This window comes from Leptonotus elevatus, chromosome 3, assembly GCF_054856555.1.
Source record: "Leptonotus elevatus isolate MCC_2025b chromosome 3, RoL_Lele_1.0, whole genome shotgun sequence".
NCBI lineage: Eukaryota > Metazoa > Chordata > Actinopteri > Syngnathiformes > Syngnathidae > Leptonotus > Leptonotus elevatus.
In genome coordinates, this window is record NC_141241.1 from 28,771,095 (window position 1) to 28,843,183 (window position 72,089).

Below are 72,089 nucleotides of genomic sequence, written 5' to 3' on the forward strand. Positions count from 1 at the left end.
GCTGCAAATGGCAAAAATAGCCATTTTCGGCATTTGACCGAAATAAATTTAAAGCCGAAAGAATATGGCCGAAATAGGATGTAAGATGAAACTATATCTCTTGATCCACCCCATGGTCTTTTTTTTTTTTTTTTTTGCAGTGAATGTCTGAAACACTAAGATTTTTATTTATATATTTATTCAAGCTACCATTTTAGATATTTTTTTTGGTCACACATTTGTACAATTGTAAACAAAGATCAAAATCGTGAATCAATAACGTTTTCCCCATCCTTTTTGACAAATAAGACTAATACTGATAACAATTATAAGAGCTACTGTATTGTACATTATTGTAACCTAGTTAACCACATTGTTTGATATTGCTGCATCAGCAGCAGGCGCAGCTGCAGCTTCACCGTTTTAGTTAGAATATACATAAACCAGGCAGTCAGTCTGCCATTTATTCTTATTGATGCTGATCCGGCGTCGTATCTTAAATCGACGCGAAGATTCATACACTACGAACGAACACAAGCTTTCTGGTGGTAAACAAAACCACAGTGACCAATACAAATCGCCGCGATGTATTTGGAGATACACAAAGAGGAAAATGAGTAGAGTATTTACCGTTTTTTTGTGTTGAAATTCTATGCTATCCGGGCAGCAACACAACTCCGAATTTTCTTGTCATTCTTCGTTGAGGGTCACTCCTACACCACGAAGCACCTGGCTAAATGTCTTGACAACAATAGCCTGCTGTCATCCAGATTTCGATAGACAGCACAGGCGCATTTCTCACTCCCACACAAGGAGCGTGCGCGTGCGTGCACACGACTCAACGAAAACAGCAGGACTGGTGCTAGAACAGCGCCACTACGTGGCACCATCGGGTGTGAGCAGTTCAAAACTAATTTGGCAGTTTTCTGCAGCCAAGCACGGCTCTTGAATTCTTTTATTGCCAAATCCTGTATGCTGAAAGAACGCAACGGTGCTGGAAAGACAATAATAACATATCTGGAACACTTTACGAACCGTATATTTTGCATTGCTGAAATTAGCTGTTTTTAAAGGGTGGTCTTGTTTAACCTTATCTTCTTTATTGTAAGATCAATCATCATTCCAAGTAGCATACGTCTTGCTAAAGGTTGGGGTGGAGCTAAGGGACATCTGTTTGTTTTTCATTTTATTGTATTATACAGTATGTATGGCGAGAATTGTTTTAAAAATACTGTAACTATAACTTTACTACAGTGTTAGCATACTGACATTTCCAAACATCCAGGCATTTCTAATATATCCACAATGCAACACAATGCGGATGCTTCCTCTACACACGGTGTAAACAAACAGTGTATTGTATTGCTTTTGCCTGTGACTAGCACACAAACCAGACAGATTGTCAAATGACATTTCATCACATTTTGAAATCAAAATAATCCTCACAAATCAAATTACAACGATCCAAAATCAAATGGTTTTAATCCAGAGGTGTCATCACTCATGCATTGAGCGTGAGACTCATACATTTCTGTCCAATATTACGCTCACGCTAATTTCTCATTCTAAGAAAATGTACAATGTATGTTTTGGTGCTCTGATTGGATGGTGTACTGTAAATTAAGAGGCCAGTTAAATTGCCTATGGGGTATATGCCACAAGCGGGGCGGGTCTTCCGGCAAAAAAATAAAAATAATAATGTCCCTACTCTGTTTCCAGAATACTGTTGCGACACAGGGTTAAGACATGACAACAGATCAGATAGTCAACAGTCATGAAAAAAGTGAAGGCATTCAAGTAGCCGCATACGAGCACAGCTGTGTCCATTCATGTCAGGCTTGTGTAAAATTCAGTTGTTGTGATCCATGGTGCGTGTTGATTTATTCCGTTTTTCTTTCAGTCATGAGGGCTAGTAGATAAGCAGTCTCCAGCGTACGCCAGGTTGTCATCATCGTTAGTTAGGTTCATAAGTGCTGGAGTGAGTGAAGCTGGTTGCTGGAATATATTGTTTCTAGTTGCCATTGCCAGACTCCCTCGTGAAGCCGTCTACTTACTGCTAGCTGTTAGTACTCTTGTTTCTTAAATCGTCTTCATAAGTAGGTTCCAGTTTGCTTTTCCTGTAATTAGTAATGTCAGGTATTTTTCTCTTTGTGCTATAACCTGCCAACACACCCATGTGGGGCCCATGCTGGTGAATGGGTCCCATCTGGGCCAGTTAATTTTGGCCAGGGATTTCATGGTGGCCCAATGTGGGCAAGCCCAGATGGGCTCAAGTTAGGCCTTATATGGGCCCTAGCTAAAACCCACATGGGCAACCCAGTGTTCTCCCATCTGGGGCCCACTCTAACTGGGCTAATTATGGTGTTTCTGATTGTACCCATAAGGGCTCCTTTCACACTCATTCCGCAGTTATTTTTGTTACAAGCTTTAATGGGATATATACGCCACGTACTTCCGGCAAAACTGACATGTACGCTTATGTCATTTCTGGTTGTATTTCCTCCTTTTTAATCAGATTATCAGACTGTTTGGAATTAACAAAAAGTTGTTGTTTTTTAAACTGGACTATCAATCAAAATGTCTAATTAATAATAATAATTACAAAAAAAAGACCAGCCACTGGACCTTAAACCTCTGCTTCAAGCATCAGGTCAAATGATTTGATGTCAGTTTTTAAAGTCAGAGCTCATAAATATGTAAATCTGACTGTCAGTACCCCACCAGCAATGAACCTTATTTTCCGCTGTGCACCGGTCTTTTTCAAGAATAGATTTTTTTTCTTACAAATAATTCTATTGCTGATAAAATTGGTACAAAAATACATCCTATTATTATTAGCGACAATGCACCAGTCTCCCTTACCCGACTATGGATTATACCTTTAAACCACCCCCGACATGGCGTTTTAACATCTCACTGCTAAATGACGCAGAGTTTGACAAAATTATAAGAAGAGAGTGGGCAAACTTTTTGGAAATAAATGACTCTCCAGACTTATCTCCATCTCTTCTCTGGGAAGCTGGGAAAGCGGTAATTAGAGGTAAAATTATATCATATTCATCTTGTAAAAAGAAACAGGATCAAATATTAGAAAAAGACTTGGAAGATAAAATTAAACAACTGACCGAGGAGTACGCAATAAACCCAAATAACCAAATATGGACTGACTTACAAAATACAAATATACAGTTAGACGATATGCTATCTAAAAAGACAGAGTTTATAATATAACAATTGAGATACAACAACTTTGAATGTAATAACAAATCAGGTAAATTTCTTGCAAACCAACTTCAACGCAATCTGGAAAAATATTTTATAACGGCTATTAAAGGGACAACTAGGGAATGCCCACAATCAACAGAAGAAATTAATCACATTTTTTATAACTATTATCGCAACCTGTACTCAGAAACTAACAAGCCTAACCCTGAGCATATTGAGGCATTCCTCAGTAGCTTAAATATACCTCAGTTAACTACTGGATATAAAGATATGTTAGATGCGCCACTTACTATAAACGAGCTGTACAGTGCTCTAGATAGTATGCCTAATGGCAGAGCACCTGGCCAGGATGGATATCCGGCTATATTTTTTAAGCACTTTTGGTTAATGTTTGCTCCACTATTCTTAAGAGTAGTAACAGAAATTAAAACAAATTGTTACATACGTCCACACATGAATACAGCAGCAATTAAACTTTTATTAAAGCCAGAAAAAGACCCCACCCTTCCATCAAGTTACCGTCCAATTTCACAAATTAACACTGATATTAAAATTATCGCTAAGGCTTTTGCATCTAGACTAGAAACAGTAATCTTGGCAATCATTCATAGCGACCAAACTGGCTTTATTAAAGGTCGTCACTCTACGAATAATATTATTAGGCTCTTTAACCTTATTAGCATGTCACAGCGGCATGATAAAAAGGCAGTTATTATATCGTTGGATGCAGAAAAAGCTTTCGACAAAGTTAACTGGTCCTTCCTCTTTGCTGTTTTAAATAAATTTGGCTTTGGGAAGTCATTTATTCACTGGCTGTCAGTATTATATGATTCTCCTAAAGCTACAGTTACTACTAATGGGATTATATCTCAGAGTTTTACTCTACAGAGAGGCACAAGACAGGGATGCCCAGTATCTCCTTTATTATTTGCAATATTTATTGAGCCGCTTGCATTAGCTATACGCCAGGAAAGAAGGATTCAAGGAATTCACTCTGGGGTAACAGAACACAAAATTAATCTATATGCCGATGATATTTTACTTTATTTAGAAAAGCCTGCTATTTCGTTAGGGGAAGTATTTATCTTAATAACTAAATTCTCACATTTATCAGATTATTCTATTAACTGGACAAAATCAACACTACTACCTATTATAGAAAATTAATGGAAGCCTGCAAGCCAGGACCCACACTACTCATTTCCTATAGGCAATTTAAAATACTTAGGCATAAAAATCTCACCTAAATTAACTGATTTAATTCATTTAAACTTTACTCCACTTCTAGATAGCATTTATAGTGACATTTCTTTAATAGGATGAATAGCCACCATTAAAATGAAAGTTTTACCCAAAATAAATTTATTTTTTCTCAATGATTCAATTTAAACCTACATCTAACTGGTTCCAGTTGTTGGACTCGGCCGTTACAAAATTTTACTGGAATAAAAAAAAAGCAAAGATTAGTCTATCTACTCTTCAGAAAAGTAAATCCAAAGGAGGTCTAGAGGCACCAAATTGTATGCACTACTATATAGCTAACCAGCTACAATATATCATTCTATGGGCACAAACCAACAGAGATACTTAATGTTGGCTGGAACTAGAACAGAAGGATTGTAATAACCTCTGACTTTTAGATTTACTCTTTATTACATCATCGATTAAGCGACACAATTGTTTTAAAACCCCCAATGATTTCCGCCACCCTGACTGCCTGGTGGAAGGCACTAGAAATTACAAAAGTACCAATACACACATTTTTATATTTCTTTTACCATATCTGCAAGTTAAAAGTATGATAAAGAAACAAATTTCAACACTTAGGGGTACGCTCCAACCGCCTGTTTCAGCTAAAGATATCATAAAGCTTTCTCCGACAACAAAAAACCTCAGAAAGAAACATGGTCTACGTATATAGAATCTTTTAATCGAACCTGGTTACTTAATTCTGCCTGTTAGCGAGAGCCACCGCTTCGTGATAACTTACATTGATGTTTCTGTATTTGGCAATTTGTAACTAATGGTTGTGTTTTTATAGTCAGGAACTCAGCTTCTGCCAACAGGATCGAGCAGATTCACCTCCAATGGGCACTAAGGGTTAATATTCGGATTCACTGCATGCCAGTGGGTTAATTCTATAGGTGCTGCCCCCCTGGCTGGGCGTGGGCGGATATGCCCCTCTGTTGGCTGCTGGGTGGCGGCTGCGTCTTGGCCTTTCCCTGGGTCTCTTGGGGGGTAGTGCGTTGCGGGGCTCTCCCTGGTGTCCGGGGCGGTGCCGCTCCGGCGCGGTCCGTCGCTCTGGGCCCGGCGACACGGTTCGGGGCCTGTGGGCCGCCAGGGTGCCCCGTGGTTCCCTCTCCCCTCCTCCTTCCTCCCCCTTGCTGCCTCTCCCTCCTCGCCTCTGCCCGCCCGTCCTCCGCCTCCCTGTCCCTTCTCCCTTGTCACCCTTCCTCCTCTTCTCCCCCTCTCTCTGCGGCCCTGCCGCTGCCCCTTGTCCTTCTTGTCGTCTCCTTCCCCCCTCCCTTCCCCCTCCCCTGTACGCCTTCCTTCCCCTCCCCTGGGCCGGGGGCTCTATCCGTGGCTCGGCGCTCCGGGGGCCGGGTGGGTTTGGTGTTGTGCCCGCCCCGCTCCAGTGGACACAGTATAGAGCAGTGCTGCGGTCCCCTGTCCGTGTCCCCCCCCCCCCCCACCCCCTATTAATTTTTTTAATGCACCACATACACTCACTGACACGTCTGGGAGGCAGGTGGATCGGAACGGGGGGATATCATTTCCCTCTGCTCCATCTCACCTGCTCCCAATTTTAATGCACCACACACACACACTTGTAAATACACTGGGTGGGGTCACATCCACAGTGTAGGAGTAGAGTTCGCCAGTCGGCGAGCTGGCGAACTCAGTAACAGGGTTAGCTTTCACTAAGTACGCTGGCTTGACGACCGGGGCCTTTCCCCGCTGGGCCTGGGGTTCGGGGTTGCTGCCCGTACCCCGGTGCTCCCATCTCCCCTTCTGCCCCCAGTGTTCCATCCCACCACGCGGCTGGAGGTGGGGTGGGTGTGGGTGCCCTCGTCGCTCCGCTGTCCGGCCCCTCTTCGGCACCGATTCCTGGGTATGGGGGTCCCCGAGGTTTGGGGGGGCTGGCGGTTGGTGGGCGTGGGGTGGGGCGTTCTGTTCCTTTTACACTTGGGGATTAACAAATAGACACCCCCTAGCTCCGTCCCTAGTTGTCATGGTTAAGAAAGCAATACAGTATTTGCATTTGGCTTAGCAGTGCAGGGAGTGGGGTGTGCAGTCAGTGTCTCTTCTGCATGTGGCAGGACCACCATATCAAATGTAACAAATTTTAGTCAGAGTCAAAATAAGGGTAAGCCTGTAGTAATATGTGGTAAGTGTCTTACAATTGTGTTACAATAGTTGATCCTTGGGGTATTTTGACAAACTCAGTTAATTGTCTTATCCGCTTATGTTCCTGGGCGTAGCCGGCGTGACACAATTGTCAGTTTGACACGCCGAAACTAGTCAAGGTAAAGCACCTTTTTTTGTCTTAAAAAAGAAAAAAACACAGGATGATGTCAAAATTCCTCACTTCTTTTGAATACAAACTCTTTATGATAGTGCATGGTTAGTGCCACTCAAACTCCCCAATGCTCTTACAACAATTCACTAAATCTGTGGAAGCAAGTGGCATATCTGTAAAAACAATACATCACAGAAAATGTAAAGAAAAATGCAAGTGCCTGAAAAAAAAAACCAATTACATAAATAAAAGTGTCTCAGTGGTCTTATTGATAATGAACACAGACTTTAAGAGTCTTGTTACATAGACATTTGTTAATGCTGGGCAATATGGTAAAACTGGATGGATGATTTTAGTACGACGGCGTATTAGGGCCACGTATATTTATTTATTTATTCAGAGGGGGCTAATATTCCGAGAAAAAACTTGCAAATTTGCGAGTTTATAAATTGGCAAATTTGCGAGTTTAAAAGGTGGCAAAAAAACTCTGAAACTTACGACAAATACACGTAGCGTAGCTCCAGTCAAATGTGAGGATTCTTTGATCGTTAACTCTTTTACTGCCAAAAACGTTAAATAACGTTTAGTAAAAACCCACGGAGGGGCGCCAAAGACGTTAAAAGACGTTCACTATGTTTTGTTTTTGTTTTTTTGGAAACGAGTGGAGGAAAGCCTTGGGCAGCTGTGCTGAAAGTATCAAGCAGATCTAGTTAGTATAATGACTCGTTTTGGCCCCTAGATGGCAGCGATGACTCTCTTTGGACAAGATTGGGTGGGCGTCAGTAGAAGACGTGAGGCGGCACTAGAGTGTTGAGGGAACAATGGCTGATGAAGCAACAATGGCGACCGGTTGCAAGCAGCTCACGCTTGAGCATTTTTTTCAAAGACGGAAAGCATCGATCAATACTAAAAAGCGCATTGATGTCGACGATGATGATGATGGTGACTCCGAGCTTGACGCCGAAGTTGGAAGCATTGACGCGGCCGCTATGATCACGTAGTAAAGCCTGACCGGCTAGCGATGCTAACGCCGGAAAACACGGAGCACAACCGAACACAGGTGGACATTCAATCGGACGATGAAGAGTAGTCGAAAAGCATCGACCAATGCACATTGATGATGACGATGATGATGATGGTGACTCCCGAGGTTGACGCCGAAGTTGGAAGCGTTGACGCGGCCGCTATGATCACATAGTAAAGCCTCACTGGCTAGCAATGCTAACGCCGGAAAACGCGGAGCACAACCGAACACAGGCGGACATTCAATCGGACGATGGAGAGTACCCCGAGTCCAATGCATATTCATCGGAGGAGCGGGCACAGTCTGATCACGGAGAAGACACTGATTCTGGACTACGATGCCACCATGAATGGAGTGGATAAGATGGATCAGAACATCTACGACCCGGTATAGGAACTGAAGGACATGAGGAAGCCAGACGTAACACCACTGTAACGTAACCGTAGCATGATCCTGATAGTAGACTTGATGGCAACACACACTGCAGTATATACTTGCTATTCCCCGGAAAAAACGGGCCGGCAAGAAAGTGCACGCGAAGGGGCAATCGCAGTGAAACTAATCTGTTGTGCAAATCCTGTTGCGTCTCCTTGCACGCAGGGGAGTGTTACACAAAAAGAAAAACTGTAGTTGAAACATCCACATAATTGTAAATAGTACCACAGTTGCACACATTTGTAAATAGTTTGCCAAATTCTTGTCAAGTTGTTACACTGTTGAATGTAAATAAACGTATTTTGCTATCAAAAAACACAGATTCATTCTTGGTGGTAGTGTTTTATAGAAGTAAAGCACTATTTAGGTGTTTGTGGCATCATTCATGGACAAAAAGAAGTGTCAAATTCACTAAAATTACATTGTTTCACTAAAAGCTTGATTTCTCCGTATTTTGGTCCAAAACAAGAGCATTTGAATGAAACTAACCATTTTCTATTGTTGATTACTGAAGAACGGAATAAGGTAGAAACAAACTTTTTTTTTCTGATGAAAGATGAGAGTTCAATCTTTCATTTGGTAGTATGTGTGTTTCCATAATTTTCTGTGGACCTTGAAAGATCAGTCAAAATGCTTAAATCGGCTGGCACTCACAGCATCCCTTTTCTGAAAACGTCTGACAGTCAAAGAGTTAATAGTACACCGTTTATAAAATGAAAAGGCAGAATGGAGACGGATTCATTCTTATTTAACTCTACTCGTCATACACGACAGCTAGAGCGATAATACTTCCTGATCCCCTATTAGCTGACTAACACTAACCAATCAGAAGCTAGCATATTTTAGGTAAATGCAAGTGAATGACGGAAAGCAACAGATTCGACACATCAACTTAGCTACTTGTACAAAAAATACCTAAATGTTTGAATAATGATTCTGCAAACATAAATGTACAAGTAAATATATATATTAATATATATTATATTAACATTAATGCTTAATCCTCAAGGTGTGGACCTTCTTTGTCCGTCTTTGTCGCTGGCCGTACCCACCGAATCTCCTTATTTGAAAACCCGACCAAGAAGTATTGGCACAAACATCCAAGTGGCACGCTACGCGTATTTCTTGTAGGTTTCAGATTTTTTCTCTCTCTCGCAAATCTGTCACTTTATAAAGTGGCAAATTTGCCATTTTATAAAGGCACAAATTTGCCACGTTGCAAGTTTTTTTTTTCTTGGAATATTGCCCTCTAAGACAATATATTTATACGTGGCCCTAATATGCTGTTGTATTTTAGATCTTAATCTTTACAAAAGTTTTTTTTTTAATAAATCCACAACACTAAATCCAACCTTAAGTGTTTCATTAAACAGAGTATCTTCCCTAAACATAACTTACCTAAAAAATTGTATTGCTTCAAAGAGGAAAAAAAGAATGTCGCAACAAAGAGTATTTGCCACCAGTAATTCTTCATTAACAAACAAATCCCTTCACAAATCACTTACACAAAGCATTCTCAGTTTAATCACTGATGGTGTAGTGGTGTATTCACCTGATTTTAGTGCAGGCAGCGTTGGCACTCAGTGACAGTGTGAATGTGAGCGTAAATGGTTGTATCTCTCAATAAATACTCAGTGACTGACTGGCAGTCCAGGGTTGTCTTTTCACCCAAAGTCGAAAATCTCTCCCTCCCTCACCCCCCTCCCCCGCTTCCTCTCTCTCTCTCTCTCTTTCTATATATATATATATATATATATATATATATATATATATATATATGTATATGTATATGTATTAGGGGTGTCAGGCATTTTTTTTTTTAAATCATAATTCATCGCATGACTTCAATAGTTAATTTAGGATTAATCGCAAATTTTGTAACTGTTCTAAATGTACAATAAAATGTACAGTCAAATATTTATTTCTAAGTTTTCATACTCTTGCTAACATAAAAGTAGAAACTAAAGTTAAACTAATAGAAATATGGCTGCATCTTTTAGTCATTGATCCAGTAAATTCATAATAATTCATAAAATTTAGTTAAAGTAAAAAATATGTACTGTACTGTAAAAAACGAGTATGCTATTGATTTGCGTTGGGGTCATTTTTCTGCCACTAGATGGCATAATTGCATTTGTAAGACATTGGTAACAGCTTAGTGCATTTTTCTTTTCATATTAAGAGCTAGCTAATCTTTAACATGAAGTAACTTTGTGAAATTCTGCACATTTTTAAAACTGCAAATTACAACTTGACCCCAGTCTCCACAAATATATGCATTATTATTACATTTATCACTGCTAAAGTTTGACGCGGACGCGAAATTCCCCCAGTACAGGCTTTCCAAGTAAGGGGCGATCATTAATCACGCGTTAAAAAAATTAGTGGCGTTAAAGAAACTTTAAATTAATTCAAAATTAAAGCACTAATTGTGACACTCCTAATACATATATATTATGTTTGAGGGACCATCTTTTCAACAGTTTTTCAATGAATGCCAATGTGGGATCAGTTAATCCATGCATAGGCATATAGGCCGTTGTTCTTCCACAACTGACAGCGTGCAGCTGAGTATTCATTAACAACCAGAAGCTTGCTGGAGAGGAGGGCAGTGGCTGCTGGATAAGGTGACCACTCATCATCCATCTTACCTGTAAGAGAGATACATTTTAACTTCATCATTCTTCATGAAATAATAAACAAACTGTGTAATCTACAGTCAATTTCCGAATCCTATTTCCATAAAACTCCCAAACAGGTTTTCATTTTTAATTCTCATGTCCATAGTCATTAGTGTCAACATACTGGTGGTCCACTCTACACTACAAATAGTTTTCCCTTGTTACTCGCGGGTTCATCATTCACAGCCTCGCTATGTCGCAGATTTTTTTTTAAGCATGCTTTTTTTTCTTCTTTTTTTTACCGTGTGCTTTTTGACTTGTTCGGTTTTTACAGTGTATGGACGCATGTCTTGAATCGCTAAGAAAGAACTCGCATTGTTCTGCATCCTGATTGGCTAAGTGTCAGTAAAACTCCTCCATTTGGTGTCTCGTGTATTGTGTTAGCTTGCTATTGCACGGTGTGGCCGTGACGCAGAAGTGCGGACAAACCTACAATGTCTACTAAACGTTCTGCACCGGCAGCAAAGACACCTAATGTTACACCCAAAAGGCAGAGGAAGGTTCTATCCATCACGGAAAAAGTTGAACTTCTGGACATGCTAAAGAAAGGTAGAAGTTACGCGGCTGTCGGGCGTCATTGCGGTATAAATGAATCCTCGATTCGTTACATAAATGAGGAAGAAACATAAGGGCAACAGCAGCAATACATTTTAGCAAGGATGCGAAAAGGGTGGCAATTGTTGCGGTACAAGACCATCATCAGGATGGAGTCTGCTTTAGCTTTGTGGATCCGTGACTGCAGGAAAAAGAACATTACGCTGGACACCAAGATCATCTGCACAAAAGCTAAAAAGCTTTACGACACATTTACTGAGAGTAACGAGGATGAGGAGCAGGATGAAGCGGAGCCCAGGTCCTCAATCAGTGCAGTTTCTGCTTGTAGACAACGCCGAAGGCCATGCTGATGATTTGTCATATGAGGGTGTGCAAATCAAATTTCGGCTACAAACACTACATCGCTAATTCAGCCCATGGACCTTGGCGTGCTTTCAAGGCCCTCTATACGCGCAACACCTAGCAACATCTTGTTGACGCTATGGACTCAGATCAAAATTTCGTACTAAAGACCTACTTGCGTGAATACAGCATTGCATCATGTCTCAAAATATTGAGAAGGCCATTCAGGAGATGAAAACTGAAACTTTAAATGCCTGCTGGAAAAAACTTTGGCTGGAGGCAGTGCGCAGCCCTACCGGATGAAATCCGTCACTCTGCGGTAGATGCAGCTGGCTAAACAGCTTGGGGAAGATGGCTTTAATGATATGACACCTGATGACATTAACCTTTTAATGGCTACCGTATCCGTTTGGCACACTAACTTTAGAATGTTTTAAATTTCAGACATTTAGAGATAGGGTGAGAAGTTCGGTCATCTGTGAGGGACTCAGAGTCGAACCGCTGCTCCTCTATATTGAAAGGAACCAGTTGAGGGTGGCTCAGACATCTGGTTGGAATGCCTCCTGGACACCTCCCTGGAGAAGTGTTTCGGGCATGTCCCACCGGCAGGAAGCTCCAGGGACGACCCAGGACACGCTGGAGAGACTATGTCTCTCGGCTGGCCTGGGAACGCCTTGGGATTCCGCCGGTGGAGCTGGTTGAAGTGGTTGGGGAGAGGGATGTCTGGGCTTCCCTCCTAAAACTGCTGCCCCTGCGACCCGGCCCCGGATAAGCGGTAGATGGATGGATGGATGGATGGATGATAAAGTATCGAATCACTAACATGTTTGTCCCACTATTCAGTCTAATTCAACAGCGAGAGTGGTGAGATGATATTTGAACGCAGTCACTCGTCCACTGCAGAATTTGCCAGTCCACAGTGATGTCAGAGGTCAATGTCTATACTGTACAAAGGGTCAGAGCAGATGGAAGTGTGATAAATGCAAGATCTTCCTCTTTCTCAAGGCAAGCAATTCATGCTTTGCAGCTTACCACAAGAAGGACAGCAGTGGTCATTTTGTATATATAACAACTTTCTTTGCCTATTTATTGTTTGCGGCCAATTGAGTATGCTTGATGTGAAAATGTATTTTCAAATTGCCGATAAATAGTCCCCAAAAAAGATTCCACATGACCTTGTACCCTCCCAAAAATTTTGCCACTGTCACTTAACTGGCCAGTGATGCAATACAATTTTCGATGTTTTTTTTTTTTAATTGTCAATTTTTTTGTTACCGGTATTTGCATCCCTAATAACCAGGAAAAAATTGTTCAATGAGGATTTCTTAGTCCGGCCATTGCTTGATTGATGCCCACTCACAATCACTGACTGATGATGACGTGGCAGCAATGACAAACGCCACAAACCTACCAAACGAGGATAAGGGAGAAGAGAAAGACGAGGACACAAGTGTTGATAAAGATGAGGAGGATGGACTAACATTGATCACTTGGCAACCATTGTGCAAATGGTCAATGACCTTCAGCGCAGCGAGTTGCACAAGAATGGGACCCGTAGATGTTTAGTTCACTGCAGTTCTCAAACATAATCAAAGCTGGCATGTCTATTTACAAGAATATTCTTGCCTAGAAAAATAAGGAGCGCCAACAATTACCAATCATCATGTTCTTAACTAAAAAAAAAGACACTCCGGCCTTCAGTGGACAAAGAATCAACAGCGGAGCAGTGCCAAGAGGAAGATGCAACATCAGAGGAACAGTGAAATACGTGTGAGTCATTAGTAATGGATTTTTTACATTTCTTACCTGTCCCGCCATGTATCTTCAACATTAAAATTAAGATTGTTATTTCTAAAAGCTGTTTTTTTATGTTGTTGTTGTTGAGTGTGTGCTTTCTTTTTAAGAAAAGATACCGGCCTGGAAAAAGCGGAGAAAAAATGGATGGATCGCCGTTACTGCTATATTTTTGTTTCTCAAATAAATGTTTTGGATATTTGTTTAATTCTATTTCATTATTGTTATTATTTAAAAATCTACAAAGGTTTGAACATTGAGAGTGTAAACTGAAAATGAAAGTGTTGCCTTATCGGACAAGTGTGTGGTGAGGTGTTTTACGGCTTTAAAACATTTATAATAAATGAAAAAAATATATAGGATTAATGAATTTTTTTTTCCGAATAAACAAAAAAAAAAATACTGTGCTGTATAATAAGTAAATGGAAAAAAACATACTTTTAATGGAAAACAAATGTAAATGAAAAAAGGACATAAATGATGAACAAAAACGCATTTATACTAAACTAAAAAACAAACCAAAACGAAAAAACATGTATAATAAACAAAAAAACTAATTAATAGAAAAAATAAAACCAAATTTTCATTGCGGATTTACTTATCACTGGTAGTTTTTGGAACGTAACACCTGCGAGTAACGAGGGAACACTGTATTGCAATTCTCTGTTAATCACACAAGATATTGACACAGAATAACAGTTACCTGTTTTGGCAAAGTTGACAAGACGTTGAGTTACAAGATCCTGGAAACTTTTGTCCTGATCAGAGAGTGGTTTCCCCAGAACTAACTCGAGTCCCCCAAAGAAAGCAATGATATCCAAGCAGTGGAAAGAGAAGCGGCTGTGGAATGGCATTAGGGGAATAGTTGTTTTGACTGCTCCTGATGGTGTGTGTGTCACCACATAGCGATACACAGGACTCTCAAGTGCCGCTGCAGAAACAAAAGTTAGGGATACATCAGTTATCAGCCGGGATATTTGGCATTTTGACGAATATCAGCATCGGCCTTTTGAAAAAATCCAGTTGCCGATAAGAGAGACCATCTTAAAATTGGGAAAACTTCAGAGAACTATATATTCAAATTTTTAGTTACCTTTCTAAGAGATGCTGCTGAGCCTGGGAGCTCCCTGTTCTTTTTGTTAGAATTTTAAAACTAAGATGTCTGCTGTCTTAAATGTTAGGAAACGGGAAATTGTTTTATTTTTTTGTTATTCTTGTATTGTATATTTGATGCCTGTTTTCTTATGCTACTTATTGTAGCAATTATTTGGTTTGCCATAATGGCTTATGAGAAATTTAGACGGCACTGAGGGGAGTTGTAATTTCCTCAACAACCTCCGGGGGCACCACGTTAACTTTGCTTGTTTGTAGGAGCAAAATAAACGATAAAAATCCTATTATCAAGTATTCACAATCTGAAGTTGCTACTTTAGTTAATCATGGAATTCTTTGCTTTAATAAGAGAATTACTAATCCACTCCGTAAACAAATGATTCGGCAGAAATTAAATGGAAGCGTTTTGACCTGTCAATCCTTTTATATTTGAATCAAAGCGTCGCACCAGTGGTATGGTCAGATTGCAATGAAAGCGCACTCGCGTACTGGTTCAGGTGCACGGGAGAGAGAGGGACTCGGCGAGCGTCGATCCTCAGTTGAAGAAAACTCAGTTGGAGACGATCTTGGCGGTCGGCGCACACGCAGCTGGAATGCTGCACTGGAGTCTCTGGCTGATGGTGATGGGCGCACGACTGAGAGGCCGCTACAGGTCTCCGGTTGGTGGTGAAGTGCACGCGCGGCGTGGAGGCCGCGGCAGGTCCTTGGCTGGCACAAGTCCCGGTTGGTGGTGATGTGCTTGCGCGGTTGAGAGGCCGCAGTCAGTTGGTTTGGGCGCTGCGGGGCGTCTAGGGCGCACAGCTGGAGCAGAAATGGGTCGCTGCCACGCAGCGGCTCGGCGCCTAACAGTCGTCGTGGAACCGGGTCGGCGGGGCGCTGCGTGATTCAGAGAACGGAAAATAGGTGGGTCGGCTCTCGGCAGGAGCAGGCACGTGCGTTTTGGGACGCGCAATGTGGTTGCAAGCCCTTGCGTGATGCGTGCTTTGGGGCGCGCGGCGTGGCTCAAGTCCGGGGCTCAAAGAAGGAAGTCACGCTTCAGTCTCTTCACTCTCAGCTTATTCGGCGACCGCGTCTCTCGTGATGGTCAGGAGGAGTTCGTGGGGCAAGAGGAGAACAGAGAAAGGAGCGAAGAAGAGGGGAGGGAAGAAGAGAGGGAAGTTCCTTCGCGCGCTGGCTTTTTTTCCCAGAGTGTCGGAGTAGTAGTCCCGCCTCTTCCGTGCGCTTGAAGCAGACTTGATCGACTGAGACCAAGCTTTTGGGATAGCATTTGATAAATTTTTTTTTAGCAGAATTGACAAGCCAGATGCTTCATTTATCATTCTGAACACATTTCAAACATTACTGCGATCATAAAGTTATTGAATCCGCTGAGCTTACTAATTAGCTAAACTTAGATGGCTGCAGAAGTTACACATATCATTCATTTGAGATAGACATACAGGTTGTGTACAAAGATAAACAACAGAAGTCACTTGATGTCATTCAAGTACAGAGTCCATTTATGTCCCAAATTATGTAGACTTCAGATTAATTAGGAGCGGCAGGATTCTTGAGGAAAATACCGATAGTGACCGCTGGAGGGCACTGTTGTACCGTATAACTTCTAAGGGAAGTTTTTTCCAAAAACACATGGCTGATTCCTGTGGACAGACCAGGCCATAAAAGATAGTCTGGGGACTGATAAGCAGTCTTATCGCTAGTTTGCTTGCTAAACAGGGTTTTAGGTCTCTGTAGGCGCTGAGGTATGAGTGCTTGCACACACGTTCTCCAGGGGGAAGTGTTTTAACTCTTTGACTGCCAGACGTTTTCAGAAAAGGGATGCTGTGGGTGCCAGCCGATTTAAGCATTTTGACTGATCTTTCAAGGTCCACAGAAAATGTTGTGTTTTTACTATGGAAACACACATACTACCAAATGAAAGATTGAACTCTCATCTTTCATCAGAAAAGTTTGTTTCTACCTTATTCCGTTCTTCAGTAATCAACAATAGAAAATGGTTAGTTTCACCCAAAATGCTCTTGTTTTGGACCAAAATACGGAGAAATCAAGCTTTTAGTGAAACGATGTAATTTCATGCACTCTAGTGAATTTTACACTTATTTTTGTCCATGAATGATGCCACAAACACCTAAATAGTGCTTTACTTCTATAAAACACTACCACCAAGAATGAATCTGTGTTTTTTGATAGCAAAATACGTTTATTTACATTCAACAGTGTAACAATTTGACACAACAATTTGGCAAACTATTTACAAATGTGTGCAACTGTGGTACTATTTACAATTATGTGGATGTTTCAAATACAGTTTTTCTTTTTGTGTAACAGTCCCCTGCGTGCAAGGAGACGCAACAGGATTTGCACAACAGATTAGTTTCACTGCGATTGCCTCTTCGCGTGCAGACGCTACACTTTCTTGCCGGCCGTTTTTTCCGGGGAATAGCAAGTATATACTGCAGTGTGTGTTGCCATCAAGTCTACTATCAGGATCATGCTACGGTTACGTTACGGTGGTGTTACGTCTGGCTTCCTCATGTCCTTCAGTTCCTATACCGGGTGGTAGATGTTCTTTTGATCCATCTTATCCACTCCATTCATGGTGGCATCGTAGTCCAGAACCAGTGTCTTCTCCGTGATCAGACTGTACCCACTCCTCCGATGAATATGCATTGGACTCGGGGTACTCTTCATCGTCAACGCTTCCAACTTCGGCGTCAACCTCGGGAGTCACCATCATCATCATCATCAATGTGCATTGGTCGATGCTTTTCGACTACTCTTCATCGTCCGATTGAACGTCCGCCTGTGTGCTCGGTTGTGCTCCGCGTTTTCCGCCGTTAGCATCGCTAGCCGGTGAGGCTTCATGACTTGATCATAGCCGCGCGTCAACGCTCCCAACTTCGGCGTTTAGCTCGGAGTCACCATCATCATCATCGTCGACATCAATGCGCTTTTTAGTATTGATCGATGCTTTTCGTCTTTGAAAAAAATGCTCAAGCGTGAGCTGCTTGCAACCGGTCGCCATTGTTGCTTCATCAGCCATTGTCCCCTCAACACTCTAGCTCCGCCTCACGTCTTCTACTGACACACACCCAATCTTGTCCAAAGAGAGTCATCGCTGCCATCTAGGGGCCAAAACGAGTCATTATACTAACTAGATCTGCTTGATACTTTCAGCACAGCTGGCCAAGGCTTTCCTCCACCCGTTTAAGAAAAAAAAAAAAAAACATAGTCTTTTAACGTCTTTGGCGCCCCTCCGTAGGTTTTTACTAAACGTTATTTAACGTTTTTGGCAGTAAAGGGGTTAAAAAGGCAAATAAAATAAAAATAAGGGGGACAGGCAATATTCGTTACATTGTAAATAAGTACATTTTACATTTTATTTAATTATGACATAAATTGTGATTGGTTTTCGGTAAATCGTCATAAAGATTAGGTGAAACATTGTACCTCTGAACTGAGGGAGTATGTTTTGGGTTTTTTCCCCAGTTTGAGGTTCTATAGTACAAGAAATATGTCAAACTAAATAGTGGAAAATAAGGGCTAGGACCATTATAAATTCTCTAAACTTCTACCTACACCTTTTGAGTACCACCTTTAAATAACTTTTGTTGTAATTGTTTTGTTTTTTAACTTGATCTTACTCAAATAAATGAAAGAAGAAAAAACCCATCTGATAAGCAGTTTGATAAACATGCTTAAAGGAATTGAAACCAAGTTAAAAGTGTTGAAGTTTGTATTCAAAATCATTCTCGGCTCTGAGAAAAACTTATCTGTCTATGTCTATTTAATAGGCAATGTGAGGCAGCAAGCACGCACACACACACACACCCCGACACACACACATATATACAATATTTTAACTTAATAATTAATAAGAGAATTTACCTGCAGCCCTGTGGGCGAGATCATTGTTAGGACATGTAACTCTGATGTCAGAAACCATGGTGGTATATGCTCTCTCAGGACAGCGGTCTGTGGTGGGGCAGGGGTCGGAGGGGGGATAAAGCTCTAATGCCGCTTTGGGAAGATTCTCATTAAAAGACTTGAGTTTTTCTGAAAAGAGACAATGACACATACAACAAATTGAACACTAAATATAAACACATTTTTGAACATAGGTTTTAGTTCCTACTCAAACTGAGGTCAAAATCAGGCCAAGTTTATTTATATAGCCCTTAATCACAAAATAGTCTCAAAGGGCTTCACATGCCCACAGTGCACAGTTGACAAATATTAACGACATCACCTGATCTAAACACTGGTACACAGGTACTGACACAAATAAAAGGAGTCAACATAAATATAGAGTATAATCAAGGAAGGTTTTTGCTATGGGCAATATGGGTGCCCAGGGTGCAATCTATGTGAGGGCTCATGAGCGCCCTAAAAAATAAATTAAAAAAAGAACTTGCTAGACTACTGCACATTTACATGTCAAGTTAGTGGAGTGTCGCGTCAACTTGCTGCGGAGACTCATATCAGAAGAGGCAAGGGCGAGGGGGAATGGGGTGAGGCGGGGGAAGGGGGGGACTGCAGAGGTAGGCAAGGGAAAAGGGGGCAGGGCGATCGACAAACCATCGACAACTTTGTATCACTTTTTAATACTCGGTCTACCAGAAGTCTGCAACTACTAGAATGACCTTGGCAGTCATTTTGACTGCTCGGACATTATTTGTATATAATTTGGATTATGACTAAAAAGATCGAACAATAAATTGGTGGAATAGGTAAAAACATGCGGACACTAAATTAAAACTATTTTTTTTGTGTTTTATAAATTTAAAGCAACACAAGATTTATTAAAAAAACAACCAGCTATTTAGTGAAATGGTCAATTTCAACACTTCCCTGAAAAAAAATTTGTGTTGCGTGATTATGATTTTATAGTACTTTTTATGAATATTTTTGCATTAAGTACAGTACCATGTCAGTCACGTGATCATCGTGATGTATCGCGTGTAATAAACACGCATAGAATAACATGGCAGCCAATGACTACAAAGAGACTCACGAGGAATTATTGTGTCCCACTGCGGACATCAAAGGTGGAATTACGCCCTATAGCAAAAAAGCACTTCCTCAAAAGCAGCACAGACACAAGAGACTCGACAAAGATTTGCGTCCAGCCAAAAATGAATCTGAAACTGTGGCTCGATAAGGAGGACGTATTCAGCAGAAGTTAGAAGTTAAATTTGTTTGTTTGCACTGGCTTCCTGCTTTCGTCACAGCTGCATATCACAACCTTAACACAATGTCGCTCTGTGATTGGTCCGAACAACCAGTGGTTCAGATCGGTGGAAGTCAACGGGCTTGGTACAAGATGTATTCTCTGGAGTTTGTGAACTCACAAATACCGCGAGAATTCATCTTACAGAGCAAGGTTAACATGTTGTGTGCTCAGCACGCTTTAGCCACATTAGGAGAGACCATCCCCCACTGCCCCACCCCCACATAGAATGACATGAAACCTGACGTGCTGAGGATTTTACTCTGATCAGAACTGGTGCAGTATTTGGGATAGAAGACGGCCTTTTTCTTGCTCATTACATCAGCAAACTCAAATGAAGGAAGGCGGCTGTCGTTTACGCACCGGATGCGTCATCAAGATCACATTACCAGGATAATGCCGTTGCCCACGGTATGTTCTTATTTTAATACTTTATCTTTTCTTTTTTTTTACCAGAGTTATTTGCACTTTTATTCTTTATACACAATGCCTAATCCAATACTGGAAATTAGTTATTAGTGGTGTGTTCTTTTAATTAGTGTTGTTCCGATACTTATACTGGTATTGGCAGAGGCCCCGATACTGCATTAAAACAGTGGTATCGGTATCTGTGAGTACTAACAAGCAATATGCCAATACCATTAATTCTGACGCTAATATAGGACTTTGGATGCAGCATCTTGTGTCTTGCTCATGCACGACATTCACTGATGTGTGACATGTTCACTGCATGCCGTGCTAAGATATCCTATTGGCCCTTGAATGCTCTGAACCAATGGCAAGACAGCTTTTTCATGTTGAGAAAAAAACAACAACTTAGGTATCGGTACAACGCTACTTTTAATATGGGCACAGCCCGAAGAGGCAACATGGTTCTCCCTTCTAATGGGCTCACCACCTGGGGGAAAAGCCGAAGGGGTCGGTTGTGCAGAGAGCTGGGCGGCACCCAAGGGCGGGGAACTTGGCAGACCGATCTCCGGCTACAGAAGTTAGCTCTTGGGACAGGAATATCACCTCTCTGACGGGGCCTGACCTGGTGTGCGTGGCCGAGAAGTTCCCACTAGCAGGGTTGGTCCAGAAAGTAAAAACCCTGCTACAGGTTGGCCTTAGCCACAGGTGCTTCTACTAACTGGAACAGGGATGGGCACACTCGGTCCTCGAGGGCCGGAGTCCTGCAGGTTTTGGATGTTTCCCTTCTCCAACGCAGCTAATATATGATCAGCTCATCAGCAAGCTCTGCATAAGCATGATAATGCCCCTGTTGATTGGAATCAGCTGCGTTGGAGCAGGTAAACATCCAAAACCTGCAGGACTCCGGCCCTCAAGAACCGAGTTTGCCCACCACTGTCATAGAAGCACCTGTTGAGTACAAGCACCGGTGGCTAAAGTCAAACTGTTTCAGGGTTTGTTCTCTCTGGACCTGGATTCCCCAACCCTGCCGGCTAGACATCGGACTCGCCTCCACACAGCTTGGGTACTGTTAACAGAGGGGTTGGACTCTTTTCCACTCTTGAGTTGCCCAGGGTGGCGTCTGTACGTTGGGGTTTACCCCGGTGGACGAGAGGGTAGCCTCACTCCGCCTTTCCTGACTGTTGTTTGTGCCTATGCACCAAACAGCATCTCAGTACCCACCCTTTTTGGAGTCCTTGGAGGGTGTACTGGAATAGTGCTCCCCCTGGGGACTCCCTTATTGTACAAGGGGAACTTCAACGCTCACGTGGGCAATGACAGTGAGACCTGGAGGGGGATGATTGGGATGTTTTGTTATTGGTTGTTATGGTTTGTCCATAACAAACACCATGTTCAAATATAAGGGTGTCCATATGTGCAATTGGCACCAGAACACCCTGGGCCGCAGTTTGATAATCGGCTTTGTGGTTGTGCGCCTGTTTTGGACACTCGGGTGAAGAGAGGGGCGGAGCTGTCAAGTGATCACCACCTGATTCTGTGTTGGCTCCAATGGTGGGGGAAGATGCCAGTCCGACCAGCCAGACCCAAACGTATTGTGAGGGTTTCCTGGGAATGACTGTCAGAATCCCCTGTAAGAAAGAGTTTCAACACCCACCTTCGGCAGCACTTCTTCCTTGTCCCAGGGAAGGCACGCATTGAGTTTGAGTGGACCGTGTTCGACGCTTCAATTTTTGAGGCGGCCGATCGGATCTGTGGTCATAAGGTGGTCCGTGCCTGTCGTGGCAGCTATCCTCAAACCTGGAAAGGATGCCGTCAAGCTGAAGAACGAGCCCTGTCAGGCCTTTTTGGCCCTTGAGTGGAGTTGTGTTCATTAGCGTATTTCCACTGGAGCCCAGTACCGCACTGCTCGGCTTGCTCAGCCCAACCCACGCACGCAATGCATTTCCACCTCCAATGTGCATCTGGGATGCTGGGCGGAAGTGACGCATAACCGGCTGCGACACAATAGTCGAGCGTGGGAAAAAACACATAACCAGGGCTCCAGGTGGCGGAGTGGTACCGTCACTTGCCTACGATGCAAGTTGGCGTGGGTTTGCTAATAAAAACAACAACAAAAAAACAACACATTACCAACTTGAAACTTCTTTTGTTTACTTTTTGTAATAATTAATGACATGAGACTATATATATATATATTATGCGAGCATTGGAACAATGAGCTAAAGTGTTGGATTTGTAAATTAATTTATATTTTGGATAATTGTAAAATAATTGGAGCAAATTGCAATTTGTGAGTAGGGAGCGGGGGCTGTGGGCCGGTGGGGTGCCTGGTGGGCCTGCCAAGCCCAACGCAGCAGAACGGGGCACGGGCCGTGTTGGGGTGGGGGGCACTCCTGGCTCCTGGGTTTGCTCTCCGGCCGGTGGCCCCTGCGGGGCCTGCGGGTTGTGCCTTGGCGCTGCCGCGGCCTGGGGGGCCCTGGGGGGTTGTGCTTGCTCTGTCCTGGCCTGGGGTCGACGACTCCCCTCTTTGGTGGAGGTTTTCATGCATGCCAGATCCTCCACACCAGCATCTACCAAAATTGAAACACAATCTGCTTCTTCCTCTGGTTGTTGAATCGGTGGAGGCTGATGTCTCACTCTGCTTCATCTATCCTTCCTTCTTTTCCTCAATCTTTCCTTTGGTCTCTTGAGGTCTCCCTAATTTGTTGGAATTTAGATGTTTCTGGGGTTGGTGAAAGATTCTGGTTGGTAACCCGGTGGGTAGTAGGTGATGTCTGGTCGGTGCTTCACGACTAGCTGGATTCTGAAGTATTCGGTTTAGGTGAATGGTATGGGGTTTTTAATAGGTTTTAGGTGAATTAATGAGCAGACACTCACACGCACGCACATATGCACACACACCCCCGCACATACTCACGCACATAAAAAAAAGAGAGAAAAAAAAAGAGCGCAATGATGATGTCATGTCGAATCGGTAAGATTACCGAATGAACAATATTGAGCTCTCTCAGAAAAAACACAACCTTTTCCTACGCAGCCATGATGTAATTGGTGCTGCATGTGGTCTGGCATTATCATGTTGAGAAATGCAAGATCTTCTTTGAAAGTGATGATGCCTGGATGGGAGCATATGTTGTTCTCGAATCTGAATATACCTTTTTCCATTGACGATGCCTTTCCAGATGTGCAAGCTGCCCATGCCACATGCATTCATGCAACCCTATACCATCACAGATGCAGGTTTAAAAACAGAGTGCTGATAACTTGGGTTGTCCTTGTCCTCTTTAGTCAGTATGATATAGCGCCCCAGTTTTCCACAAAGAACTTCAAATCGTGATTCGTTGGACCACAAGACAGGTTTCCACCTCGCCACATTCCATTTTAAATGACCCCTGGCCCAGAGAAACGCCTGCGTTTCTTGGTCTGCTTTAGAAATGGCTTCTTCTTTGTACTGTAGAGTTTCATCTGGCAACGGCGGCTGGCAAGGTGGATTGTGTTCACCCACAATGTTTTCTGGAAGTATTGCTGAGCCCTTTCTGTGATTTCCCTTACAGTAAGCATTCCTTGCTGGGGCCTAAAGATCATGGGCATCCAGTATGATTTTTCGGCCTTGACCCTGACACACAGAGATTGTTCCAGATTCTCTGAATCTGGGGATGGTGTTATGCACTGTAGATGATGATTACCTCAAACTTTTTGCAATTTTTCGCTGGTAAACACCTTTCTGATATTTCTCCACTATCTTTGTGCACAACATTGGAGGAATTGGTGATTCTCTACCCATCTTCGCTTCTGAGAGACACTGCCACCCCGAGAAACTCTTTTTATACTCCAATCAAGTTGCCAATGGACCCTATTAGTGGTAACTGGTCTTCCAACTGTTTTTTTTATTAGTGCAATTGAATTTTCCAGCCTCTGTCCCAACTTTTTTTTTGATTTGTTGTCACCATGAAATTTACAATCAACATATGTTCCCCTAAAATGATACATTTTCTCAGTTTAAACTTTTAACCTGTCATCTATGTTCTATTCTGAGCAAAATATTTAAATTTGGCACTTCCACATAATTGCATTCAGTTTTTATTCACAATTTGTATAGTGTCCCAACTTTTTGGGAATTGGGTTTGTATTACAATTATGTATTTAATTAATTTGACTGCATTGATCTTTCATTTACTTTTATTTATTTTTGTTGTTGTTTAGTGTATGTGTGTGAGAGTAGGTATGTATATGTTTATATGTTTATTTGAAATGATTGTAATGAATTTGAAAATACCCCAGGAAGATTAGCTCCTGAAAAATGCCAGGAGCTAATGGGGCTCTTAATAAACGAAACAAAACAAAACCACATGTCGAGTAGAAATATTGCACGTGAATGCCCCCCCATGTTGTATTTTCTACTGGACAACGGGGAATTCATTTTGATATCCGAGTGTCCGAGTTGAGAGAACTATTTAAGTTTCAACATGGCGGAGAGCGCCGAAGAAATATTAACACTTATAAGGGCGTTAACGTCCGCTAGCACAGCAGGTTGTTTTAGAATCTACACAATTACGTAGCATACACAATTTTGCTATAACAACAAAATTACATGAACAGAACTTGGTCGTAATTAGGAGTTTTCGAGTGGTAAGGTCCATCTTTCCCATAGCACGTGAAGGCAGGGTAAGACTGTGATGTCATTCTGCCCCATAAGATGTGTTGTTGCCTCTTAGCTTGGTAAAATATATTGTAAATTTCACTGACTTTGTACATGTAAATAAAGGACTAAGATGGCAAATAATGACCAAATGTTAGTTTTTCGAACAGAAATTACACTTGTTTTGTCTTTTGTTATTAGGTAAAAAAAAAAAAAGTAATAGTATTGACAACTCAACATTTCTGATATTTGCATTGCTTTTGTTGGTGACTAGCATACACACCAGGCAGATTGTTATAGTAGTCAAACGACATTTCATCACATTTTGAAATCAAAATAATCCTCACAAATCAAATTACAACGATCCAAAGTCCAATTATTTTCAAGGTTGAAAGTTGTATTGATCCCACTCAGTCAGTCCAAATCATGTTGGGTTACGTGAAGTACTTAGAAAAACTAAATAAATGTCATAATAAATATTAATAAAGAGATAAATATGTTTATAATTTTGTAAAATTAAGTTTTGAGTGAGCGTTCCTGTGCACACTCCTGGTTTAACATCGGAAAAGTCCGACTTCCCACCTTTCTCTTGTCCTCGATGTCTTCAGCTTTTTAATGTTCTATCAGATTCAAACCATTAAAGCTGTGCACTGCTCTTTGTTTTAGGTGAACTTGCTGTTGGAGGCTGCCGATCCTCGCTCCCCTTCATTTGGGCATCCCTCCGGTCAAGTCGTTGGTGGGAAACCATTGTGCCCAACTTCACCACAGAGCAGTGGATCCAAAATTTCAGGATGTCTGAGGAAACTTTCACTTTCGTACCACCTGGACACTTTTCCGCCATACCCGCTTTTTGAAAGCAAGAGCTTTTTGCGGTTATATTCGCTTTTCAGCTTCTTCTGTTTTTTCACGGCACTGTAACCAGGTCCGCTGGAAGCCGCTCTGCGCCATCTTCGCGGAAATTTCTTGGTACAACAACACTTTTCTACGGGCACCATCAAGCGCAGCCTGGACATTCTCGTCCCCAAGCAGCGACAGGAACATGTTGATTTTGGCGACGACTCCGTGTCTGTCTCCTCACAGAGGTGTGTTGCAGTTTTTTTTCCCCCCTCGCTAATGTCCATTATTTGTTTTTATTTATTTATTATTATTATTTTTTTTTTTTAAAGAGCTCAGTATTGTTCATTCGGTAATGTCATCATCATTGCTCTTTTATTTTAATTTTTTATTATTTTTATTATATAATATATATATATATATATATATATATATATATATATATATATATATATATATATATATATATATATATATATATATATATATATTTATTATTATTTTTTTTTTGTATGTGGGTGAGTATGTGTATGTGCGTGCGTGCGTGTATTTGTTAGCTCACCAAAAACCTATTAGAAAAAATCCCATACCGTTCACCTAAACCGAACACCGCCGTCAGGAGACCCGAGGGGACCGAAGAAAACAAAGGAAAGTGAAATCCAGCACCGACCAGACACCACCCACCGGGCCACCCACCAGAATTCTTCCCTAACCCCAGAAACATCTAAATTCCAACAAATCAAAAAAATAAATAATCTGGGAGACCTCAAGAGACCAAAGGAGAGACTGAGGAAAGGAAGGAAGGACAGACGAAGCCGAGTGAGATCCACAGACACCAGCCTCCACCGATTCAATGACCTGAGGAGGAAGCAGATTGTGTCTGAGTTTCGATAGATGCTGGTGTGGTGGATCTGGCATGCATGAAAATCTCCACCAAAGAGGGGAGCCGTCGACCCCTGCCAGGACAGAGCAAGCGCAACACCTCAGGGCCCCCCAGGCCGCGGCAGCGCCAAAGGACGACCCCCGGGTCCCGCCAGGGCCACCGGCCGGAGAGCAAACCCAGGAGCAGGAGCGCCCAACACGGCCCGCGCCCCCGACCCAACGCAGCAGGACGGGGCACTGCAGGCCCGCCAGGCACCCCACCGGCCCACAACCCCCGCACCCCCCACGTCACTTGTTCCGCATGACGTAGTCGCCCCCGCCACCCACCAGCTCATTCTCGTACAAGCCTCCTTAAACGGCTTTTTAGTGAGTTGCTGCTGTCAATCACAGCCAGACTACGCCCAACCCCATTCACAACCTAATGGTCCTCCAGGCAACACCCCCTTTGAAAGCCAATTTCAAATCTTAGTGAGGGGTGGAGCAAGAGTCTGATTTCCTGTTGAGCAATCCTTTAAAACTTTTTAAGTATCTATGGTAACTTTGTCAAACAATGTATTGCCTTCCATCTCACTATTTCATATCTACTGGCTGCATGCTCAAGCTATCTAACTGCTCAGTGGTCTTACCTGTCACAAGCCACTTGTAGTCCCCCCATGTCCACATAGAGATATTTTCAGATGCTGGACTGCAGATGAAACAGTAGTTTGATCACAGTTACAATGGAGCAATCAATTATAAACAGGAACAAGGTCAAACTTCACCTGAAGTCCACTTCTTGCTCTGTTGTTCCAATGACGAAAGGAACATCATTGTAGGCTCCTTTTCTTTCCCATATTTCAAAGGGTGACGCTTCAAGGACATACCCATCCACCACTGCAACAGGGCCACAGAAGTGCCCCCTGGTCGGAAGGTCAGTCAGGTCATCTGCAGCCCAAGAGGGGTAGTGTTGCCATGGGATAGCCTGTCAAAACAGTAAGTAATAGTTTCATTTTTTTTTAAAGAGTGTTGAGTGATAAATGCATCTGATAATCTGTGGCTAGAGATAAATTGATTTTGAACTTCACTCCAAAATTTATTATTACCCAAAGAGAAATCTCAACATATGCTCAATCATGGCTATACGTTGATGTTATTTTATACATTCAAATATTTAATAGAACAAAACAGACCACATTTTCTTAAAGTTGCTGAATGCAGAAAATGTAATTTTAAATTGCTCCTGCCACCTGTGGCTGAAAAATGAAACTGCACACTCCCTTCTTCACGTACACAATGCACATATGATGTCACATCTGCAGACAGAGGGCGGGAAATTCCAACCCAATAGTCTGAAAACTATTGGCCAGAGGCTTGCAAGAGTACCCATTGTGAACAGCTAAGGACTAAGGTGTTAATCTACTAATTAGAAGATGTTTCAGTCATAAATGGTCAAATAAAAAGGCTATGTAAAGATATTTTTGGGCAAAATCCATAGAACAGAAAAATAAACATCGCTAATCAATCTGATAGCCAGTGGATGTGCTAAAACTTTGACTATTCACCGATGTTTGGATCACACGATAATCTGCTATAAAGTAAGAAAGAGCACATACAGCCCGGTCGCATAAATGTGCATCTTGTTATTCAACACGACTGTACGTGTCAGGCTTCTGTTCGATTTTGGACACATTACCCTGAAAACAAGTCAGTACTGACCAAATTTCCCAACGAGTCCCCAGACCCCTCCCCCCAATAAAACAAAACTGCAACTTTCAGAGTGGCCTTTTTTTTTGTGGGGAGTCTAAGGCACACCTGTGCACTAATCATGGTGTCTAATCAGCATCTTGATATGGCACACCCGTGAGGTGGGATAGATTATCTCGGCAGAGAAGAAGTGCTCACTATCACAGATTTAGACTGGTTTGTGAACAATATTTGAGAGAAATGGTGATATTGTGTATGTGGAAGAAATATTAGATTTTTTAGTTCATCTCATAAAAAATAGGAGCAAAACAAAAGTGTTGCGTTTATATATATATATATATATATATATATATATATATATATAAAAGGCTCTTTGCTGAGATTTGGTCAATTTGTACCTGTAATATCTGTTTAACAGAGAGACTTCTCAGGCACGAAATGTCCTTGCAGCGTGTGTTGTTCAGAAAAACCTGATTGTCCGACTCAGCCTGTTCCAGCGTGGAATTGTATACGTACGAGCCACTCATATCAACTGCTGCATGGAAGAGATTCTTTGCAAGAGGCGACATCATCAGCGTCCATACAGAGGTTCCACCTTACAGAAGAAAAATATGTCATAACAGGAAGCCTTCATTCAGTGGAGTGTTTTCGGAGGGTAATTTACTTTATTTATTTATTTATTAATTATTATTTTTTTCTGGAGAGCTCAGTTCATTTGGTAATTTTACCGATTTGACATGTTTGACATTTTTTTTGTATTTGTATTTTTGTTTTTTATGTATTTTTTATACATTTTTATTTCTTATGTGGGAGTGTATGTGCATGTGTGTGAGTGCGTGTGAGTGTGTATGCATTAGTTCACCTAAAACCTATTAAAAAATCCAATACCGTTCACCTAAACCGAACACTTCAGAATCCAGCCAGAGTCGTGAGGCCGTCAGGAGACCCAAGGAAGGACCAAAGAAAAGAAAGGAAAGTGAAATCCAGCACTGAGCAGACACCACCTACCGGGCCACCAACCAGAGTCCTTCACCAACCCCAGAAACATCTCAATTCCAACAAATCGGGGAGACCTCAAGAGACCAAAGGAGAGACTGAGGAAAGGAAGGAAGGACAGACGAAGCAGAGTGAGATCCACAGACACCAGCCTCCACCGATTCAACGACCAGAGGAAGAATCAGATTGTGTCTGAGTTTCGATAGATGCTGGTGTGGTGGATCTGGCATGCATGAAAATCTCCACCAAAGAGGGGAGCCGTCGACCCCCGCCAGGACAGAGCAAGCGCAACACCTCAGGGCCCCCCAGGCCACGGCAGCGCCAAGGGACAACCCCCGAGCCCCGCAGGGGCCACCGGCCGGAGAGCAAACCCAGGAGCAGCAGCGCCCCCCCACCCCTACCCCAACCCAACGGAGGGTAATTTACAAAAAAAAACAACTACAACATAACTACTACTGAAAACTCTTCCTGTTATTTGTATTTGGTTGAATGACTTCCGGCAACTGCTTCAAGTCATTGCCAAAATGGATTCTGTTCTGTTTCACGTGACAATCAGAGTTTGCGAATCGGCCAACGTCTGTGTCGACCACACATAAGGATTTTCAATGAGAAATGTAGAGACTAATTGGGCTTTCACTGACTGGATGGAGAGAAACAGAGTCAAAATAGGCTCAACTATCAATCTGGATTTATTTATTACGCTCAAAATGAAACTACATAGCCTATTACTCTTCACACAGGGCAAGATGGGTTTGGATTATTTTCCCCCTTAATAAATTAAATAATCATTTAGAAAATAAATTTTGTATTTACTTGGGTTGTCTTTGTGAGATATTAAAATTGTCCCGATGATCCGAAGCAATTTAAAGGGACAGTGTGCAGAATTTTTAGATTTTTTTTTTTTTAATAAATGTTTTGATTTTAAAAATTCATTATTAATTCCAATATGTGATGTATTTTCACAAAATCAGGTGTATGTCGATTCTTTTCTCAATTAGATTTGAGTATGTGACAAAAATAGATCGTTTGGACAAAATGGCAATTTTTAGATTTCTCCACAAATAACATTGGCGAATAATCCAAATATAATTAATCATCAGTTCCAGCATCTTTTTATTTAACAAGCCTATTTCTACTTTTAATGTATTGCTTTCATTTATGCACTTAAAGCAAGTTATGTCGCGAGGGCATTAGACACTTCTTCACATAACAGCACGTCCCACCAGCAGAGTATTGAGTCGGGATTTAGCGTAATTTTTTGGGGGGGAAATGTAAATGCCTTTTGTGTAATCATGCACTCTATTAATGTAATGTAAATCATGTAACGTTTTGATCACTTGATGTCGTCATGAATGATCTTGTGACGTTATGATGACACATCACGTATCAGTCTGCATACTACACCATCATTTTCCACTTTATGCTCTTTTAAGTGGGATGAAATATTTGCTATGAAATATAAAACCTGAAGATGAAGAGATGATGGTGAATTGCGATGGTCCTTAAGCCGTCCCAGCCCCATAATGCAAAGCAGTGCATATTTGGAGTGACTTGTAAATACTATACAGTGCTGATGTACTCTTAACTTCCTTATGTAATAATTAGTTATGCACCAAATATTTTCGGCCACCGAACATTTTCGGCCAAAAATGGCGAAAATACGCATTTTTCGGTATTCGGCCGAAATAATATGGCCGAAAGAGGATGTTGTGGTGACGCAAGCAAAAAAACAAAACAAACACACGCTGCAAGCAAGTGTCTGTTTGAATTAAACACCAAACACGGACGGAAGTGAGTGTCTGCCTTGCTGATCGCTGGCGTTTGTGAGTACCGGCAGCCTGCGCCCACTGGAGAAAGAGAGGGTCGCTTGGTAAACTATGTCGAAAAAGAGAGCGCTGCCGAGTACCGCACTACAGGTGAGCCACTCTTTCTCCTGCAGCGCCTTCCTTTATTTCTTTGATGAGAGCCCCTCGAGCGCTTCCACTTTCTCACTTGCATTCTGGTGGCCGGGCTAAATACTTTAGCTAATGTTACCACTATTGTAAACACCACTATCTTCGGGTGAATACAGATCTGTATAGGACGCCGTGTGTGACTTTGCAGTCCGTTCCTAAAGTCGATTGGCTTGTGCGAAGAAATTAATTTATTTTTAAACGTTGGTGAATATGTGAATGTGCCGATTTTAAGTGAGCCGAACCGTGTCCCACTCCAAATTGCCTAGTAATGCGTCATCTGCACCGCACGCATAGCCGTGCCCACTGGTGCGAAGTACTGTACATTTACTATTAAGTGCAATTGCACCGCCAGAAAATGCTCAGTTGCTCACCCCGCGTTTGGTGTTTAATGTACCATAAGCTAACATGTCTCTGATGTCTGTGGTGTGGACGCATATCAATTCATATTGTACATTTGTTAAAATGCCCGTGCTAAATAGGCCTAAATATTTTATAATAATATTATAATTGTAATTAACTATAATAAATGAAATGATAATAAAAAAATGGCATAATGTTTTTTCGGCGTTTCGGTTTTCGGCCAAGCATTTCTCATTTTTGTTTTTCGGTTTCGGCCAAAAATTTTCATTTCGGTGCATCCCTAGTATTAATTACATAATACATTTAAGGGGAAAAACAACAAAAAACTGTGTTAAACCATTAAAATGTCATAATTGTATTTTGTGGTCAAATACATTTGAGATGTAATATCCATGATGATAAAATAACAGTAAACTTTCTTGTCACAGCATGGCAAATAACCTTTTAACACATTTTTAAATCAAATTTCCCATTGCAGAATTTGACCTTAATAAAATAAACACACACACACATTCACAAGATTCAAGATTCAAACGAGCAAACTTTGGCAGATGATGGCCCAAAAGATTAATTGTGAGCCTAATGGGATCTTCAAAGTTGTTCAATGTTGGTGTTGTTCAATGGCCAAAATCAGCATTTTTACTCCATTTCATCAGTTGAGATATCAAACTCTCTCAGATATTTAAGGGTTAAAATCTTGTGTGATTACCTGCTATTGGAATTTACTTTCCAGGGATCTCTCAACACTTAAGGTCCCGTTTGCTATGGACCCTTAGAAGATGTACGTGCCAAAAACATTTAACGTGTTTTTCTCAAAATGAGTAATTTCAACCAGCCAACATTAAAATTGCTCTAACTTTTCCCTTTTTGAGGTACCACCACGTATTATTAGTAATGCACCGAATATTCGGCCACCAAAAAGCCGAAAGAATATGGCCGAAATAGGATGTTGTGGTGACGCAAGCAAAAAAACGCTGCAAGCAAGCGTCTGTTTGAATTAAAGAGTTTCCGCCTCTCTTCTCATGGCTTTTCATTGTATGAGTTTGCACCGGTAAGTCGCAGCAGCTCCTGGGGCCATTGCGCACACCGGAGGAGAGGGGCGTCACTTGGTGTACAACATTTAAGCAGGTCAAAAAAAGACAGAACTGCCATGTACTGCAGTACAGGTGAGCCACTCTTTCTCCTGCAGCGCCTTCCCTTTTGTTTTTTGTTTTTATAAGAGCCCCTCAAACAGTTCCACTTTTTCACCGGCATCCCGGTGGCCGTGCTAAATACTTTAGCTAACGCTAGAACTATTGCTATCAACAGTTTTAAACACGGAAACACTTAACGCTATCTCCGGGTGGCTACAGACCTGTACAGGACGCTGTCTGTGACTTTGCAGTCCGTTGCCGAAGCCAATTGGCTGTTGCGAAACAATGTATTTATTTCTTTTTAAACGTTGGTAAATATGTGAATGTGCGGATTTTAAGTGCTCGACACCTTGTCCCGCCGCACGCATCCGTGCCCGCCTGTGCGAACTACATTGATTATGAAGTGCAATCGCACCGTCAGAAAATGCTCAACCCTCGTTTGCTGTTTAATGTACCATTAAGCCAACATGTTTGCGGTGTGGGCACATTTCAATTTATATTGTGCTTTGTTAAAATGCCAGTGCTAAATAAATATTTTACAATAATATTATTATTTTAATTATTTATAATAAATGCAATGATAGTAAAAATTGGCATAATTCTTTTTCGGCTTTTCGGTTTTCGGAATGAGCAGTGCATCGTCTCAACTACCGCAACGTGAGCATTTGGCATTGCTCGGCTTCGCTCGGCTAGCCATTTTCAAGGTATGTTCGGCTTAGCTTGCTTTGCTTGGTTATTCAAACTACGAAAATGAATTCAAACTCCGAGGCATTTTTTACTCCGATTTTTTGGTTGAAGTCCGAATTGTACAAGTTCAGAGACGTTCAAACTCCGAGGTTCCACTGTACATCATTTGAAACGAAGTTAAGTGTTCATTTTCGGAGATATATATATATATATATATATATATTAGGGGTGTTAGAAAAACATCGATTCGGCAATATATCGCGATATTACAGCGCGCAATTCTCGAATACATTTTTAAACATACATTTTTTATGGGAATATTCAACAAAACGTCTTACTTAGGGTTAAAATTCACACATTAAGCATGGAAGAATGTTATATTAATGGAACATTAAGCCTTAATATTTTATTTCAGTGCTGTTCAAACATGAAACAGACTGTTTGTTAAATGCAGTGGTTCATTTATAAGCCTGAATTTTCAGATAAATAAATACATTTTCATACAAATCTTACAGTGTACATGTACAAGTTTACTGATTAGTATTTTCTAAATTTGAGTAAAAAAAAAAAAAGTTCATGATACAAATTGAATCGCCAGGTACTAGGCAATTCACACCCCTAATATATATATAGATACATATATATATATATACACATACACATATCTATATATATATATATATATATATATATTAGTAATCGCTAAATTATTTTACATAGGTTGGAGGCTAACATGTTTCGCTAGCATCTTTCTGCTGTGGAACTCAAAGGGGAAAAACTGTGCAAACGTAGTAATTGGAGGTAGGCTTGTGAACTGTGGTCTCTCTGAGGCACCATAGCGCATATGCTTCAAAATACACACACTTCGACCTTAGGTTGTTGCATTCTATTAGTTCACCACCAGAGGTGGGTAGTAACGAGTTACATTTACTCAGTTACATTTACTTGAATAATATTTTGAGAAAAATTTACTTCTAAGAGTAGTTTGACCACACAATACTTTTTACTTTTACTTGAGTAATATTATTTTACTACTCTTAACGCTACTCTTGCTTGAGTACAATTTTTGGCTACTTTACCCACCTCTGTTCACTAGATGGCAATACATTCTACACATTGTCCCTTTAAGTGTGATAAGTGTGGAAAAAAATAAGAAAATCTGGCATCAGAAAGGGTTCCAATAAGACACTATAAATATTATGTTGACACTAAGATTGGTCAATGAAAACATTCTAAATGTTTTGCTTTCATACCTGAACTCTGCCCAAAGATGGTAACTTTCCCAGGATCGCCTCCAAAAACATGGATGTTTCTTTGTACCCATTTTAATGCAGAAATCTGGTCCATGAAGCCATAATTCCCTATGGAGGAAGAGGAAAGATTATTTCCAGTGTCCCATTTTAAACCCAAAAAGAAAAGCAGCTTGAACTAAATTAAGCCACTCCTTTAAAGCTAAGAGAGAATCAGACAAAAAGTTCCCGGTCAACACTATATATACTTTAAAAGAAACCCCAACTGTAATGACAAAATTGCGCTCTATTATTTATTTGGTTGTTCCTAACATAACTATGAGATTCATTTTTCAAAAATCATTTCCAGTTTAATATATTTTGTAGAAACTTTATTTGGACGTATTGTTGTTACAGTCTCTCATTTCATTCCCTATTTAGTTGTTTACAATAGTTGTTTGTATTATTAGTGATCTTACGCCATCTAATAGTGATCATTAATAGGAATCAATGTAAGGAAAAAGGGTTCCACCCGACACCAATTAACAGATGCATTCACCAGCAGCCAGACAGACAGACAACTTCATGAGCTCTGCGCAGCCGTTATGGAAGTTAAAATAACGCCACAGAATCAACTATTGATGAAAAGGAAGAAAAGAGACAAGCAAGTCAAAGAAACATATTTAGCCCCTTGTGGAGTTCTCACTGTAGCTCCCTCAGGATGTAGCATGAAGCACGACACGAGGTTTAGCAAAATACAGGGTTGCCAAGGAATAAACCCTGTATTTTGCTAAACCTCATGTCGTGCTTTATGCTACATCCTGAGAGAGCTACACATAGTGACGTAGAATGACGGCAGGCTCTCTGCCCGAGCAATGCGAAATGTCTATAAAGAAAGCAATTAAGTCTCCGTAGCGTTCCTTAAGGGACAATCAAAACTCTTGAATGCGTCTGGTGAATGAAGAGAGCACGGCGTACGGGAGGGTGACCCCGGGATTACACCGCATGTGTGTGCGTTGCGTCTCCGCTCCGCTGCGTCTTGACTGCGTGCTCCGGACACGTCAATTTTATGGACAAAACTGACCGGCTGCGCAGACAACTTCCCGCCGTGTCTCGCGTGATCGCGTGCGATAATGTGGCATTAAAAACAACGCAAACACACAGGCTGTGTCCAAATGTGCACCCTACTCCCTATATAGTGCCCTACTTAGGGGTCACGCCATTTTGTAGTGGTGATAGAATCTCCAGGGAACGGAAATGTAGGGCACTCAAAATTACCCACAATGCACTCTGAAAAGTAGTGAACATCGATGTTCACTCAACCGGGTTGATATAAACCACAATGCATTGCGATTTGCGAGTATATAAAAAACAAACAGCGCGGGAATAAAATCCGATGCAATAATATATAGTACGACAATAATTTATTTGTTTTAGTTGAAAACATTTACAACAAAGGAAATAAAGCACAGTTTTAAAACATTTTCATTCACAATAAATAGTCAGTGATTTATGCACCGGTGCGTTGTAAGAGTTACGGTGGTCACGTGATATGCGACGAGGAGAAAGTAGTGAGCTAGCTGTCCAAATCGCCAAACTGAATGAGGGCACTACATATTAAGCCACTATATAGTGAAGGGCTATGTAGTGAATGAGGGGTTAGGGGACAAGGGTGGACATTCGGACACAGCCACAGAAAGTGTGCTCAACAGAGAAGCAGAAAGAGAGGTGGACTTTGATTGAACTCACCTTCCACTCCCACAGGTTTTGCTATGACATTTTTAGGTTGTCGAAATAAAAAGGATGTGCCGTGTCATATATAATCCACCTCCATTATAAATCTCTCCTCGTCCATGTTCGCTGCAGTGAATTAAGCGTTAAGCATTATGACGAAATAGGATCTTTATTCTGAAAAGTAACCAGAGTTTTTATTTTGAAACTGCGTCGGTCTTTCTGTCCCGCTCAATGTGTTCTGTGCTAGTTTGCCATTTGACGGATACAAACGGATGCGTCGTCCGGCAAAAAGAGAAAATAGGTCTATCAGTGCAGCGGCCTCCGCCACGACGCAGCTGGTCCGCAGTCGATCCGCAGCGCACACGCAGCCGGTGTAATTTGAACAAGCTGATTGAATGGAAACGAATCGGCTGCGACACAGAGCGGAGCGGAGACCCAACGCACACCCATGCGGTGTATCCCGGCTTAACTCTCTCGATCGTATGTTGTTTCTTTAGGAATGCTTACCTTCTTTTCCGCTGTGCACCGGTCTTTTTCAAGAATAGATGTTTTTCTTACAAATAATTATATTGCTGATAAAATTGGTACAAAAATAAATCCTATTATTATTAGCTACCATGCACCAGTCTCCCTTACCCTGCAAGTTGAATATACCTTTAAACCACCCCCGACATGGCGTTTTAACATCTCACTGCTAAATGACGCAGAGTTTGACAAAATTATAAGAAGAGAGTGGGAAGACTTTTTGGAAATAAATGACTCTCCAGACTTATCTCCATCTCTTCTCTGGGAAGCTGGGAAAGCGGTAATTAGAGGTAAAATTATTTCATATTCATCTTATAAAAAGAAACAGGATCAAATATTAGAAAAAGATTTGGAAGATAAAATTAAACAATTGACGGATGAGTACGAAATAAACCCAAATAACCAAATATGGACTGACTTGCAAAATACAAAAATACAGTTAGACGATATGCTATCTAAAAAGACTGAGTTTATAATACAACAATTGAATATAATAACAAATCAAGTAAATTTCTTGCAAACCAACTTCAACGCAATCGGGAAAAATCTCTTATAACGGCTATTAAAGGGACAACTGGTGAATGCACACAATCACCAGAATAAATCAATCAAATTTTTTATAACTAATATCGCAACCTTTACTCAGAAACTAACAAGCCTAACCCGGGGCATATTGAGGCATTCCTCAGTAGCTCAAATATACCTCAGTTAACTACTGAATATAAAGATATGTTAGATGCGCCGGCCGGGCACAGCCCGAAAAGGCAACGTGGGTCCCCCTTCCCATGGGCTCACCACCGGTGGAAGGGGCCAAAGGGGTCAGGTGCGCAGTGAGTTGGGTGGCAGCCAAAAGCGGGGGCCTTGACGGTCCAACCCTTGGCTACTGAAGCTAGTTCTGGGGACATGGAATGTCACCTCTCTGACAGGGAAGGAGCCCGAGCTGATGTGCGAGGCTGAGAAGTTCCAACAAGATATAGTCGGACTCACCTCCACACACGGCTTGGGTTCTGGTACCAATCCTCTCGAGAGGGGCTGGACCCTCTTCCACTCTGGAGTTGCCCACGGTGAGAGGCGCAGAGCAGGTGTGGGCATACTCATTGCCCCCCGGCTAGGCGCCTGTGCGTTGGGGTTTACCCCGGTGAACGAGAGGGTAGCCTCCCTCCGCCTACGGGTGGGGGGACGGGTCCTGACTGTTGTTTGTGCTTATGCACCGAACAGCAGCTCAGAGTACCCACCCTTTCTGGAGTCCTTGGAGGGTGTGCTGGAGAGCGCTCCCCCCGGGGACTCCCTCGTTCTGCTGGGGGACTTCAACGCTCACGTGGGTAATGACAGTGAGACCTGGAGGGGCGTGATTGGGAGGAACGGCCCCCCCGATCAAAACCCGAGCGGTGTTTTGTTGTTGGACTTCTGTGCTCGTCACGGACTGACCATAACGAACACCATGTTCAAGCACAAGGATGTCCATATGTGCACTTGGCACCAGGACACCCTAGGCCGCAGTTCGATGATCGACTTTGTAGTCGTGTCATCGGATTTGCGGCCGTATGTGTTGGACACTCGGGTTAAGAGAGGGGCGGAGCTGTCAACTGATAACCACCTGGTGGTGTGTTGGCTCCGATGGCGGGGTAAGATGCTGGTCCGACCAGGCAGGCCCAAACGTATTGTGAGGGTCTGCTGGGAACGTCTGGCAGAATCCCCTGTCAGAAAGAGTTTCAACGCCCACCTCCGGCAGAGCTTCTCCATTGTCCCGGGGGAGGCGGGGGACGTTGAGTCCGAGTGGACCATGTTCCGTGCTTCCATTGTTGAAGCGGCCGATCGGAGCTGTGGCCATAAGGTGGTTGGTGCCTGGCGGGGCGGCAATCCTCGAACCCATGCCGTCAAGCTGAAGAAGGAGTCCTATTGGGCCTTTTTGGCCTGTGGAACTCCAGAGGCTGCTGACAGGTACCGGCTGGCCAAGCGGAATGCGGCTTCGGTGGTCGCTGAGGCAAAAACTCGGACATGGGAGGAGTTCGGTGAGGCCATGGAGAACGACTTCTGGACGGCTTCGAGGAAATTCTGGTCCACCATCCGGCGTCTCAGGAGAGGAAAGCAGTGCGCCATTAACACTGTGTATAGTGGAGATGGGGTGCTGTTGACCTCAACTTGGGACGTCGTGAATCGGTGGGGAGAATACTTCGAAGACCTCCTCAATTCCACCAACACGCCATCCTTTGAGGAAGCAGGGTCTGGGGACTCTGAGGTGGGCCCCCCTATCTCTGGGGTCGAAGTCACTGAAGTGGTTGGAAAGCTTCTCGGTGGCAGGGCCTCGGGGGTGGATGAGGTTCGCCCGGAGTTCCTAAAGGCTCTGGATGTAGTGGGGCTGTCGTGGTTGACACGTCTCTACAACATCGCGTGGACATCAGGGACAGTGCCTCCGGATTGGCAGACCGGGGTGGTGGTTCCTCTTTTTAAGAAGGGGGACCGGAGGGTGTGTTCCAACTTTAGAGGGATCACACTCCTCAGCCTCCCAGGTAAGGTCTATTCGGGGGTGCTGCAGAGGAGGATCCGTCGGGAAGTTGAATCTCGGATTCAGGAGGAGCAGTGTGGTTTTCGTCCCGGCCGTGGAACAGTGGACCAGCTCTACACCCTCAGCAGGATCCTTGAGGGTGCGTGGGAGTTCGCCCAACCAGTCCAGATGTGCTTTGTGGACTTGGAGAAGGCGGTTGACTGTGTCCCTCGGGGAGTCCTGTGGGGGGTGCTTCGGGAGTATGGGGTACCGGGCCCCCTGATACGGGCTATTCGGTCCCTGTACGACCGATGTCAGAGTTTGGTCCGCATTGACGGCAGTAAGTCGAATTCGTTTCCTGTGAGGGTCGGACTCCGCCAAGGTTGCCCTTTGTCACCGATTCTGTTTGTAACTTTTATGGACAGAATTTCTAGGCGCAGCCGGAGTGTTGAGGGGGTCCGGTTTGGTGGCCTCAACATTGCATCTCTGCTTTTTGCAGATGATGTGGTGCTGTTGGCTTCTTCAAGCCGTGATCTGGAGTGTGACGCGGTTGGGATGAGGATCAGCACCTCCAAATCCGAGACCATGGTCCTCAGTCAGAAAAGGGTGGAGTGCCCTCTGCGGGTCGGGGATGAGGTCCTGCCCCAAGTGGAGTTCAAGTATCTTGGGGTCTTGTTCACGAGTGAGGGTAGGTTAGAGCGGGAGATCGACAGACGGATCGGTGCAGCGTCTGCAGTGATGCGGACGCTGTATTGGTCCGTTGTGGTGAAGAAGGAGCTGAGCCGAAAGGCAAAGCTCTCGATCTACCGGTCAATCTACGTTCCTGCCCTCACCTATGGTCACGAGCTGTGGGTCGTGACCGAAAGAACAAGATCCCGGATACAAGCGGCCGAAATGAGTTTCCTCCGCAGGGTAGCCGGGCTCTCCCTTAGAGATAGGGTGAGAAGCTCGGTCATTCGGGAGGGACTCAGCGTCGAGCCGCTACTCCTCCACGTTGAGAGGAACCAGTTGAGGTGGCTCGGGCATCTGGTTCGGATGCCTCCTGGGCGCCTCCCTGGGGAGGTGTTCCGGGCATGTCCCACCGGCAGGAGGCCCCGGGGATGACCCAGGACACGCTGGAGAGACTACGTCTCACGGCTGGCTTGGGAACGCCTTGGGATCCCATCGGAGGAACTGGCTGAAGTGGCTGGGGAGAGGGAAGTCTGGGCTTCCCAGCTAAAGCTGCTGCCCCCGCGACCTGACCCCGGATAAGCGGAATTGAAGACGGAACGGAACGGAAAGATGCGCCACTTACTAAAAACGAGCTGTATAGTGCTCTCGATAGTATGCCTAATGGAAGAGCACCTGGTCCGGATAGTTATCCGGCTATATTTTTTAAGCACTTTTAGTTCTTAAGAGTAGTAACAGGAATTAAAATTAATTGTTACATACGTCTCACACATACACACATGAATACAGCAGCAATTAAACGAGCAAACCCAGGAGCAGGAGCGCCCCCCACCCCAACACGGCCTGCTCCCCCAACTCAACGCAGCAGGACGGGGCACTGCAGGCCCGCCAGGCACCCCACCGGTACACAGCCCCCGCTAGAACAGAACTAGAACAGAAGGATTGTAATAACCTCAGACTTTTAGACTTTTCCACCCTGACTGCCTGGTGGAAGGCACTAGAAATGACAAAAGCCCAATTGGAGCCCTGTGGGCTTTCTCCCATATGGCATAACCATATAACAACCAATCATTTTATTTAGGTGTGTGGGAGATGAAAGGAATTACAAATCTCCACCATCTTTTCTCAGATAATATGTTTATATCATATACATCTCCAAAAATATAAATATTACTCCAAAAATACAAAATAAAAAACTGTTGTTTTTTTTTTACATCTGCAAGTTAAAAGTATGATAAAGAAACAAATTCCAACACTTGGGGGTATGCTCCAACCGCCTGTTTTAGCTAAAGATATTACAAAGCTTTCTCCGACAACAATAAAAAACCTCTCAAAAATATATGTTACTTTCGTATACTGATAAAATTGATTTACCCATCTCGAAATGGGAGACAGATTTGTCTATAGCTCCGGAATCTGACTTTTGGATTCAAGTTTGTAAAAAGGTATTTAAAATGACAAAACACACAAATTTACAACTTATCCAATATCAAATTATTCATAGAACATACATTACTCAATATATGATGAAGAAAAAGGGACTCTCAGACTCCGACATTTGTCTCCAGTGTTTACAAAACACTACAGACACTTATTTTCTGGTTATGTACTCTGGTTATGTATTTCTGGACTAAAGTCTTCGAAAAATGTTTTGCTATCTGTAGGATACCTTTATCTCCAAACTTGTGTTTGCTAGGTGACCTAACAACAACTGATTTAACACGTAAATATTTTCAATCTACACTTTTAGCAAAAAAAAATTCTTGTTAACTGGAAAAATAAACAAACTCTGAATATCGACCAATGGTCTAATCTCCTCATAAATCACATTTTAATGGAAAAAATATCTGCCTCGAATAAAAAACAAATGTCAAAATTTATAGAAACATTGTCTACGTATATAGAATATTTTAATCTAAATCTGGTTACTTAATTCTGCCTGTTAGCAAGAGCCACCGCATCGCGATAACTTGTATTGCTGTTTCTGTATTTGGGAATTTGTAACTAATGGTTGTGTTTTTATAGTCAGGAACCCAGTTGCTGCCAGCAGGATCGAGCAGACTACATCAATTGACACCTTACAGTCACCAACTCCTCAAGATTCACTTTCAATGGGCACTAAGGGCGCCGTGCCGGAGACGTGGTTCAGGGCAGGTGCCCCGTGGTTTCCTCTCCCCTCCCACTTCCTCCCTCTTGCCGTCTATCCCTTCTCGCCTCTCCTCGCCCGTCCTCCGCCTCCTTGTCCCTTCTCCGTTGTCACCCTTTCTCCTCCTCCCTCCTCTCTCTAATGCCCTGCCGCTGCCCCTTGCCCTTCTTGTCATCTCCTCCCACCGTCCCGCCCCCCTCCCCTGTCCGCCTTCCTCCCCCTCCCCTGGGCCGGGGGCTCCATCCATGGCCTGGGTCTCGGGGCTCCGGGGGCCAAGGGGGCGGGTGGGGGTGTTGTGCCTGCCCCGCTCCGGCGAGCCTCCTGGCACCTCGGGTGGGCCCCGTCAGGATGTTCCCATATGCCCGCCGGGGTCCCGGTGGGGGGTTGGTTGGGGTGGGTGGGGGTGTGGTGGGCGGGTGCGCCTCCTGCCCCCGCCCCGGTTGGGAGGGGCCCCGCTGGTCGCACCTCTTAACTCACTGCACTAGTCTTCGCCCTACAACTCCCCTCCAATTTTAATGCACCCTACAACTGGGGGGGCGGGTGTGTCGGGGTGGGAAGCCATCGGTTGGGGCAGACCGCAGTATTAAGCATTGCTGTGGTCCCCCATCTGTATCCCCGCCGCGCCACCACGCCCCCCCTATTTTTTTTTAATGCACCACAAACACTCACTGCCACGTCTGGGAAGCAGGTGGATCGGAGCGGGGGGATAATTCCCTCTGCTCCATCTCACCTGCTCCCAATTTTAATGCACCACACACACACACACACACACACTTGTATATACACTGGGCGGGGTCAGATCCACGGTGTAGGGGTAGAGTTTGCCAGTCGAGCTGGCGAACTGTGTTAGCTTTCACTTGGTACGCTGGTGTGACGGCCGGGGCCTTTCCCCGCTGGACCTGGGGTTCGGGGGTACCCGTCTCCCTCCCATCTCCCTTTCCGTCCCCAGTGTTCCGCCCCACCACGCAGCTGGAGGTGGGATGGGTGCGGGTGCCCTCGCCGCTCGGTTGTCCGGCCCCGCTCCGGCACCGATGCCTGGTTACGGGGAATCCCGGGGGTTTGAGGGTCGGGATTTGTGGGGCTGGCGGGGGTGGGGGGTGGTGTCGGGGGCTTTGTTTGTAGGGGGGGGGGGGGTACAGGTGGCTGTGGGGGGGGTGCTTGGGGTGGGGGAGGGTGCATGGGGGTTTTGGTGCCTGGGAGCGGCTGGGGCGGGGTTGTGGTGGGTGGCGTTGGTGGATGGGGAGCGGGGGCTGTGGGCCGGTGGGATGCCTGGCGGGCCTGCCGTGCCCCGTTCTGCTGCGTTAGGCTTGGGGCACGGGCCGTGTTGGGCTGGGGGGCACTCCTGGCTCCTGGGTTTGCTCTCCGGCCAGTGGCCCCTGCATTGACCCCAGGGGTTGTGCTTGCTCTGTCCTGGCCGGGGTCGACGGCTCCCCTCTTTGGTGGAGGTTTTCATGCATGCCAGATCCACCACACCAGCATCAACCAAAATTCAAACACAATCTGCTTCTTCCTCTGGTTGTTGAATCGGTGGAGGCTGATTTCTGTGGATCTCAATATTCTTCATCTATCCTTCCTTCCTTTCCTCAGTCTTCCCTTTGGTTTCTTGAGGCTCCCTAATTTGTTGGAATTTAGATTTTTTGGGGTTGGTGAAAGATTCTTTTTTTATAGGCATTTCACATTGCTCGGCAGAGAGCCTGCCGCCATTCTACGTCACTACGCACTGAATGCGTTGCAACGTAAATAACAATGGTGGCATACGTCCAAATAAAGTTTCTACAAAATGCATTAAACTGGCAATTATTTTTGAAAAATGAATCTTATAGTTATGTTAGTAACAACCAAATAAATAATACAGAGCAAACTTGTTATTACAGTCCGTTTTTTTTTTTAAGTGTCTACTTAATTTATACATTTGTTGCTCCTTAAACCAACACAATGTAAAATAGTGAGCTGGCATATGACATTGAAATCCTTCTGACAAGACACATCTACGGAATTTCTGATCGCAGTCAGAAACCTATACTTTAAATATAACAAATAAAACTGACCTGATGTGTTTTTGTGAGAACCTTCCCTTAGTATCTCCAATGCCATGAATCCAAATGCATTGAGTCTGTAGTTGAAGCTGACATATACCATCCCAGTTTCTGCTGCAAGCTTCTCTGTGGGCGAGTAGCCTTGCTCGCCGCCACTGAACATGTGTAGGTAGCCTCCATGGATCCAGACCATGACTGGCAGCTTTGAGTCGGCCTTGAGCGTTGGTGTCCACACATTGATGAAGAGACAGTCCTCATCGCCCATCACCTTGCCTTTACTCGACAGCGGTTGCACTTGAGGACACATGCTGCGGAAGCGGCTGGCATCGGTGACACCATGCCTAAACACTGGGTCAGCAGGAGGTGCCCAACGTAGGTTACCAACTGGCGGAGCGGCATATGGCATGCCTTTAAAGGAGTAGGCGCCATTTTTCTGCAAATTGAGGATTATATTTACATTATGAATGTATGGAGCCAAAATGGACTTTTGAGCATATTCTGATAGAGCAAGAGTGCCATGGTTGCATTTATATTGTCCATTAAAGTTAGAATTTGTACTCGGTTGTAAGTAATTTTTATAATGACATTGTGACCTTTCCCTCAAAGTACATTCATCAGGAACTGCATAAATATCTCCACTTGCGGATTATGTCAAGTTGGCCGCTGCTAAGTGGGCAATTACAGACCACCCCTGAATGACGAATAAAATGATCATCAAAATTGAGGAACTCACATGTCTTCCTCTGTATTCGCCACAGTCAGTGGTCACTTGGACAAGTCCCGGTGGGAGTGTCTGTGCTACATAGCCCAGGTAAGTGGCCAGAACAAGGAGAGCGAGCACCCCAAGGCAGATGAGCAAAATGCAGCGTCTGGAAAGCACCAGGAAGGGGCTGATGTAGTGTCTGTGTCGAACATACTGCACCTCCTCTTCATCTTCTTCCTGCACCAGGTAACGGTACTCTGTCCTTTCCGGGACCTCAAACGCATCCTCATTCATCTTCTATCTAGGACAACAGACAGAAAACTCAACTGTACAATATGTAGCATTTCAGGTGATATGTACAGCACTATGGCTTACAATGGCTTAACTCATTCACTCCCAGCCATTTTCACTGAAGCCCCTTCACTCCCAGCCATTTTCACTGAAGCCCCTTCACTCCCAGTTGTTTTACTGGATTTTGACTGATTTTGCAAGGCCCACAGAAAATTGTGTTCTATTGCTATAAAAACATGAAACCGACCAAAAGAAAGATTACTGTCTCTTATTTCATCAGGAAAAAAGTATATTTGTATCTGTTTTGCTGCAATTAGTATTAGAACATAGCTAAATTTCATCATTATTCACAAACCTGTTGAAAACACTGCCAAAAAGAGCTTGTTGCAACATGGCCCTGGCTGATCTCTTATACTCTGCTGGCTGTTTTTTGTAATAACCACCATTGCTTTAAGTGACTTCTTTAGGTCAGAAACTATATTAAAGCCTTCTGTATGCTCTAGCATTAAAAACAACTTTTTAAACGTATAAATACGTTTGTGGGAGTGAAGGACAAAGTATTAAAAAAAAAAAACTTAAATGTAAGTTTTTGGGTTTGAATGAGTAATAAAGGTTAAGGGAATTGGGTTTGTGCATCAATGTCCTAGATTCAGTTAATTATCACTTGATCTGGTTTTGCAAAGTACCCACCACATGATTATAAATGCCAACTCCAAAGCGAGTCAAGTTAGCCAAGCATAGGAAATGGATGGATGGATGGGTTTATACTCTTTCCAAAAACTGAATCTTATGTGGCTCGTTCAGTTCCCAAAACAAGTCAGTCTAGATTTAGTTCACGATTGCTAACTACTTAATTTATGATGTGATGGCTCCAACCTACCTCTGTTTAATTTGCATGTCGCCCAAGTTATGTTGAACATGTTGAACAAGTGGGCCACTTAAGACAACACAGGCACATTCTACTCTGACAAATGTATTTGTTATATTAATTATACGCATATAATAATGGTAATATGAATTAATGACATTATATAGTATCAATAAAATGAATATATTATCAATAAGTCAATAAAATAATATAAAAATGTATTCATAACAATATTATATTACATTACACACACACATACACGCGTAAATAGTGGATGTCGTGTCCTCCGGACCAAAGAGGAAGAGTACCATCCGGACTTTTATGGATTTATGGATATTCAAGTTCAAAAGCCAGCATCTGTGATGTATGAGGCTGTGTTAGTGCCATCGGGAACTTACACATCTGTGAACGCACCATTAATGCTGAAAGGTACATACAGGTTTTGGCGAAACATATGCTGCCATCCACGCAACGTCTTTTTCACGGACACCCCTGCTTATTTCAGCAAGACAATGTCAAACCACATTCTGCACGCCTTACAACACTGAAAATGTGAGACACATTATGAAGCGTAAAATGCGATAAACGGAGACTCCGGACTGTTGAACAGCTGAAGTTGTACATTAAGCAAGAATGTGAAAGAATTATCACGTGTCAAGATCCGTTCCTCGAGGGCGTGAGTCCTGCATGATTTCGATGTTTCTCTACTCCAACACTCCTGATTCAATTATCAGGATCATTATCAGGCTGCTGCAGAGCTTGCTAATGAGCATTAATATGAATCAGCTGTGTTGAACGTGGGAAACCTCTAAAACATGCAGGACTCAGGCCCTCGAGGACCGGACTTTGACACCAAGCATCAACACTTAGTGTCCTCAGTTGGTAAATGTTGGTAAAAGAAAAGGTGATGTTACACAGTGGTTAACATGACCCTCTCCCAGTTGTTTGGGGGGAACGTGTTGCAGCCATAAAATTCAAAGTTAATGATTATTTGCTAAAAACAATCATGTTTATCAGTTTGAACATTAAATATCTTGTCTTTGTAGTGTATTTAATTAAATGTAGGTTGAACATGATTTGCCAATCATTGTATTCTGTTTTTATGTTTAACACATCCCAACTTCATTTAAATTGGGTTTGTAGATGGATGGATGGATGGATGGATGGATAGATAGATACTGTTTTTACTGTTCATAGAGAGCAAAAAAGTTTCATAGAGGGCAAAAGAAAGTTTTAAGAAAGAAAGGAAGACTATGTGCAAGGATAGCTCTGATGAGTGGTTGAAAGTAAAAACAAAATATTCATAAATGACATAGTTATCACATCTCAAAAACACAATATTTGTAAATAAATAAATACATTTTAAAAATTGTGCGTTTAGGCATACATTTACTATTACTCCACAAGGGTTCAGCAGCTTCGGGCATCGCTGTCAAATTCTTCACCAGCAAAGTATGCTACATCTATTACTCAACAAACAGCATTCTTGCAAATTAGGCAAAGTATTCTTTCTCTGTTTGTCCATTGTACAAGAAGACAGCTTGTGAACTTGCATGGTGCAATCCTATTGTGGCTTGTGGCGTACACTAAAGTGATTTCCTGTGGAACTAAAAAGTGGAAATCATACTGGTAGTTACTATGAATAAACAATATCACTCTGGGATATTGTTAACAGATATGAAAACCGCTATAGTGTAACTGCACGATCATAACAGTGTCTGATAAGGTACAATAGTTGTTGTTTTTGTTTGAGATGTGCCGTGTACACTTTACAGTAAAACTTGCCGGAAACAGGGCGAGCATAGCACTGCAAAGCAACACTTGTTACGTATTTCAAAACTTCTAGGCCATGCACTCGTCAAAAGAACGTAAGATTCAAATCCGGAAAATATGAAGTTACAATTGCAAATTTCCTTAACACAGGAAGTATGGGTGTGATTCAATATGTGTGACTGTGATCATTACAAAAATGTATTGAACCCTAACATAGTTGTCGTGCATATGTTATGTAAAAATATATTGCGTAAAAAAAACAACTCCGTTTCCTGCATCTATTGGATATACTGTATGTAGAGTAAAACAGGATATTCACAGCAAAATCTGTACCCATGTTTACAAAGTCGCGGTTTCGTTTCGTAAACATACTCAAAAATAAATTAGAATCTGCATTTTGCTTTACTTACCATGAGCTGAAAAGGCAACACAAACACAAGTAAACTCCAAAAACCAGTCAAGGAAGGCTCCACTTGAAAAGACGAAATCCAGCCATCCTCCACTTTGATCTTTGATTGTCAATGTTTACATTCTGCATTACGGTAAGGCAACGCCAACGCGTTGCAAAAGCATATTTCAAATTAAAAGCCTCAAATAAATGTCGATGTTTTTTTTTTTAAACAATAAAAAAAAATCCTCTGTTATCACGCCGCCTTTCCACTTCTGGGAGATAGTTGTTTCCCTTTATACCAACAGAATCTGGGAAGATATGTCGTTTTAATATGGATTATATTGACTCAAATTTCAGTTTTTCCTGGGGGGGGGGGGGGGGGAGGTTGGGGTTATGGAATAAAAACGATAGTTTAAAAAAGCGTGTTTTAAAATAAACTTAATAATTATTTTTAGCAAAATCTCACATTCACAAATCTAAAGTTAGTCATTCAAAACCATTGTCAGTTTTTGAAATTCAAACCAAACAATATATTAATACAGTACTATAAAGTCTACCAACCAGAAAACGATGAAAAACGTTGCTTTATGCTCTTTTTTATGTTTTTATTTATTTAAAGTTTAACACGCTCCGCTTCGAGGCGGTACCAGCGAGAACTTTGTAAAAAAGTGTAATCGAGCACCCAAGCATTAATGCCAGTTTTACGATAACGTTAGCCGGTTAGCAAAGCATTTAGCAAGCCTTCTACGTCTTGGAGCTGAACAGTGGATAGATTGCTGCTCTTGTGGGTAAATGTGAAATTGCATTTAGCATGTAATTTGTACGCTGGAAAACAGGGCTATAGGGCCACATGTGATTAATTTTATGATAGAGGCTGCAGGCCGGATAAAATTTGACCACGGGCCGGGACTTTGGACATGTCTGCTCTATGGCATCTGTGTACTAGTGGATGGTCAGCGTTGTTGTAAAAGACAACAACTACTACTACTACTACTACTACTCTGTGGCACTACTGGGCGTGTGCCAAGGAGTTACTCGCTGCGTCGCTGTTGGCCAATCGGATGAGTGATGACGCGGCCCTGCTCGACCACAGGACCAACTACGGGATGGTTCTAAAAGACGGTTCCATTGTAACCGCTCGCCCCCAAAAAGTCAAATGGAAACGCAAACATCCGGTGCCAACCAAGGCTCACTCGGTGTGGAACCGGTCTAAAGAAAAAGCGGCATTCGTGACCTTTATGGAAATAATCTTAGAATCAAGAATTATAGCACAGGTCATGAAGTACCCCTGCCTATTGTGGTTTGCTTTTCACAAATTGCCATCTTTGTCGAAAAACTCACAAATTTGAGTTTGTTGTGTTTTCTGAATTGCTCTAAAATGCCAAAAAACAGACAAAATCCCTGGCTAGTAAGAAAGTAGTAATTGGTGTCAAGGAAAGACAGACTAATATGTTTGTATGTCTGTATTGAGCTAAGTTTAGCATATGTTGTTATTGAAAATTAGGAAGAGTCTTCACCACATTTGCAAGGTACATGCACACTTTTGGTGGATTTTTCAGAAATCTAATTTAACAGGGGAGTTTGCAGCCATAAAAACTGCCACCAATATTTGAAAGTCGCCTCACTTCACCCTCCTCGAGTGGCATGGCTTTGGTCATAGCCCTGCCACTCAGCCGCACTGGTAGGCAGACATGATCCGTAATAGAATGTTGCTATAAACCTAAGGGCCATATTTTCCATTCCCAGCGCAATGCATTTCTTTCTTTTGGTATCTTTGTATACAGGTGCAGCTAGAAAGGGGCGTTTGCGCCATTATGCGCCGTTATGGGCAGTGTTGGGAACGTTACTTAAAAAAAGTAATTAGTTATAGTTACTCATTACTTGCTTAAAAAAGTAACTGAGTTAGTAATTGAATTATTTAACGTAACTTGTTACCAGGCAAAGTAACTATTTTCACTACTTAAAACTTTTATATCAAACAATTTGGATTTAAAAAAAAAATATTATTATTATTATATTTTTATACAAGGAATTAAAATTATGTCCAGGCTTTATAGGGTGTATTAATTCATTTTTGTGAGAATTTATGTCACACAAATGCCTCACTCTATAATATGACATATCATATAATAATAATAATAACAATTCATAAAATTTGGAGTGGTGATGTATGTTCTACCAGTTACTACAGCAATCAGAATAATAATAAAAATTAAATAAATACTGGATATATGATGATATGTGGCACATGTCATCGATGGGTAATTTGTAGACAGTCCTAGCCAGCCAGTCCCTCCAGGATTTCGCGGGCATTTTTTGAATGTTGCTGGCTAATAATCAATAATAGATCAAATAAATTGCCAATGCTGTTAAAATATACAGTGCTACATTTACTCCTCAAAATCATCAGCTTCCACTTGATCTCTCTGAAAAACATATACTTTTGTACACTTTCAATATGGTGATTTATCTTCAGTTTATAATTCTACACATTTAAAGACATGTTTAATGATTGATTTACGTCAGAAAACTGCCCAACTTTAGGCTTAACATGCATCATTCACATACAAATGTCACTCCATCGCTTCCATGAGTGAGAGCATATTTCTTTCAACACTTTTCACGTGTTTAGCACTCGTGAAATAAGAGGAATACAATTGTTGGTGTTATTAATTACCCTAGGCTAGTGTGTTGCTATGACTTACCGGTATCTTTATCGCTGTTCTGATGCTTGTGGAAGCGCAATATGTCCCTTATCAGGATATCCGCTGTCTGCAAAGAGGTGGGCAATCTGGGCAGAGCAATGAAGTGCGCCATTTTGGAGAACCGGTCGACCACACTAAGGATCACAGACTTACCGTGGGAAGGAGGTAGCCCGGTAACAAAGTCTAGTGCCAAGTGCGACCAAGGACGGGGCGGAATGGGCAGAGGACGGAGCTGACCGGCTGGCATATACAGTGAGAGGGCTTGTTTTGAGCACACACACTGTACAGAAGGTGATATATTATTTTATGTCCTTGCGTAGCCCTTGCCACCAAAACCTCTGCGCTATTAGGGACAGAGTTCGACCGACCCCAGGATGACATGCCACCTTTGATGGATGCCCCTACTGCAGCACCTCTTGACGAAGGTGTGCGGGTACAGACAACTTATTTCCAGGGCAAGCTACAGGGGTCTGTGTGTTGCCAGTTGCTTCCACCACCTTCCGCTCTACCTCCCACTGGAGGGCCCCCAACACTCTGTTCTCCGGAACGATCGTTTCGGGTGGAGACCCCTCGGCGGCTGGACCGTGAATGCGGGACAAGGCATTCCGGGATCCCTGGTCTGTATGTGATGACATAATCAAAACGCGTCAAAAACAGGGCCCAGCGTGCTTGACGAGGATTGAGTCTCTGAGCGGACCAGAATGATGGCCAGCAGCTCACGGTTGCCCACATCGTAGTTGCGCTCCGCCTGGTTGAGCCGATGAGAGAAGTAGGCGCAGGGATGCAGCTTCTGGTCGACTGGGAACCGTTGGGACAACACCGCCCCCACTCATGTCTCTGAAGCATCAACCTCGACAACAAATAAGAGAATCTTTAGGGTATGTCAAAACCGGCGAACGTGAAAATAATAATTTCAATTTAAAAAAGGCGGCCTCGGCCTGCTGAGTCCAAATAAACAAAAACTTGGTAGATGTAAGCCTTGTCAGAGGTTCCACTTTCATACTGAAGTTGCGGATAAACCGATGGTAGAAATTAGCGAACCCCAGGAACCTCTGCAAGTGCTTTTTGATGTAGGAGTTGGCCACTCGACCACGGCCTGGATCTTGGCCGGGTCAGCTCTCAATTGGCCCTCCTCCACAATTAATCCGAGAAACTGCAGCGAACTGGTGAGAAATGCACACTTTTCTGCCTTTACGCATAGCCGGTTTTCCAACAGTCGCTCCAAAACCAGCCGAACGTGTTGCTGATGTTCTGTGAGGTTTCTGGAGAAAATCAAAATGTCAAGGTAAACAAAACAAAAGTGGTTAAGCATGTCACGTAAGATGTCATTAATAAAACACTGAAATACTGCGGGAGCGTTTGAAAGGCCAAAAGGCATAACCAAATACTCGAAATGGCCAATGGGTGTTTTAAACGCTGTTTTCCATTCATCGCCCTCCCTTATCCTATCCAGATGGTAGGCACTGGGAAGGTCTAATTTGATAAACACCGTAGCGGAATGTAATGGTGCAAATGCAGACTCCATTAGTGGCAATGGGTATTTGTTTTTAATCGTTATGTCATTTAGACCTCGGAAATCGATGCAAGGACGTAGAGTCTTGTTCTTTTTCTCAGTAAAGAAAAATCCTGCCCCAAGCGGCGATTTGGAAGGCCGAATAAGCCCGGCAGCTAGTGACGTCGTAATATATTCCTTAAGGGCTTGAAGTTCCGGCTTGGATATTTGGTACAGGCGTGTACTAGGCAGCGGTGCGCCAGGAACCAATTCTATAGCGCAATCATATGGCCGATGTGGAGGAAGAAACAAGGCCCGGTCTTTGCTAAAAACTTCCCGTAGGTCGTGGTATTCCGCTGGCACATTTTCAAGGTTAATGGATTCCATTATTTGAAGAAGTGTGTGCAGGCAGGCTGGAACGGATGGAGAAAAGTGTCAGGTGTGATGTTTGATAGAAGAGTTTCAGCTAAAATGAAAGAAAAGGTTTATAAAACTGCGGTGAGACCAGCGATGTTGTTTGGTCTGGAGAGAGTGCCACTGAAGACAGGAGGCAGAGCTGGAGGTGGCAGAGATGAAGATGCTGAGGTTCTCTTTGGGGGGTGACCAGGATCTTAGAACTTTTACAAATGTGCTGGTTCTTAATAGACACAGCACGGACACAGCCACTGACTTTATATCACGGCACTTGCAGCGGGATCCCACGTTTTCTACACGTGAATGCATGACACGCCACTTATTTATTTATTTATTACTTCACTTTTTATCTCATATATTTGTACAGAGAGAGGGAGAGTTCATGTGGTTGCTGCTATACCATATCTTTAAATATTTGATGAGCTGCCAGATGTCACAGCACAAGCTGTAATAACCATCTCTAAAGTTAAGAGGTGTGTGTGGGGGGGGGGGGGGGGGTGCGTGTGTGTGTGCACCCCCGCGCCTTTATCTTTGCTACATTGTGGGGCCCAAATACCCGTGTTTTTCCAAGTTTAACTACCATTGGGGGGATATTTTGGTGGTCCCCACATGTTCAGACTTCTTTTTTTGGGTCAAGACTTGGTTTTAGAGTTTAGGTTTGAATTGGGTTATGGTTGACGTTTAAGGAAAAGTCAAGCCTTAAATAAACCAGCTGTAAAGGAAACCACTTGTGTCTGTTCGTGCTTGGAGGAAGTGAAAACTCGTACTGTTCAACAACCGAGTGGTGGCTATTGACGGCGAGCATCAAAGGTTCCAGCAGGCAAGTCCGGGAACGCAAAGCTCTTTTCAAAGGACGACGTGAGAGGCAAACGCACATTCACTTAATTTAAAGCACACACGAGTACCGTTTCATGATTAAGCCATAAAAATTGGACACTGCAAGTTAAGAGTGGTCTGATAAGAAGAACTTTCATGAACGTTGAAATGTGTTGTGTTGATGAATGATTTAAGTGTTTGTGTACAACCTACAACCTATCCATTTAAACTTTCTAAAGTGTACAAATTAATGGTGAAAGCTAATGAATTTTCTCCATTAACATTTTGTTCTCATACATTGCACATTGTAAGCGTGTTTTGGGGACTTTTTCAGCCAAGTGATTTCTTAACTGTAAAGTGTTGATACTAAGTGACTTTACCATCCAGTAAGCTTTGTTAATTGTTAAAGTTTGAGTTTAAAAGGTTCCATTCATTGTGCATACTCATCGTACACATTGCCAATTTTACAAATTGTGTTAATTTAAAATATAGTTTAGAAACAAAACAAAAGCTACAAAGGAAATGTTTAATTAGTTTGACACATTTTTTATTAACAAATTGTGCACCTTTAAATTGAGAATTTAAAAAAATGTCTAAGTCAAGTCATATAATAGACAGTGAGGTAAGGGACACTGATAGGGATAGTGGAGAGTGGATAGCACGGAAGAATGCCAGACAAAGATGAGGAATAGCCATTCTCTCACTTCACTCTGGAAAGTTGTTTCAGAACATTCAAGTAAGTCTTCTGTTAAACATCAGGAAGCTGCTGCAGAAGCTGCTGCAAGGCAAGCCGTTCTAAAGGTGCTACAAGAATATGAAAAAGAGCAGTTAGAAATTTAAGCTAATATGAAACTAGCAGATCAAGAGTTAGCAGTTAAAAGGTATCGTTTAGAACAAGAAGCAGAGGAAGTGAAAATAAAAATATAACAAGAAGAAGAGGAAGCAAGAATTAAAGCTCAATTGGAGGAAGAAAATGTAGCTTTACGGAGGGCACTAGAGGAAAAACTGAGAATGTTGCAGAAATTGGAAGTAGAGAAAAGCCTTAGAGCAGCAAATGCCAGAATGGTTTTGTACGATCAAAAGAGTGATGAAGAAAAGAGGAAAAAGATTACAGGAATTAAAACTGAAGAAGATTATCAAATACCTGCAACAAGTCCTCTGCCTATGAATCCACATTCCAACTCATCTTCTATACCTCAAAAGCTGTGACAACTTATTCAAATGAGAACACAGCTGACCTTGTCAAGGTGCTAACTGGGGCTTTAAGTGCCAACAGAATCCCAATTCCAGAGCCTTCAATATTTAGTGGGGATCCATTGACAAACAATTATTGGAAACTCTCTTTTGAGACCTTGATTGACCAAAAGAATATTCAAGAAAAGGTAAAGATATACTACCCCCGCTGATATGTGGGTGGACATGCAAAGAAAGCACTTGATGGTTACTTCATACTCTGAACTGAATCTGCCTATGTTGCTGCATGGGAGATTTTGGAGGAGAGGTGCCCAGAGGAAAATTTTATTGCTCAAAGCTTGCTCGTCTATGTCTCGTGAGACAAATTTGAGAATCTCACCACAGTCTCATTTTATCCTCTCTTTTGTCTCAAAACGTTTCTCATTTGTTTCTCCTAAAATTCACTAGGAGAAATAAGGGAGACATAGCAATTACGGGAGACATAGCAATTAAAGAGGGAGTCATACTTGAGACTTAATGGAGATAACTTTGAGATCTAACTTCAGGAGAAAATGAGCATAAGGAGAAATAAGTGAGACTATGAGACACATGTGAGAATCTCATTTTAATCTCATTTTACTCTCTTTTTTTATATCCAGTGTTTCTCATGTGTTTCTCCTAAAATTAACTGGGAAAAATAAGGGAGATATAGAAATTAAAGAGGACTTACTCGCGAGATGCTGTGACTATCGCGAGACCTACAGCAAGACCGGGAATACCCAGCATGGCGGCGCCCTGCTGCTAAAATAGAACTAGCTCTATTATGCTAAACCAAATCCGAATTTAACCACCATATAACTTGGCTTTTCTTTTTCTCTCTTTCATCCGGCAGATTTGGAATACCACCCAGCGTGGAGGACCTTGAACGTTTCATCGACTGATACTTTTACAGCTGCGCGATGGAGGATCCTTCCTCGAGAAACCTTCCAAGAAGAGAAAAAATTACTCAGCGACGGTCACGGACGATCTAGCTACTACGGACGTTTCGGTCAGTATGCTGGACTCCATAAATAAAAAACTAGATGTCCTCTGCCTCATCCGCGAGGACGTTGAAGAATTAAAGGTGAGTTTGGAATTCGTCGGCCAACGGGTAAGTGACCTCCAACGAGATAATGCAGAGTTACGCTCTTCACTCGTTTCAGCAGAGTTGGGAACGATTAAAAAGGAGAATAAAATGCTAAAAGAAACGGTTCTGGATGTCCAATCCCGTAGCATGCGGGAGAATTTAATATTCTCAGGCATATCCGAGAATACCTCTGTTAATCCAGAGAGCGAGATAAAAAAAATTATGGCGGCGACGTTAAAAATTCCTCAGGAGACGGTAAATAATATCTCTTTTCACTGTGTACATCGGCTTGGAGCCCGTAGGGGCAACACACCCCGAACTCTACTATTATTATTGGAGGAGACTTTAACACAGTCTTAAATCCATTAATAGATCGTTCTAATAATGCAACATGTATAAGGCAATTACAATCAACTAAATTAATAGGGGAATATATGGATGATTTTGGCCTTGTCGACAGCTGGAGACTTAAAAACCCAAATAAGAAGGAATTTACCTTATTTTCCGCTGTGCACCGCTCTTTTTCAAGAATAGAAATAATTCTAATGCTGATAAAATTGGTACAAAAATACATCCTATTATTATTAGCTACCATGCACCAGTCTCCCTTACCCTGCAAATTGATTATACCTTTAAACCACCCCCGACATGTCGTTTTAACATCTCACTGCTAAATGACGCAGAGTTTGACAAAATTATAAGAAGAGAGTGGGCAGACTTTTTGGAAATAAATGACTCTCCAGACTTTTCTCCATCTCTTCTCTGGGAAGCTGGGAAGGCGGTAATTAGAGGTAAAATTATATCATATTCATCTTATAAAAAGAAACAGGATCAAAAATTTGAAAAAGATTTGGAAGATAAAATTAAACAACTGACGGATGAGTACGCAATAAACCCAAATAAACAAATATGGACTGACTTACAAAATACAAAAATATAGTTAGACGATATGTTATCTAAAAAGACAGAGTTTATAATACAATTGAGATACAACAACTTTGAATATAATAACAAATCAGGTACATTTCTTGCAAACCAACTTCAACGCAATCGGGAAAAATCTCTTATAACGGCTATTAAAGATACAACTGGTAAATGCACACAATCACCAGAAGAAATTAATCAAATTTTTTATAACTATTATCAAAACCTATATTTAGAAACTAACCAGCCTAACCCTGAGCATATTGAGGCATTCCTCAGTAGCTTAAATATACCTCAGTTAACTATTGACTATAAAGATATGTTAGATGCGCCACTTACTATAAACGAGCTGTACAGTGCTCTAGATAGTATGCCTAATGGCAGAGCACCTGCAAAATCAACACTACTACCTATTACAGAAAATTAATGGAACCCTGCAAGCCAGGACCCACACTACTCATTTCCTATAGGCAATTTAAAATACTTAGGCATAAAAATATTACTTAAATTAACTGATTTAATTCATTTAAACTTTACTCCACTTATGGATAGCATTTATAGTGACTTGGAGCGCTGGAATAATATTCCCATTTCTCTAATAGGACGAATAGAAAGTTTAACCCAAAATAAATTATTTGTTCTCAATGATTCCATTTAAACCTACGTCTAACTGGTTTGAGTTGTTGGACTCGGCCGTTACAAAATTTTACTGAAAAAAAAAAAGAAGAAGCAAAGATGAGTCTATCTACTCTTCAGAAAAGTAAATCCAAAGGAGGTCTAGAGGCACCAAATTTTATGCAGTACGTTATAGCTAACCAGCTACAATCTATCATTCTATGGGCACAACCCAACAGAGATACTAACTGTTGGCTGGAACTAGAACAGAAGGATTGTAATAACCTCAGACTTTTAGATTTACTCTTTATTACAACATTGATTAAGCGACACAATTGTTTTAAAAACCCAATGATTTCCGCCACCCTGACTGCCTGGTGGAAGGCACTAGAAATTACAAAAGCCCAAGTGGAGCCCTGCGGGCTTTCTCCCCTATGGCATAACCCCGACTTTCAACTTAACAACCAATCGTTTTATTTAGGTGTGTGGGAGCAGAAAGGAATTACACATCACCATGTTTTCTCAGATAATATGTTTATATCATATACATCCTTGCTCCAAAAATACAAAATAAAAAAGACAATTTTTTTACATTATCTGCAAATTAAAAGTATGATAAAGAAAAAAATTCCAACACTTCGGGGTACGCTCCAACCGCCTGTTTTAGCTAAAGATATTACAAAGCTTTCTCCGACAACAACAAAAAACCTCTCAAAAATATATAAGTTACTTTCGTATACTAATTAAATTTATTTACCCATCTCGAAATGGGAGACAGACTTGTCTATAGCTCCGGAATCTGACTTTTGGATTCAAGTTTATAAAAACTTATTTAAAACGACAAAACACACAATTTTACAACTTATCCAAAATAAAATTATTCATAGAACATACATTACTCAATATATGATGAAGAAAATGGGACTCTCAGACTTCGACATTTGTGTCCAGTGTTTACAAAACACTACAGACACTTATTTTCATGCTTTATGGTTATGCACTCCGGTTATGTATTTCTGGACTAAAGTCTTCGAAAAACTTTCCGCTATCTTGGACTGTAGGATACCTTTATCTCCAAACTTGTGTTTGCTAGGTGACCTAACAACAACTGACTTACCACGTAAATATTTTCAATCTACACCTGTAGCCCTTACTATCGCTAAAAAGACAATTATTTTTAACTGGAAAAATAAACAAACTGAATATCGACCCATGGTTTAACCTCTGTTAGATATCTGCCTCGAATAAAAACCAAATATCAAAATTTATAGAAACATGGTCTACGTATATAGAATATTTTAATCTAAATCTGGTTACTTAATTCTGCCTGTTAGCGAGAGCCACCACATCTCAATAACTTATATTGCTGTTTCTGTATTTGGCAATTTGTACATAATGGTTGTGATTTTATAGTCAGGAACCCAGATCGAGCAGACTCCATCAAATGACACCTCTCAGTCACCAACTCCTCAAGATTCACTTCCAATTGGCACTAAGGGTTAATATTTGGAATCACTGCATGCCAGTGGGTTAACCATATAGGAGCTGTCCCCCATGACTGAGCGTGGGCGGCTCTGCCCCTCTGTTGGCTTTTGGTTGGCGGCTGCGTCTTGCCCGTTTCCTGGGTCTCTTGGGGGGTGCTGCGTTGCGGTGCGCTCCCTGGTGTCTGGGCGGTGACCAGCGCGGTCCATCGCTACGTGCCCAGCGACGCGGTTCGGGGCGGGTGGGCCTCCGGGGTGCCCCGTGGTTCCCTCTTCCCTCCCCCTTGCCGCCTCTCCTCCCCGCCTGTCCTCCGTCTCCCTGTCCCTTCTCCCTCGTCACCCTTCCTCCTCCTCCGTCTCCCTGTCCCTTCTCCCTCATCACCCTTCCTCCTCCTCCCCCTCTCTCTGCTGCACTGCCACTGCCCCTTGCCCTTCTTGTCGTCTATTGTGGTTCGATTCGGGGATGTCGTTGATATTTGTCAACTGTGGGCATGTGAAGCCCTTTGAGACTCTTTTGTGATTAAGGGCTATATAAATAAACTTGACTTGATTATTTTTATTCATTTAAATTTTCTGTGGTTGTTAACATACTTTTCCGAGGTCAGTCATATTTTTAGGGCCTTTAAATGTGTCAGCACATACATCCATTTAAAGTTCCATGGATTAACAACAAATTTCAGATGTTCCAGTTAGCTTTTCTTTTTTGTTTTTGTTTTTGATTGAGAGCTGAATCCTGAAAATTTTGTGGTGACACTAACTTCTATTTTGAACAGTTCATTATTCTCTTCACCTTGTCTCAAGCAATAATCACAGCTTAAGTGAAGTGAAAACAGCACCAAAGCATGTTGCTGCCACCATCATGCTTCCCTGTATGCAGGCTTGGGGAGTAACAGAATACATGTACCACTGTTACGTAATCAGATAAAAAAATTTTTTAACTGTATTCCGTTATAGTTACAGGAAAAAACATGTAATCAAATTACAGATACATTTATTAAAAATGGGGATTACTTCGATGGATTACAATTTCTACAATGAGAGAAAGTGCGAAAGAGAGCGAGGGTGAGAGAGAGAGACAGAGAGAGAGAAACAGAGAGAGAGAGACAGAGAGAGAGACAGAGAGAGAGACAGAGAGAGAGACAGAGAGAGAGACAGTGCGAGAGAGCGTGCGCGAGTGGGACCGTTGCTACATGTCGGGGAGGTGGGGACGAACGAACTGACTAGTCGTGCCCTCCACACGCGAGCAGTTTGAAAAAGTTTCACGGACCAATTCACTATTTAAACATCATACACAACATATACGCGGCTAAACTTGTGACTGGGAAAAAAGTTCATTTAGCAGTTGTCACGCATCGTCATCCTAATTGGATGAATCTATGTATCTATGTATCTATGTATCTATGTATCTATGTATCTATGTATCTGTCTGTCTGTCTGTCTGTCTGTCTGTATGTCTTAACTGTGAGGTGTGGTTGCTTTCATTGACAGTTCAAAAACAGCATATGGTCTTCAATCAATCAATCAATCAATCAATCAACCTATCTATAGCCTTTATGCTTTTTAATTACACAATTTTTGCTATTTGTAGGCTGCCCGGGTCCCTATCACCCGCAAATAACAGGGGCACATTGTATAGAATATATATTGTGGTGATATTAATTTTTATTTTGTCTTCCTGAGCATAATCGCTATTGGAGAAATTCAAAAGTAATCCAAAGTAATCAAGTTACATTACTTTAATATGGTACTTGGATTACGTTACTAACTACATTTTTTAGCAGGTAATTTGTAACTGTAACGAAATACAGTTGTATTACCGCCAAACATACTGTGCCTTTTGAAATTAGGGTAAAATAGATTAGCGTAACACATTTGTGAAATGTTATAGTCTGATGAAATAAATACATAAATGAGATTGCGTTTATTTCTTACATTAAAATATACGTTTAAATTCTGTGTAAAATAAGTACAGTTCAGTCACCTCTCTCTACTACAGCGCTATCTCTACACGTGCGCCTGCGTTTCTGTGTTTGTTGGAAGAAAAAGAGAGAGAGAGAGAGAGAGAGAGAGAGAGAGAGAGAGAGAGAGAGAGAGAGAGAGAGAGAGAGAGAGAGAGAGAGAGAGAGAGAGAGAGAGAGAGAGAGAGAGAGGGAGAGAGACCCTGCTATTGGCTGAGCTTTATGTGAGCGGGTGGGGCTTGTGGGCGAGGCAGTGATGGTTCTGCACGCCTCACCGTTCAGAAATATCTCAGTGGCGATCTGCTTACCGGTCACCGGATGATGAATAAACACTGAACCAAAGACTGTTTAAGACAGAAGCGTCCACTTTGCTCCAACTCAGGCACAGTGTTCCATGCCGGGAAAAATCAGATTTTGAAGCCAGCCTCTTGGTTCCATGCTCTACAGTTTAAGTCAATCTGGTCTGCTGCGGTACCAACACATGTGCGGTTGTGCCTCTCAGTCAAGGGGACGGTTTTATATTTGTGCACAATGTCTGGATTGTAAACAATGCAGCCAGTTCCTGAAATAGTTATTTTAAGGATTTGAACGGGATCTATGAAGCAAAGAAATTTTATGGAATAACCAAAAGGAGCAATACTGGGAGTGCAATTTTTAAACTACAGACAAAGGTGAGTAAGTTTTATTATTTTAATTGTTGTATTTCATTGTAACAGGTAAAGATGCTGCCTCTATTCGAATATTAGTTAAGAAAATGTTGCTCACATTTTCAGAACATACCAAAGTCTGTTTGGATTTGGTTGATTTTGACATATGAGCTATGATTGTGTGTGTAGGTCAGTTACAGTATGTACAGTACGAGGAGCCGAGAGGGTGATGAGGATTACCTCACAAACCAAAATCGGATGTTCTCAGAGTCACTATTCATTTTAAATGATTTTACACACGCACTACTGAAATATTTTTGCTCATACACACACAAATGAAACACTCATATTGCCACTCATATCCACTCTTGAAGTGCTCTAGCTCATACACTACTGGAATGCTTTCATACACAGGACTGAATTTCAGTGTATGAAATGTGTATGAACTGAGTATGAGCGGATTTAAATCTGTAAAGGTGATTAATAGAACGTATGTGGAATGTCACATGACAAAACCGTAAGGGTGGCTGGCGGACTTCCTATGTGCGCAGGGATAACTACAATAACAATAGGCTGATGATATGATGGTTTGAACCCAAATTTGGTATAGTATTGCTGATGTCTTTGGACACCAGTTCAATACATATTATTTATACATATGATCTATGTAAACACTATGGGCTGACTAATTAAAGCAACACTTTTTAACCTGCAAAAAATCTGTTCATGTCTCTTCTGATTAAACATCGAATTACTAGTTAATTAGCGCCTTTGTCATGGCCTGAAGTGGTCTGTATCACTTTTACTATCACTAAGCAACTTTGAGGAGGGTGGCAGGACTCCCCGCAGAAAAAACTACAAATGTGGACTGCGTTACAGCATACGTCACTTACCCCTTTCCCCATCCGTTACAAAGACGGAAGTCGATTTGAACATTAAGTGCAATTGCTGCTGCCGTGACAAAAGCAGGAAAACAAGCGCAAAGTTTTGTCTGAGACCCAGGTACTGTCCACTTTTGGTTATAGGTTTAGGTTATCTTGTAAAACATTCAATAGGGTTCTGTAGCTCTATAGTATTTTCACATCTAAGCACTAAGCAGCAGTTTATGAGGTATATATATATATATATATATTTTTTTTTTTTACAGGTACAAGCTATTGATCGTATGTTTACACTGGTAGGCTTCAAATCTTGAAATAAAAATCGTGACTTCAATGTGTTCAGTTTTCGTGACAACAACATGAGATGAGCTAGCTAGCTAGCACCGGATTACGAGCTATGTTCGTACAATAAATCTTACCTTCATACTAAAACTTCTTTCTTTCTGCCCACTTGGAGTGCTCTGCATGTCAACCAACGTTTAAGCTGTTCCACACGGTGTTTGTATATTGAACCATGTTGAAATGTTCACGCCTGGGACGTCCTCTTCTTCCAAAATGACGCGTAAACTAGTGTGGCTAATCTGTTTGTTCGGAATTGCGGACTTGTGCATGGGCGTCATTTGAGTTCAACCCACTGTCGTTCGCTCAACCAATGAGGTTGAGCTTTAGCCCGCCCAAATCCTCCAGAGCCCGCCCTCTTCTTCTACGAGTACAAATCACGGCGCTCTACAAGTACGAATCAGTTTTGCACCTTTTGTAGCGAGATAAATGGTGCAAAACTCACGTCACTGGACAGCAGCAGAAAAACCACTTGTGACTCTTAGTGGCGACTTCTTTGACTACTCTTTGTCATTTCTACAGGTACAAATCACAACTTTTACAGATACAAATTTACACTTTTTGTACAGATACAAAAAAAATACAAATCATGACTTTTACAGGTACAAATTTGTTTTTACAGATACAAATTTGTTTTACACATACACATTCTTTTTTACAGGTACACATTCTTTTTACAGATACAAACATTTTTGTTACAGGCACACTTTTTTTTTTACAGGTACAAATCACGACTTTTAAGATACAAATTTAGACTTTTTTTTACAAGTTAGTTTTGCACCATATTTACCTCCATAGTGAACTCATAAATACCGCGAGAATACATATTGCGAGAGCAAGGCTGGAAGGCGGCAATCGTCGCCAAAACTAGTCAAGGTAAAACACAACCTTTTTTTGTCTTAAAAAAAGAAAAACCATTGGACTATAGTAAACTCTAGGTGCATTCAATGACCCCGCGCACAAAAGAATGCTTCCCCCAATATTTTGGTGTGAATGTAGCATAAAGTGCTTCTGAATTGTTCCTGTATGCTTGTGTAGCGTTAGTGTAATCCGTTTCCATCGATATCTATTATTTATTTATCCCCCGGACACACCCATTATCATGGGCGGGCCATAGGGGTCCGTGCCCGCCCACCAAGGTTCATTGCTGCTATTGACCTTTTGCACGTGACGTCACAGCTCTCCTGGGAACGCCCCCTCCGGGATGCTGGACGGCAAAAGAGCCACTTGCCTGCATTGTAACCATTGAATCTCGTACAGCGTAAAGTCTTTTATCTAATTGATTATCTCATAAAATGGTCATATCTTGCTGTGCGGTCGGTTGTACAGACAGACAAAGGAGTAAACCAAATGTTTCTTTTTATCACATACCTCCTTTTTTTTTTTTTAAGAGAGAGCTCAGTATTGTTCATTCGGTAATCTTACCGATTCGACATGTCATCATCTTAGCTCTCTCTCTTTTTCTTTTTTTTGTATGTGCGTGAGAATGTGCATGTGCGGGTGTGTAAGTGTGTGCGTGTGAGTGTGTACTCATTAATTCACCTAAAACCTATTAAAGATCCCATACCGTTCACCTAAACAGAATACTTCAGAATCCAGATAGAGTCATGAGGTTGTCAGGAGACCCAAGGAAGGATCAAAGAAAAGAAAGGAAAGTGAAATCCAGCACCGACCAGACACCGGGTGTCCAACCAGAATCTTTCACCAACCCCAGAAACATCTCAATTCCAACAAATTAGGGAGACCTCAAAAGACCAAAGGAAAGACTGAGGAAAGGAAGGAAGGATAGATGAAGCAGAGTGAGATCCACAGACATCAGCCTCCACCGATTCAACAACCAGAGGAAGAAGCAGATTGTGTTTGAATTTCGGTAGATGCTGGTGTGGTGGATCTGGCATGCATGAAAACCTCCACCAGGGAGGGGAGCCGTCGACCCTGGCCAGGACAGAGCAAGCACAACCCCCCCAGGCCATTGGAAGTGAATCTTGAGGAGTTGGTGACTGTAAGGTTTAGTTTGATGTAGTCTGCTCGATCCTGCTGGCAGCAACTGGGTTCCTGACTATAAAAACACAACCATTAGTTACAAATTGCCAAATCCAGAAACAGCAATATAAGTGATCGCGATGTGGTGGGTCTCGCTAACAGGCAGAATTAAGTAACTCGATTTAGATTAAAATATTCTATATACGTAGACCATGTTTCTATAAATTTTGATATTTGGTTTTTATTTGAGGCAGGTATTTTTTCCATTCAAATGTGAATTATGAGGAGGTTAGACCATTGGTCGATATTCAGAGTTTGTTTATTTTTCCAGTTAACAAGAATTGTTTTTTTAGCAATAGTAAGGGCTACAAGTGTAAATTGAAAATATTTACGTGTTAAGTCAGTTGTTGTTAGGTCACCTAGCAAACACAAGTTTGGAGATAAAGGTATCCTACAGTCCAAGATAGCGGAAAGTTTTTCGAAGACTTTAGTCCAGAAATACATAACCGGAGTGCATAACCATAAAGCATGAAAATAAGTGTCTGTAGTGTTTTGTAAACACTGGAGACAAATGTCGAAGTCTGAGAGTCCCATTTTCTTCATCATATATTGAGTAATGTATGTTCTATGAATAATTTTATTTTGGATAAGTTGTAAAATTGTGTGTTTTGTCGTTTTAAATAAGTTTTTACAAACTTGAATCCAAAAGTCAGATTCCGGAGCTGTAGACAAGTCTGTCTCCCATTTCGAGATGGGTAAATAAATTTAATAAGTATACGAAAGTAACTTATATATTTTTGAGAGGTTTTTTGTTGTTGTCGGAGAAAGCTTTGTAATATCTTTAGCTAAAACAGGCGGTTGGAGCGTACCCCGAAGTGTTGGAATTTTTTTCTTTATCATACTTTTAATTTGCAGATAATGTTGGAGCAAGGATGTATATGATATAAACATATTATCTGAGAAAACATGGTGGAGATGTGTAATTCCTTTCTGCTCCCACACACCTAAATAAAACGATTGGTTGTTAAATTGAAAGTCGGGGTTATGCCATAGGGGAGAAAGCCCGCAGGGCTCCACTTGGGCTTTTGTCATTTCTAGTGCCTTCCACCAGGCAGTCAGGGTGGCGGAAATCATTGGGTTTTTAAAACAATTGTGTCGCTTAATCGATGTTGTAATAAAGAGTAAATCTAAAAGTCTGAGGTTATTACAATCCTTCTGTTCTAGTTCCAGCCAACAGTTAGTATCTCTGTTGGGTTGTGCCCATAGAATGATAGATTGTAGCTGGTTAGCTATAACGTACTGCATAAAATTTGGTGCCTCTAGACCTCCTTTGGATTTACTTTTCTGAAGAGTAGATAGACTCATCTTTGCTTCTTCTTTTTTTTTCAGTAAAATTTTGTAACGGCCGAGTCCAACAACTCGAACCAGTTAGACGTAGGCTTAAATGGAATCATTGAGAACAAATAATTTATTTTGGGTAAAACTTTCATTTTAATGGTGGCTATTCATCCTATTAGAGAAATAGGAAGATTATTCCAGCGCTCCAAGTCACTATAAATGCTATCCAGAAGTGGAGTAAAGTTTAAATTAATTAAACCAGTTAATTTAAGTAATATTTTTATGCCTAAATATTTTAAATTGCCTATAGGAAATGAGTAGTGTGGGTCCTGGCTTGCAGGGTTCCATTAATTTTCTGTAAATACTTCCCCTAACAAAATAGCAGGTTTTCTAAATAAAGTAAAATATCATCGGCATACAGATTAATTTTGTGTTCTGTTACCTCAGAGTGAATTCCTTGAATCCTTCTTTCTTGGCGTATAGCTAATGCAAGCGGCACAATAAATATTGCAAATAATAAAGGGGAGAGTGGGCATCCCTGTCTTGTGCCTCTCTGTAGAGTAAAACTCTGAGATATAATCCCATTAGTAGTAACTGTAGCTTTAGGAGAATCATATAATACTGATACCCAGTGAATAAATGACTTCCCAAAGCCACATTTTTTTTAAAACAGCAAAGAGGAAGAACCAGTTAACTTTGTCGAAAGCTTTTTCTGCATCCAACGATATAATAACTGCCTTTTTATCATGCCGCTGTGACATGCTAATAAGGTTAAAGAGCCTCCTAATATTATTAGTAGAGTGACGACCTTTAATAAAGCCTGTTTGTGTTATGTTCTGTCTTAGTTATGTATGTTGTTATTTTTCCTGCAAACTTTTCATATGATCTGTTAGTGGGGTAGCTGAGCATGGAGGTGCACACCTGTGGGCAATTTGTTCCTTGTTTTAAGGCTCCCCCAGCATACCAGCAGGTTGCTGGATAATTCTGTTTGCAGTGGGCATTCTGTTTTTTGTCTTCTTGGGTTGCAGTCTGGTCCTCCCGTTTGTGGCAGTGAGTTTGTTTTGTCTTGCATTATTCATGATTTGATTGTACTTTGTAATTTATTCTCCTACCCAATTGGTAGCACCTTTTGTTTGTTTGCCTCTTTAGTTGTTTTGTAATAGACTATTTGAGTTTTCTGACGTATTGTTGCTGCTTTAGGAACCAACTGATCACAAACCATAACAGTTTGGTCGCTATGAATGGTTGTTGAGATTACTGTTTCTAGTCTAGATGCGAAAGCCTTAGCGATAATTTTAATATCAGTGTTAATTAGTGAAATCGGTTGGTAACTTGATTGAAGGGTGGCGTCTTTTTCTGGCTTTAATAAAAGTTTAATTGCTGCTGTATTCATGTTGGGACGTATTTAACGATGAGTTTTAATTTCTGTTACTCCTCTTAAGAATAATGGAGCAAGCATTAACCAAAAGTGTTTAAAAAATATAGCCGGATAACCATCCGGGCCAAGTGCTCTGCCATTAGGCATACTATCTAGAGCACTGTACAGCTCGTATATAGTAAGTGGCGCATCTAACATATCTTTATATTCAGTAGTTAACTGAGGTATATTTAAGCTACTGAGGAATGCCTCAATATGCTCAGGGTTAGGCTTGTTAGTTTCTGAGTATAGGTTGCGATATTAGTTGTAAAAAATTTGATTAATTTATTCTGGTGATTGTGTGCATTCACCAGTTGTCCCTTTAATAGTCGTTATAAGAGATTTTTCCCGATTGCGTTGAAGTTGGTTTGCAAGAAATGTACCTGATTTGGTATTATATTCAAAGTTGTTGTATCTCAATTGTTGTATTATAAACTCTGTCTTTTTAGATAACATATCGTCTAACTGTATTTTTTTATTTTGTAAGTCAGTCCATATTTGGTTATTTGGGTTTATTGCGTACTCATCCGTCAGTTGTTTAATTTTATCTTCCAAATCTTTTTCTAATATTTGATCCTGTTTATTTTTATAAGATGAATATGAAATAATTTTACCTCTAATTACCGCTTTCCCAGCTTCCCAGAGAAGAGATGGAGATAAGTCTGGAGAGTCATTTATTTCCAAAAAGTCTGCCCACTCTCTTCTTATAATTTTGTCAAACTCTACGTCATTTAGCAGTGAGATGTTAAAACGCCATGTCGGGGGTGGTTTAAAGGTATAATCAACTTGCAGGGTAAGGGAGACTGGTGCATGGTAGCTAATAATAATAGGATGTATTTTTGTACCAATTTTATCAGCAATAGAATTATTTGTAAGAAAAAAATCTATTCTTGAAAAAGACTGGTGCACAGCGGAAAAGAAGGTAACTTCCTTCTTAGTTGGGTTTTTAAGTCTCTTTAAGCTGTCGACAAGGCCAAAATCATCCATATATTCCCCTATTAATTTAGTTGATTGTAATTGCCTTATACATGTTGTATTATTAGAACGATCTATTAATGGATTTAAGACTGTGTTAAAGTCTCCTCCAATAATAATAGTAGAGTTCGCTGCTAAATCAAACAGCTGAGAGAAAAATTCATGGAAAAAGGCCGGATCATCATTATTAGGGGCATATAAATTACCAAATGTATATAGTTTATTAAATTCGTTATTTGGGTTTATTGCGTACTCATTCGTCAGTTGTTTAATTTTATCTTCCAAATCTTTTTCTAATTTTTGATCCTGTTTCTTTTTATAAGATGAATATGTTATAATTTTATATCTAATTACCGCTTTCCCAGCTTCCTAGAGAAGATATGGAGATAAGTCTGGAGAGTCATTTATTTCCATAAAGTCGGCCCGCGTTCGCTATTTAATTCAAACAGACGCCTGTTTGCAGCATTTTTTTGCTTGCGTAACCACAACATCCTATTTCGGCCATATTCTTTCGGCTTTAATTTTGTTTTGGCCGAAAATTTGCGGTGGCTGAATATTCGTTGCATCACTAATATATATATATATATATATATATATATATATATATATATATATCTGTTCTCAACTCTGTCTTGTCTGTTCTCTGTCTTGTGTGCGTTTGGGTCCTAACACCACACCTCACGTTTGGAAGATGGTGTACTATTGTTCAAATAAAAAAAGAAGCAATGCTTACTTCGAGTTGTTTATTGCATCTCCCAGCTTACTCTGAAACTAATATTACAGCTCAGTAGACATGGTGCTCTTCTGTGTTTCATCATTAATCATTATGTCTGTGTGTATTATAATGTCCCCTGGTGGCCAAGGTCCACCCACCACAATAAGCAGTACTGTGCCCATTGAATTATTATGATGCACAAAATGTTTAATTGTTTACAGTCTATTAAATTATGTAAGTACAATACTGTAAGGTGCTATTTCTCTTATTAAAACAGGCCAGGCAGAGAGGTGACAGTTTGTTTGACTGGAACAACTGTGTGTGGGGAGGGTGGGAGTGCAATGTCATATAACTGTCACACTGATGTCACACAAGTCACTTGCTGCAGGAGTTGAATACATGTGGCATGAATTATGCATTTGGATTAGGTTCACATCTAAAAACGGTAACCACAGTTTTTATATGCAGTGCTGCAACATGACGACACACATGAGCTACTGTTTTACTCACCATTCGTCCAGACTCACAAATATTTCTGTGTGCACGCATACTTGTGTGTTTGTTTGAGGAAGGGATGCAAACGTTATATCGCAGAGATCAAGTTAGAATCTGAAAAAGTAAAACTACAAAATACAAACCGTTTATCGTCTTCCTTCACAGCTCACATGCAAGTCACACCACATTTACTCCTTATGAGTGGAAAAGTGGGAAGTCACCACTGGCTTTAGATTCTCTTTGTAAAAAAGCCATTAAGACAGCATGTCACCATATTATACCTATTATCAACCCGTATATTGTGCATCTATACACCATCTATACACTACTGCAAAAAATAGGCAATTATGCAGTTACGTTAATTCAAATCACAGGTTTATCACATGTATCTAAATAAATAAATAAATAAATAAATAAAACCATTGTAAAACGTAACAACAACAACAAAGCAACTTTATGACAAATGACAATGTGCATGCTGATACTGGAGTTGTGCTGCTTTAAATATGACCCCCCATCATGTTTAGCACTGAAACTGTTCGTTTTGGCATGTTGATTGCCATTATATTTGAAGTGATTTACACTCATGCCACCAATCACTCATGAAGATAGCTGTAGTCTATAACAGGGTTTGGAACCCCCAGACACTGGCGGAGCCAAAGGCGAGGCCGCAAATGCTTAGTTGCATTTGTGAAATAAAGTTGTTTAAAATAAAAGCGTCACTTTTTTTTTTACATTTGTTATTAGTTTTATTTTATTCTCTGTTATGTAACCCTGGTATTGTCTGTTTAGTGTTTACATGTATTTAGTGTGGATGTGCTCCTCTCCACACCACACCCTACACAAGGAGAGGGAAATATTAATAAAGCCTGGCTATGGCCTTAATCAGTACCCAACAAGTAGCTCTCACTTTCAAAACAGTCGGTGCCTTTGCCATTTAAAAGCCACAATTGGTAGTGTCTAGCAGCGAGTGGGGGATGTCTCCTGCAGAGTAAAGTGAATAGAGGATTAGGAAGAGGAGGTACTGGAGTAGGGTTGGGGAGGTGTCTGCTCTTCCATGCGCGGTCTTTTGTCCTTCTTTCATAGTAAAATGAGTTACAAAAGAGTGTTACTTTGGCTGTTGGCACAGAGGAAAGGAAGGCGCAGAAGCTGCTGAAGAGGAGCATATTTCAGTTGCTATAGCCTTCAACATCAGCCACAATACTCGAAGGTAAAGTGTTTGACGAGTCGCTGCTTATCTCATTTTTTCCCCGTGCTTATTTTATCCTATGTCTGAGTTATTTCAAGATTCAATGCGTACCAAGTCACACACTAAAGATATATGTTCCTATTCATCAAGATTTGGGGAGTTCACTGTACGTTTTGTATTCATAGTTCTTTGGTTGGATATACACTGATAGGAGTAAACTGCATTATAAATTCTCACCATAATTTGAGTCATGCTTGAAGGACCAAACTGAATTCCAAGATGATAGTCGTCATCCGCTCTGTTTTACCTCTGCTTTTACTGTTGAAATACTATATGCTTGATACATTCATGATGAGTCAGCATTTTTCCGTGTCATCTGTGTGTGTGATTGTGAAGACATTTCTGATGAATGGCAAATGGAATGAGCAACACCAGCAAAATCCTATATTTCTTCAGATGCTGAGTCAGGGTGTGGGCCAGGAATTGACTGAGATAAAGAAGGCTGAAGAGAGACTTAAATATTTCAGAAGGAGCAAGGTTTTTCAGAAGGCAAAGAACGAGGCCTGAAGAGACTTTTACAAATAATATAAGTATGGATATTGGATAGTTATATAGATATGTAATAGTACACGTCAAGTCAAGTGTTAACAATTGTAATGTGTCAATCAGAAGACATGTTTTGTGCTCATGTGCTCAATTGTGTGTTATGCAGTGCATAGAGTTGACCCTTCTTGTAAGATAACAGCCCATAATATTTGTCATTCAAATATTTGTCCAAAATGAGTGTCCAGCAGTGATTTTATTTTTATTTTAAGGAAGACTCAACGAGCACATAAGTAACCCCCTGCTCAGTTTGTGCCACCAACTGTGTCATGTTTTGGGTTCTGTTTTCCTTGTGTGTCTCCCTTGGTCTTGTTTAAGTGTGATCCTGCCCTTCCTCGTGTGATCCAATCAGTGCCCTCAGCCACTTGTGTCTTGCCCCAGGTGTGTCTTGTTGTGTCGTTAGTGTCTGTGTATTTAGTCTGCTGTCTCCCCTCTGTTTGTGTTGGTTCATTGTTTTTCCCCATGTTATGCTGCC

General features: G+C 41.7%; 3 protein-coding genes across 8 annotated transcripts in view; 1 reads left to right on the forward strand and 2 right to left on the reverse strand.

Annotated features, from left to right (window-relative positions):
- LOC147178116 (USP6 N-terminal-like protein) overlaps positions 1–5,553 on the reverse strand; it is a 24,275-nt gene extending 18,722 nt beyond the window's left edge. For 2 of the 3 annotated variants that reach the window (XM_086071046.1, XM_086071045.1), the window contains exon 1: positions 610–5,549. The gene's annotated coding sequence lies outside the window, so the exon portion shown is untranslated. Of the gene's footprint in view, positions 1–609 lie in introns of all 3 variants that reach the window. The other variant, XM_086071047.1, reaches the window with a different exon arrangement.
- Positions 5,554–9,908: 4,355 nt separating this feature from the next.
- Positions 9,909–48,493, reverse strand: LOC147178117 (uncharacterized). 3 transcript variants are annotated; one of them, XM_086071518.1, is made up of 10 exons: positions 48,348–48,493; positions 45,036–45,306; positions 44,315–44,735; positions 34,732–34,839; positions 28,746–28,942; positions 27,426–27,625; positions 27,291–27,349; positions 18,557–18,724; positions 14,259–14,486; positions 9,909–10,834 (listed from the first exon to the last, which is right to left on the reverse strand). In XM_086071518.1, the coding sequence occupies exons 2-10, from the start codon at positions 45,297–45,299 to the stop codon at positions 10,692–10,694; spliced, it is 1,788 nt and encodes a 595-aa protein (XP_085927644.1). In that variant the 5' UTR covers positions 45,300–45,306; positions 48,348–48,493; the 3' UTR covers positions 9,909–10,691. The 3 variants fall into 3 exon arrangements, with proteins under 3 accessions (XP_085927644.1, XP_085927645.1, XP_085927642.1); XM_086071519.1 differs by having other exon boundaries at positions 28,818–28,942; positions 45,036–45,302; positions 48,348–48,452; XM_086071516.1 differs by having other exon boundaries at positions 45,036–45,302; positions 48,348–48,452.
- A 12,783-nt stretch (positions 48,494–61,276) lies between these two features.
- The window catches only part of large2 (LARGE xylosyl- and glucuronyltransferase 2), a 102,438-nt gene continuing 91,625 nt past the window's right edge, over positions 61,277–72,089 (forward strand). Inside the window, exon 1 of one of the 2 annotated variants that reach the window (XM_086070623.1) lies at positions 61,277–61,703. The gene's annotated coding sequence lies outside the window, so the exon portion shown is untranslated. Of the gene's footprint in view, positions 61,704–70,815; positions 71,033–72,089 lie in introns of those variants that run through there. The other variant, XM_086070624.1, reaches the window with a different exon arrangement.

Excerpts from the sequence above, each read along its gene's own strand:
- LOC147178117 (XM_086071516.1), bottom strand. Across the intron at positions 44,736-45,035 it reads GCGAATACAGAGGAAGACAT|AAAAATGGCGCCTACTCCTT; the intron begins GTGAGTTCCTCA and ends CTCAATTTGCAG. Across the intron at positions 27,626-28,745 it reads CTGTTAAACAGATATTACAG|GCTATCCCATGGCAACACTA; the intron begins GTACAAATTGAC and ends CTGTTTTGACAG.